Genomic DNA, 68,996 nt, shown 5'->3' on the forward strand with positions numbered 1-68,996 from the left:
AAACAAAACAAAAGATATAATGCAAAGTGAAATCAAATCACGCAGAAGAGCAGACCAATTAGAGCCTCCCCCTAACCATTCACCCCCACTACTATAAACTATCTTCGCACTGAGTCCGAGGACCAGGATGATTACATCATTTCCTCACCAAACGCTGCTGAAGCCCGTACCGTCCCGACAGGCCAATGCGGTCGGTTCTCCACAGCGGTGCCCTGGCCCAGAAACAGTGACACAGCAGCCTATAAACCCAGCGCGGAAGCGCTCTAGAATGGGGATGACAATGGCTCCAAATGACTGATCGCTCCACTACGAGAAAAGCATTCCCCCTTTCAAAAAAAAAACTATATGTGGCTAAATGAAAGCTCCCCAATTTTCCTCAAAACCAAGCTTAACCAAAGGATAACCAGCGCTGATCTCCCCAAATCAAACAATCGGCGTTCAGAAGCCGGTAGACCCAAACCACGCCTACCCCGACTTCAATCACAAAAAATAATCGCCGATCACGTGACTACACCGCACACAGCTGTTGAGTGGAAATTAGAGTAAACCTACCAAATTACCACCAAACCCAGGGTTACAATACGGCCGGACGAGCCCCCATTATGTCAGGATCACTTGGCTCGAGTAGAGCTGACATAACAAAGGGAGGCCACGCTGATTATAAAGATGGAACGATTATTTATTTAAAGTGCTAAATGCAAAACCTTATCAGTAAGGGGAAGCCAAAACAAAAGTGTAGTGCATATCAGTAGATGTAATATAACGCAAAGTGAGGTAAAGATGAGGAGCGAAGCTGCAGCCAGCCCTTCCCCGTCAGGCCATCGCAGTAGTGAGAGAGCCCGAGCCGACGGGAAAGGCGTCTTTTATCTCCAGCTCAATCAGCCCAGTCATTAGCCTGGCAGACAGCTCCCCCTAGTGACGATAGAAGGAACACGGACACGGAACACGGATAATCATGACACGCCAAGCAAGACAGGTAGAGGGGCACATCCAGCACGGCAAAGCTGGGCGTGACAACATCCAAGCCTACATGGGTCTGTTGATTTTAGTAGGAGTATATCGGTCCAACAATGAGTCTGTGGGATGTGGAGTCAGGGAGGCCTATATTCTGGTCAACTATGTCCCTGCAACAGTTTCATGTCGACTCACAAGTTATCCGATTGGATGACAGAACTTCACAACCTTTCCGACCTTGCCTACGTTTGCAAGGCGCATTCCGACCTGATTGCAAAATGCCAATCCTGTGTGTGAAGACACACACACACACACACACACATGGATGATGTGTTTATGCTGATGTTCTGATGTTTTGTGAATTTGGTCTCTGTTTTGATTTTTTGATTTTTTTTACAGTACACGCAAATTTTGGAATAAAGTGTACAGTTTCAATATTCACTGCAGTTATTCATGTAAACCAGTAGTCTGAGACATTGTTAACAGCTTAAAGGGGTGTAAAATCAAATTTGGTGATGATCAGTGTTTTTTGTGTTAATGTAAGAGCAGTTAAAACAGGAAACGAACACGACACAAAGGTTAAGGTAATAAAGTTAACTTCAATGTATTATGTTGACATCATAAATAATGCAGGAAGAATATGAAGTACTGTTGCAAGATGAGACCACATTTATTTTATTTTTAATTATTAATTTAAAACCCATATCGACTTTAAATAAATGGACATCAAATAAATTATTTTAGTCATATTCTATATTTAAAATGTTAAGTTTTTGACCTGTGTCCCAAATCAATACAGTACATGTGTACAGAGTATGTTTCAATGATTCAATGTGGCCTAGAATGAGACCTACAGTTTTAGTCGACAACATAGATGGTATATGAGGAGGGATCTGATGGTCTGGTCTCTGATGCCGTAGATGAGAGCGGTTAGACATCTGGGGAAAAGGGTTAAACACACATAAAGAACACTACGGATTCGTATCATTGATAACCTGTCAGTGTTTCTTGTGATGGCAGTAACCAAGGGGTTGTGTATAGTTGAACAGAGACTGAGGGCCAGCTGCAACAAATGCAGCAGCAGTGTGTTACGAGCCTTACAAGCTGACGCTTTGTCTGTGGAGGCTGACCTGGCTGCTATCATCACAGCAACAAAAGAGGAAGTAACTGCCACACTAGCTAATACAAACACAATAGAATAGTACACCTTGTCATAATCATCTGACAATCGGCCAAGCTGCATGTTTTCCTTCATACAAAAATCTTTCATCTGCAGATTTTCCATGTCTTTAAATGAATAATCTAACAGTAGAAGAACTTGTGTTAGTACATTTACTGAGCTGAAGGCCCAAATCACTATAATAGCCACTGCCGTGTTTCTGATGGTAATGATGGTAGCATGTCTCAGTGGGTAGCACACAGCTACATATCTCTCCAGAGACATCACCACCAATGTGAGGGGGGATATGTCTTTTGTGAGATCAGCAAGCATGGCAAGAACACCACATACAGGATATGTCAGCCTTACACTACAAGCAGCCAGTAGGTAAAGTAATTGGCTCAGTGCCATCTGCATGGTGTCTGCACAAAGGAGGTTAAACAGAAGAATGTAACGGGAGGTCTCACAAAACACCAATTTACTCCTCAAAGTGAATAACATGATCGCATTAATTAAGAGAAACACACAGCATGGCACTGTAATTGGAGCAGAAAACAACATAATTTCCAGTATTCCCCGTTTCTGCTGTTCAAAAGTGATGTTCATTTGAGATGAAGTTTCATACAACATAATTCAGCCAATTATGCCACTTGAAATCGAGATGGGTATTTTCTATCTACATTCAAGTAACCTTAAATAGCATTGAAGTCCTTCCAACTCTATTGGATCCTTGTTATTCAAGTATAACACAGAAACAAAATTATCTTACACAACTTGCCCTATCAGAAAAGTAAAAACCCCATTGTTTAGGCAGTGATGTCTATTGAGTTCACATGCAAAACAGAAAGTTATCCAAATGCGTTTCCCCGATGATGGTTGGCATGTTGGCTGCCGTGCCTGACTCCATGTGAGCAGAACTGGTCTGCAGGGTTTGTCTGGCATCACATGCATGTTAAGAAATCAATCCTCACACCCACTTCACGTGATATCATCACACATAAACTTGGCAACTGGATCTGTGAAAAACAGTAATGGATGATGTAATCGTTTCAAAGTTATTTCTCTATACGCTAGTCCATGTCATCATATTTTGGTTTGTGAACATGACGAGTGTTTTTCTGATTTGGAAAAAAAGGATTTTGTGGTTCGTACTTCTTTTTTTTTAATGTAATACATTTTGTCTATGAAAATGTATAATTTTTAAACAAATGGAAGCTCCAATTAGAACAGTGTGAATACATATGGCCTCATGAATAATGTTGAGTTTAAATATGATAGAAAAATCAAGTTACACTTTATTTTAAGCACTCTCTTTCTTCATTGGAAACGTTTTGTTCTCTAATGTCTTTTATGCATTTTAATTATCAAGAAGATGATTTTGTTCCTATCAAAAATGTCAATCGGGACTACAGTAATGAATGTTCTAATTGTATGGTTTAGTTACGTTTATAAGCAGACAATCATTTCAAGATATGCATTTTATATTTACAAACATGTTTTGCTCAATCTTAAAAAATCTATCATCGTCAACCGCTTGATCCAGGGTTTGGTCGCGGGGGCAACAGCTCCAGCAAGGGACCCCAAACTTCCCTTTCCCGGGCCACATAAGCAAACTCTGACTGGGGCATCTCAAGGCGTTTCAAGGCCAGTCTGGAGATATAGGGCCCTAGTTTCGTAGACCAGGCGCAGTCAGCATTCAGCGCACCTGCGCTACGCCGACGGGGTGTGTCCGCCTGGACTTTGCAAGTTTCGTGCACCGCGCAGGCTCGCGCAGGCACACCTCCCGTCTCGCCCACCCGCGCAAGTGGAAAGAGGGAGGAGAAGCAGGCGTGAGTGGGAGACGAGGAGGAGACGAGGAGGAGACGAGGCGTGGACTGGGATTAATACAGCCGATTCAGATCTTCACCAATCAAATGAGCTCCTCTCCTCACCTTTAATGCGTAAGGGGAGGTTCAGTGCAAGATCCGTCACTTGACAACCCGATGACAGAAGCAGCGCCGCCGCTCCCACCACGCGCATCACGCGCTGTGCGCGTGTATCATAATAATAACAATGCCGATATTATAAAAAACAGGAGAGAGAGAGGGAGATGTTTTGGTCCGAGAGGCTGAGTTTCCGTTATGCGTGCCATCCGCCTTTGATCTGACGTCAGATGTGACGGGACAATCTATAAAGATATAAATTCACGTGTTGATTCAATTAGTTGCATTAAATATTGTTTGTTGTGATTGCATTTAAATGTGCCTGGAACTGTGGAAACCTGCCTGTGAGGCCTCAGTGACGTGTACGCACTGCGCGCCGTCAGCCAAACTTCCACTCCGCCAGCTGTGATTCGCATTGAATGAATGGACTTTATTTACGCCTTGCGCCGAAAGTAGACCAGGTTGGAGCTGGCGAGCTTTCAGCGCAGTCTCGGCGAGGCTTTTTGCCACGAAACTTCCGCTACGCCAAGCTGAATCTGTGACGCCTCCCCCTGCTGCGCCGCCACACCCATCTTGGCGCAGCGATCCACCAAACTGCCAAACTGCGAAACTTGCATTACGCCGGCTCCGCCACCCTGCGCCGCCCTGCGCTGCGCCACGAAACTAGGGCCCATAATCACTCCACCTAGTCCTGTGCAGTGTTGGGAGTAACGCGTTACAAAAGTAATGCATTACTGTAATGCATTACTGTAATGCATTACGTTTTGCTGTAACGCGGTAATGTAAGGCATTACAAAAAAAAAATGGTAATATTTTACTCGGTACAATTCTCAGTAACGCGCGTTACAATGCATTTTAAACCCGAAATCAATTGGTGTGTTGTTTTTATACAAATTTGCCAAAAGTGTGAAAGCCGGTCCGTGTAACGCTACACTATGTTAATTCATCGCTGTTCTTAGCAGGCTCCATGAGCTGGACACGGAGCGGCTCCCGGTCAGTCAGAGCGCAGCCGACCCGGCACACCGAGGATCAACAGCTGAGGGGCGGCAGCGAAGCCGGAGGCTCCGATTCTCCCCGTCGGTTTTTAACCGCTTTTATGTCCGCGTCATAACGCTTTAGGTGCGTGTTTAAAACAGTCGGTTTACTTCAAAACGCGAGCGTCAGACGCTGTCAGAGCTTTTATGAACAGTGTTTTAGAGCTCCCCTAAATGTCTCAGGTAGGCTTTCAGGTAATTTCGCAGCATAACACAGCGCCTTCAGGGTCATTAAAAAAGTCATACGGCAAATCTGGAATGAAAAATGGCACTGTTATTTCATCCCTGAATCCCGTTCATGAACACAATATCTAATATCAGTTAACGAGTCGTTTTCCGTTTCTCGTTTTCCGTTTTTACGAATAACGGGATACGAGTCATTTTCCGTTTTTCGTTCTTTTATTTTGAAGCGAAACACATCACATCCTGCTGTGTAATGAGCTGCATTGAACACAAGAAGATCTATTGAGAACAAAAAAATCCATATTTCCTTTTATTTTGGCGAAAAGTAATGCAAAAGTAATGTAAAAGTAGTGTAATGCCTTACAATTCAAAGACAGTAATATTGTAATGTAACTAATTACTTTGAAATGACAGTAACAAGTAATAAATAATGCATTACGCTTTTGAAGTAACTTGCCCAACACTGGTCCTGTGTCTTCATCATGGCCTCCCCCAGCTGGTTGTCCCTGTACCACCTCAGCTGTCTCCTTTTGATGCAAAGGAGCACCCTATCTCTAAGGGAGACGTCAGCCACCCTCCTCAGGAAACTCGTTTTGGCCGCATGTACCCGCGATCTAGTTCTTTCAGTCGTGACCCATCTCTCATGACCATAGGTGAGGGTAGGAACGAAGATTGACCGGTAGATCATTAGCTTTGCCTTCCGGCTCAGCTCTCTTTTCGTCACAATGGTGACGGTACAGCAAATACCGCCCCCGCTGCTCCAATTGTCTGGCCAATCTCACGTTCCATTGTCCCCTCACTCACGAACAAGAACATGAGGTACTTGAACTCCTTCACTTGGGGTAAGGACTAATTCCCTACCCGGAGCAGGCAGTTCATTGGTTTTCGGCTGAGAACCTTGGCATCAGATTTAGAGGTGCTGATCCTCATCCGGACCACTTCACATTCGGCTGCGAACCGATCCAGTGAGTGCTGGAGGTCACAAACCAATGATGCCAGCAGGACCACATCATCTGCAAAAAGTAGCGATGAGATCTGCAGCATACCGTACTGCAAACCCTCCTCCTTCTGACTACGCCTCAATATCTTGTCCATGACTATCACAAATAGGATTGGTGATGAAGCGAAGCCTTGGCGGAGGCCAATCCCCACTGGAGGGTAAGTTCGACTTACTGCTGGGTACACGAACACCGCTCTTGCTTTGGGAGTACAGAGATTGGATGGCCCTAAGAAGTGACACCCTCACCCCATACTCCCACAGCATCGCTCTCAAAATCTTCCGGGGTGTCATGACTGTGGGTTTTTGATGTTTTGGTTTCTGGGGTTTTTTTGCAGTCATTCTGTCTTGTGTTGTCACACATTTTTCTTGTCTTGTCTATGTCATGACTGTGGGTTTTTGTAGTGTTGGTTTCCTGTTTTATTTTGTACTCCTTCTGTCTCGTGTTGTCACATGCTTTGCTTCCGGTTTTAGTTTCCCTCATGTTTCGTCTCGCAGCTGTGTCTCATTGTCTCGTCAGCCTTGCCTCTCGTTCTCTCCTATCACCATAGCCTGCCCTTGTGTTTCCACACCTGTCTGTCGTCGACCTTATCAGCCCTGGTGTTTTTGGTCTATCTGTTTCTGTTCTATCTTTCTCAGTCGTCTGTTTTATCCTGGGTGTGTCCACCACCTGATCTGTCCTGCCTATGTCCTGGTCTTTGTCTGGATTATTGTTTGTGAGTTTTGTCCATGGGTCTTTGTTTTTTGATAGTGTTTTTGCCCTTGTGGCCTCCCTGAGTTTTTTGGATGTTTTTGGTTAGTTTTTTTTATAGTGTTTTTGCCCCTGTGGTCTCCCTGAGTTTTTGGACTTTTTATTTTTGTCATCTTATTACTATTATTATTCCACAACATACATGTAGACTGGATGGACATAGTCCCAGGCCCCCTCCAGGACCCTCGCAAGAGTAGCAAGTGGTCCCTTGAGTAAAGAGGTAAAGATAATGTTTGCATCCTCAACTAAAGAAAACTGAATTACTTAATATCTCAATAAATATCTATGCTATCTGCATCTGGAAACACCCTGCGGATACGAAGTACCACATGGGCTAGAATCATGACTCGTACCCTCTGCCCAAGGAAGCCCTAGCACCAGCTCACAAATCTCCTTTAGGCTAAATTTCTTTAAATGTAAAACATGGACATGATATTCAGTCACATTCTACTCATGAAGACATTTATCTGTGCCTCTAGGGCTGGGCGATATGGCCTTTTATTAATACCGCAATATTTTTAGGCCATGTCATGATACACGATATCTCGATATTTTTCCTCAGCCTTGAATTAACACTTTGATACATGCAATCACACCAGTATGATGATTCTATATGTCTACATTAAAATATTCTTGTTCATACTGCATTAATATATGCTAATTTTAAACTTTCATGCAAAAAAGGGTAAATCACAACTAAGTCAAAGTTAACAAAACTGTATTTATTAAACAGTGAGTGGTACAAACATAAAATTGTCATTTCAAAACAGAAAGTGCACGTTTTTTGCAAAACTGTCACAGAGACAACATTTCAAAACAAGAAATTAGTGCACTTTTGTGCATGCTGTAACTCACATGGCATTTCAAAACACAAAATTGAAGTGCTGTTTTTGTACATTATGCCACTACAATATTTTAAAACAAATAAAGTGCCTTTTTGTGCATGTTATCACTAAGATGACATTTCAAAACAACACTGAATTAAAGTGAGCAGTAGCAGCAGTGAGCGAGCAGCCGCTGCCCCCCTGCGCAGACCAGACAAGTATTTCTCTGCGACGGTTGACAAGCCCCTCTGCTCAGCTGTTGTTATTTTTTTCATTTTGTTTGTTTGTTTTCATCTCTCTACTCTGTTTAGACCGCGACCCTGAATACAGGATAAGCGGTAGAAAATGGATGGATGGATGGATGGATGGATGGATACTCTGTTTAGATACACAAATATGATCACATTTTCAATCGTGGTATTTTATTTTCAATTGATCGGATCGTCTCGTGTCTCTTTGTGTGACTTCCAGTCAATTTTCAAATTGTGACCAAACTGTAAACTTCAACTACTGATTCATTGACAATAAAGTCTTTACAGTAATTTTAAAATGTGTCTTGTCTTATATTACTCAATTATAGTCAGGAACACTGTATAATGTCTTACTTAGAGATATTCATTTTTATAAACACAATTCATAAACAAACAACTTACTGCTGTTTTCCCCTTATGTGTAAAGCACCATAGTCAGCGATATACTGAGTACATTTTGGAGTGAGAAGACATTCAGGCAGACAGGTTCCAACCCAGAATGTTCCACCATGTATGCAACCTTTTCCTCCAGCTGCTGCATCCATCTTGTACCCAAGTGTGAATCATGGTTATCATCATGTTATGTGAATAATAATCTAATCAGACAACTTGGTCTAACAAACAATAACATTACCTGTGGTGTCTCCATTGTTGGGGTTGTAGCAGGAGCAGATTTGGTTATCAACAGTTAACTATCAATATCAATATGATTATCGGTATTAATAATTATTTTTAATATATTATCATGATATAATCATGAATAAACGGGGCACCACCCTGGGATCAGGGAAAAGATAACAATCATCGTGATCATTGGCATGGAAGCATAAAAACAATCGAACAATTAAGAAGGGCGTGAAATTCAAGCACTAGCCTTCACAACCTGCCGTTATCCAGTGACATATACACAACAAGCACAAGAGACCGCTAGCTATAATATAATAAGATTTATTAAAATCAGTAATAATGATCACAATCAATAACACTGCAATTAACAAAGCCTTATTACCTAACTACCTAACATACAAAACTAAGCTAAACAGAAGGAGAGACACACGTGGAGTGTGTGCGTATGTGTGTGCGTGCGTGCGTGTCGAGAGAGAGAGAGAGAGAGAGAGGGAGAGATGGCTATGTGCGGCCACCAGATGGAGCTATTCCTCACAGCGTTCAGGGGCGGAGCCACTGATGTCCGATGGGGTAGCGAGAGAGAGAGAGAGGTGGAGCTATTCCTCGCAGCGTTCAGGGGCGGAGCCACTGATGTCCGATGGAGTAGCGAGAGAGAGAGAGAAAGAGAGAGATAGCCGTATGTAGCCACCAGATGTAGCTATGTCCCTAGCGTCCGCCGGGAACAGCTGGCTTAGGACACGTGTGTGCGGCGTGTATGTGTGTGTGTGTGTTAGCGGGACACAAACAAAGAGAGAGAGAATGCGCGAGCGATATTCTGAGGCACAGAAGCCGTGCCGCTATCACCCGGGCGCGCGTGAATGAACTGGCGTTTATTCCGCGAGACCGGTCTTTTAACTGATAGTAGAGGCTTTCTGAGCTTGCGAATATGGCGGAGGTTAGTCGGAAACACTGTTACAGAAATCAACCCAGCTGCGTGGGTACACGATCAGCATTCACATACAGCAGCACATGAACCAACGGACTCGGCGGTCCGCGATCAGAACTTAAAACACATTAACAAGAATTACAAGCATGTCCTACACTATCGAATCTCTGCTTCTGCCCAGACAAATAGCCTCTTACTTTTGTCGATGTGAGATGCGTCGATGTGAGGGTTTCGTCCCGTGCGGTGATGGCGTTCCTTGACGCCGGCAACGGACAGTAGTTCGTGGGCGCTCGTTCAGCGCCGGATCCAATTGGTTGAAGAAAACCGTTAGTTATTCTTCCTTCTGCAGGGAAATGATGAATCGCGGGGCTCGGCGATTTAGTCAGCTGATTTCAGACAAAGACGGGTCGAGTTATCCGTTCTGCTGGCAGCTGGGACGAAGAAAGTTTTTCTTCTTACCGCGGGGAACGGGAGAGTCGCGCTGTCGCGGTGGTCTCCTCGGGATCCAAAATGATAAACAAAAGAAAAATAAAACGAGTAGAGAAAAAGAGGGGTAAAACAGTCTGTTGCTCGTCCAGTGAGTTTGGGGGAAAGACTGCGGCCTAGGACAAAGGAAAACGTTGCAGACGTAATGTTCACCTCCTGGTGTAACGCGAGTTACTTTGGAGAGAGGAGGTTCTTCTTGTGACGCCGGGATTTATAGCTCACGGCTGGTCCGGGGGACCCCCTGGAGTCCCATGCAGTTGCCAGCCAATAGGGCACCAGTTGTGTGACGTCAGATCTCACGACCAGGTGGAGGTGACACTAAAATGGTGGTTGTAGTTTTTTATCTCCTTTGTCCCATTGTCTGGCCGCATTGTGTAGGCTTTGTAGGCCGCATTGTGTAGTCCTAACGGTTAGGTCCCAACACCATGCAGCATACATTTTCAGTGTTTGAAGGCATTGTTGCACAATTCCCACATGTGCACCTAGACAAATAAAGTGAATAATTTGAGCATTTCCACAATAACATTTTTGTGAATATGGTAACCTGATGGACTTTGCTGACAAGCTGAAGTGGAAAAGCAGTAAGCTTCATGTTTGAATTTGGCAACCTTAAGTTTGTAACCTAATGTTGAGATGGAGCACAATCATGTACAGAACACAGCACACAGCCTATTATTCACAATTCAGCCTATAATTCAGCACATAATTCTGGAGGACGACGATGATACTGACCAAAATCTGTTTGTTGTATTGTAGGGAATCAGGTGTTTAATCGTGTGTAAATGTTCGTCAAGCAGTATGTCTGGAAAGAATTTCTGCAATTGTTTTGCGGTCACACAATTGTTGACATTTGCAATGCAGTCCGGTCTATAACACACCAGTTGGTATGACTTGAGAGTGCTCTTGGGAGTGTTCACTCTGAACTTTAGAAAACACTGTCTCCACATGAATCTTCATTCCACCCACGCCATAGACGAAAAGAGTTATTTCTTTACTTATGGGGTTCAGTCTGATTGCATCCTTGTGGTTTATGTGATCAGTGTATGAGGAAAAGTCTATTAAGGTATTAAAGATTTTCTGTTCGGCATTACCTGTGACCTTGAGAAGAATCATAATGACTGGCAACTCTTGCAATCCAATTTCCACTAGTAGACCTGACTAATCTTTTATAGTGCTGAAGGTTTTTGATGTAGTGTTAGAGAATGCATTTCGACATTGCTTTACCAACTCTAGCAAAAGTTTGCGAAAGAACATTATACTTCTTCTTACCTTTATCTTACTCTGGACCAAGTCGGATCTTTTCCTGACCTGTTCTGCTTCTGTAAATATTTAAGCTCTTACACTCAATATGTATGTCACTATAGTGCATTTTTACACATTTCATGATCAAATATCTCATAATATAATTTCAATCTTTATAGTATTAAGATATTCATATGATTAATTAATTAATTAATACTATTACATAAACAGATAATGTAACATCAAATTGCACAACCTCTTCAAACAACACATCTTTCTCTTTTGAGCCTATAACATGCTTCAGTTAACATACACAACAAATTACCAGACATTAATTATTTAACCATGCTTGATACTCATAAACCAGAATGTGACTCAAAGTTATGAATTCTTTCCTTTTCTCATCACCACTCGCATCTTTCCACTTGACAAACATCACTACATTCACATACAAATATTATGGTTGAAGTAAGAAGCCAGCATCTTACCGGCTGTCTCTCCGGATTTTGTAGATGTTTGTATTAGTCCTGTGCAATTTTCCAGACAGATCGCAAAACAGCAATGTTGCCTACCACAAATGTTTTCCCTGCGTATATTAGCGTGGTGATTACATCTATGGATCTGTTTTATTTCATGGACTTTCGCGCCATTTTTAAGTGGCTCGGGCAGCGCTTAGTTTATATGCATTTCTTATCCCTCTGAAGCCCAATATTTTGTAAAACTGTAGTTTGACCTCTTGGATGAGAGGAGGAATGTGTCTTCAAAAACCTAAAGCAAGTCCAGTTGCCTACGATAAAGCTTTAGTGTAGCAAAATCTGCTTGGAATTTAATTTTAAAAATGCTTACTTCATATTCATATTCATGTTTAAAATTAAAAAAGAGAAATTGTTTTGGCTCAAATTAATACAGTACATCTCTTAAATGAGAGTTTTGCTTCAATCGTTCAATGTGGCCTAGAGTGAGACCCACAGTTTTAGTGGACCACATAGATGGTATATGAGGAGGGATCTGATGGTCTGGTCTCTGATGCCGTAGATGAGAGCACTTAGACATCTGGGGAAAAGGGTTAAACACACATAAAGAACACTACGGATTCGTATCATTGTTAACCAGTCAGTGTTTTTTGAGATGGCAGTAACCAAGGGGTTGTGTATAGTTGAACAGAGACTGAGGGCCAGCTGCAACAAATGCAGCAGCAGTGTGTTACGAGCCTTACAAGCTGAAGCTTTGTCTGTGGAGGCTGACCTGGCTGCTATCATCACAGCAACAAAAGAGGAAGTGACTGCCACACTAGCTGATACAAACACAATAGAATTGTACACCTTGTCATAATCATCTGACAATCGACCAAGCTGTATTCTTTCCTTGGCACAAAATTCTTTCATCTGCAGACTCGCCATGTCTTGAAATGGATAATCTAACAGTAGAAGAACTTGTATGAGTATATTAAGTGAGCTGCATGCCCAAATCACAATAATAGCCACTGCTGTGTTTCTGATGGTAATAATGGTAGCATGTCTCAGTGGGTAGCACACGGCCACATATCTCTCCAGAGACATCACCACCAGTGTTAGAGGGGAGATTACATTTGTGAGATCAGTAAGCATGGAAAAAACACAACATACAGGATATGTCAGCCTTACACTACAAGCAGCCAGTAGGTAAAGTAATTGGCTCAGTGCCATCTGCATGGTGTCTGCACAAAGGAGGTTAAACAGAAGAATGTAACGGGAGGTCTCACAAAACACCAATTTACTCCTCAAAGTGAATAACATGATCGCATTAATTAACAGAAACACACAGCATGGCACTGTAATTGGAGCAGAAAACAACATAATTTCCAGTATTCCCCGTTTCTGCTGTTCAAAAGTGATGTTCATTTGAGATGAAGTTTCATACAACATAATTCAGCCAATTATGGGAGCCACTTGAAATCGAGATGGGTATTTTCTATCTACATTCAAGTAACCTTAAATAGCATTGAAGTCCTTCCAACTCTATTGGATCCTTGTTATTCAAGTATAACACAGAAACAAAATTATCTTACACAACTTGCCCTATCAGAAAAGTAAAAATCCCATTGTTTAGGCAGTGATGTCTATTGAGTTCACATGCAAAACAGAAATTTATCCAAATGCGGTGATGGTTGGCATGTTGGCTGCCGTGCCTGACTCCATGTGAGCAGAACTGGTCTGCAGGGTTTGTCAGATGCATTTTAAGAAATCAACCCTCACACCCACTTCACGTGATATCATCACACATAAACATGGCAACTGGATCTGTGAAAAACAGTAATGGGTGATGTAATGGTTTCAAAGTTATTTCTCTATACCCTAGTCCATGTCATCATATTTTCATTTGTGGATATGACACGAGTATGGAAGTAATTCTGTGCCATCAGTTTGACTATGAATTTCTATGATTGACATTTTTTAGTATCAAAATCAGACATTGAAGTTTAAAAACCATCAAATTTCTAGCACTGAAAAAAAATCAGTATGAAAAAAATCAACATCTCAAAAAAATTCAGTGTAAAAAAAATTCAATTCCTAAAAGAAATTCAGTCTAAAAAAATTCAATGTCAAAAAATTCAGTCTAAAAAAATTCAACGTCAAAAAATTCACTGTAAAAAGAACCACACTCAACATCCGGGTCACCAGGGAGAAGCAATCTATCCCTGTCTCAATTCAGCCAATGTTCAGCCAATCACGTTACGCTCCATTGGTCATGTGACACCCACCCAGGTCGGCCATGGCCACAAACGCAGGTGATGGTGCGTGTATTCGAAATGCAATACTAACGTACTGCCTACTACACACTCAACGTGTATGTACTGCATACTGCCTACTAAATGAACGTTTGAGTATGCTGTTACCCTCAGACTGTTCACATGGAAGTATAACATCTCATACTACATTTTCTTTTTAACTTTATTGACGTCTCATCCTCATCTTCTCTCACTTAACGGAATCGATTACGTTAGCAGTTCTAGCTCCCGTTTAATGGAAATTACTTATCAAAATAGAAAGCATGATTACTATTACACTTCATTAAATATTTCTAAATATTTATTAAGTCAAACTACCATTGTCAAATGTTTTCTAGTTTATTATATATGTGCGCTCCCACGCTTTCCCACTCTTCATCTTACCTGAGTAGCTGCTTTCACTCACCATCAATCGTGACTATTAAGCAGCTTTTATCGATCATTAATTGTCCGTTCATAGATCGTATTAAGGCTCATTTATGCTTCCATTTCGTGCGTAAATAGAGACGTGCGTTATCAACGTTTTAAACGTCGCTGCCTGCCTGCATGCTTTCATGCGTCCTCTATGTTGGAATGGACGTTGGGCAAAACATCCTCTAGAGGGCGTCGTTCACATTAAAACGTTACTCCAATAAAGTTTAAAAAAAATAAGTTTATCACAACAACAAACATGGCGACTGGACAATGGAGGAGATAACGATCCTGCATCTATTGAGAGGGAGGCAAAATCGCAGGCAGCGTTGTAGACGGCGGTGGTCTGTGAGACCACTGAATACATCCCGAGTGTGGACGGAGACTTCCAGTCATTGGTTTTATTGATGAGAGAAATTGACGACGAATGTCATTTTCAGTATATCAGGATGTCCGTCGGGGCTTTCGACAACTGGCTTCGCCGGGTGGCTGCTCACATTAAACATGGGAACTCGCACAATTCACCGGTGACACCGGCTGAGCGACTAGCGGTCACCATTCACTTCCTCGCGTCAGGGATCAGTCATTTTTAAAACGTTTTTTAATTTGTGTATGCTATTCACGGCACTTTCTGTGTACAATGCCCGACACTGCCCCCACGATTTCCGTTGGATCTGCAACGTTTGGTCCGTATCGGTACGCATCCGCAAGCTTGCAGGATACGGACAGAAATACGGACGAAATGTACGCAGAGAACAGACAGAAGGCTCCGTCCGTATGCGTGTCTAGTAGAGGTGTAACGATTTATTCGATTAACCAATGAATCGATTGTCAGTCCTATAGATTCTACTAAATCGATCTGCTACAATAAATAAATAGAATTAATCATTTTGGCTTCACCAATAATCGATATAAATGCATTTAATCGGATTAATCGCAACTCTCTCCCCTGCCAGCATGTAGTCTACTGAAAATGTTAAAAAAATAACTGAGCATATTTTAATTACATTTTTGTATTTAGCATAAAATATTATGCAGGTTTACTTTTTTATAGAATAAATATGTTATTTTTTCACATTTCAGAAGAATACAAATAGTCTCACTCGCATTATTGCATGTTTATTTCATGGATATAGAATTTCGGTTACAAGTTACTCAATCGAATCGTGGTTTACGGAATCGAATCGAATCGTTACAAAAAAAAGAAATTGTCCTTGAATCGAATCGCCAACTACTGTATCGTTAATCGAATCGAATCGAAGTGAACCCAAAGATTAGAGACTAGACACCCCTAGTGTCTAGCGTAGAGCATAAATGAGCCTTTATACCTCTGACCGTGGGACACCAGCACTTTCACCACGGAGACGACGGAGGCAATCGGCCCGACGGAGGAGGAACATTTCATCACTCTGAAGTAAGTAATATGACTTATCTGGTTTAAATAAGTTCCTTTATTATTTGATCATCAATAGACATGCATATGCATGCATAAACAAAATCAACAGACATGTAGGCTAATATAAGTCATTTAATAATATCATGGATGAGTTTGGTGGGATAAAAAAACAAGTAGTGGGCTATTAGTGAATCATTTATTAGACAAATAATCCATGTTATTTCTACAGGTTGCAATACGTGAACGATAAGAAGAAATGAGTAGTTTATCAACAAATGAATAGGAAAACATTCAGAATAAATGTAATATCTCATGTTTTCTGTTACAGGTTGGTACCAGAGGGCCGTACTGCAGGTCAATCCTCATGTTCCCCCGCTGGGCCTCTACTTTGGGTAACAGGATTTAAGGAAGGACCTCCGTCTTTCAAGGCATTCCATGGAGAACCTCGTCCACTGCATTGCTAAAAGAACATATGGGTTCCATGTCCATAGTTCCACGGTTGTGATGGCGACGAAGCCAACGAGCCACTCCAGCAGTCCTGGGACATCTTCAGAGGCTCCAGCAGTCCTGGGACATCCTCAGAGGCTCCAGCAGTCCTGGGATATCCTCAGAGGCTCCAGCAGTCCTGGGACATCCTCAGAGGCTCCAGCAGTCCCGGGATATCCTCAGAGGCTCCAGCAGTCCTGGGATATCCTCAGAGGCTCCAGCAGTCCTGGGACATCCTCAGAGCCTCCAGCAGTCCTGGGACATCCTCAGAGGCTCCAGCAGTCCCAGGATATCCTCTGAGGCTCCAGCAGTCCTGGGTTATCCTCAGAGGCTCCAGCAGTCCCGGGACATCCTCTGAGGCTCCAGCAGTCCTGGGACATCCTCAGAGGCTCCAGCAGTCCTGGGATATCCTCAGAGGCTCCAGCAGTCCTGGGATATCCTCAGAGGCTCCAGCAGTCCTGGGACATCCTCAGAGCCTCCAGCAGTCCTGGGACATCCTCAGAGGCTCGTAGCTGCAGCGTCTGCTCCAAATGTCCAGATCCCTGTGTTGCAGGAACATGATTATTGTTGAGGTTTTATTTTTGTTTATCAGTAGTGCAGTTTATAGGTAATACCACACAGTATAAGCTTTTACAAATGTTTCCTGTTAAATGTTTTACGATTATATCTGATGTTCTGTATAAATCTAATAATAAATATCTGAATATATATTATTGTTGACTCATGTTTCCTCTTATGGCCTGCAGGTATATTTCCCTCCTGCTCTGGAGGAGAGACCCTGCTGCAGTGGTTGGCATCATGGCTGAGGAGATGGGGTGTAGTGGGGTAATAGCAGGTCTTTGCTCCATCACCTCATCCATGACAACAAACACTTCCAGTTTACAGCAGTGACCTCTCCTCCCTCAGGGCTGACACCTTCAGTTCATACAAACAACATATACAAACACTTCTCATAATCATTGTTTAGATCAACTATTCACCACTAGTCATATATTATAATATGTACTGTAATACTTTACAACATGGGATCATCTTAATGGACTCTGATGTTTTAATACATTGTAGATATTACCAAGCACTGACTTTGACTGGTTATTTATAAGAAAGATAACTTCATCTTTTTTCTTTTATGCTGTAGTGTTCAACACTTTAAACTGCTTCCAACTCACCTTGTATTTCTGCTCCACCTTCCCTCCATCCCATGTTCTTTAATAAACATCCTGTATGAAGATTAGCAAGTTGAAACAGAAACGTTTCAGGTAGACATCTCAGGAGAGCAGTATATCTCCCATCTATATATGCTGGTGTTCAACCTTATATCATTGAGAAGCTAAATATGCAACAGCAGAATTTAAACGGAGCCCTGCATATGAGAATTACAACATTAAAATACATGTTCTTACATGAAGCCTTTTACTGCAGCATTCCTCCTGCTGGTGAACTTCTCCTTGTTCCCTCCAACAAATGAGGCACTCTGTGTTTTCATCCGTCCCTTTAACGAACAACGATGCACCGCGTTATTAAAAGAAAATTATAATTAGTAAATATGTAACCACGGTTTAAGATGAGCACTATCTTCTTAGTTAACGTCGCAAAAAACTACACATTTGCCGCTACGCTCGCTAACCTATGTGGTAAATTACCGTCAGTAAGCTAGCCGGCTAGCAGGACCTTCGATTTGTAACGTTATCGTACAATTCCAACAACACTAAAGTAACGTTCATTATCAATATGATTTAAAAGTCAGCTGAAAACATAAAAATCGTGTTAGGTTATACTTACATGTGTACGCAGTTTGTGTCGAGCTGTCGCCAGAATCACAGCATTCGTCCGCCATTATCTAAAAAGTTTCAGAAGTCAGACGAGCCGCGATGCATTTTGGGGAAGTTGAGTAGATCTAGCAAGGTCCGCTGCAATGCAGTATACATCCCGGCATTTCTCACGTACACAATTCACATACCATTGTATGTAGACGCACTACATACTCAAATATACGTCACATTTTAGTACGAGTAGGACGTTAGTATGGCATTTCGAACACAGCCCGAGTCTGAATACTCTAACATTGCAAGTCTCGTAGGCTCATCAAGATTCTCGGCAGGTTTGAGTCAACCGATCCCATACGCCAGGGGTGTCCAAACTACGGCCCGCGGGCCAACTGCGGCCTGCGGTCCAGTTTTTATTGGCCCGCAGCAAATTCTGAAAATATAATTGAATATGGCCCGCACAAGAAGCTTGAGCTCAACTCTGTTGCACTTCTCAGTTTCAACACTAGATGGAGCCAGCCACGGAAACGGTGCTTCTCCACTAAGCAAAATTAAGCAAAGAAAAACTTTTACCGCGAGTCACCAGAAATGGCAGCACCGAAGAAACGCAAAATAGCAAGTGAGTGTAGAAGATTTCAAACACGGTGGGAAAATGAATATTTCTTCAAAGAAATCAACGGAAAGTGTGTCTGTTTGATTTGCAATGAAGATATTTCTGTGATGAAAGAGTATAATGTCCGTCGGCACTATGAGACCAAGCATCAGAGCTACACATCGTACACCGGTGCCGAACGAACACAGAAAGTCAAGCAAATGGCAGCTAGCCTGCAAGCTCAACAACAGTTTTTTTTTCGTGCTAACAAAATACAGGAAAACGCCACAACAGCAAGCTATGAAGTCGCTAAACTTATTGCCCAGCACGGCAAACCGTTCTCAGACGGTGATTTCATAAAGCAGTGCCTCATCAAAGTCACAGAAATAATGTGCCCGGAAAAAGTGCAGGATTTCAACAACGTGAGCTTATCCAGAAATACAGTGGTGCGGAGAATCGAGGACTTGTCAGCTAACTTGAAACTTCAGCTGAGAGACAAAGCTTGTGCTTTTGATTTCTACTCAATAGCATGCGATGAGAGCACAGATGCCACAGACACCGCGCAGCTGTTAATTTTTTTGCGGGGAGTAGATGATAATTTTTGCTGTACGGAGGAGCTGCTTGATATGATGAGTCTAAAAGGCACAACGACGGGTAGAGATATTTTTGAAGCTGTGTCAGAGGCAGTTGAAAAGATGGGACTTCAATGGGACAAGCTCTGTGGAGTAACAACGGATGGAGCTCCGGCCATGACGGGCGAGCGCAAAGGAATGGCATCGATGGTGTGCGCAAAGGTAAAAGAGAGCGGAGGTGAGGCTGTTAGGATGCACTGTATAATCCACCAAGAAGCACTGTGTGCCAAGACTGTCCAGCTGGGTGATGTGATGAACACTGTTGTAAAAACTGTCAACATAATTCGAGCTAGAGGACTGTACCACAGAGAATTTCAAGCTTTCCTATCTGATGTGGATGCTGAATACGGGGATGTGCTCTACCACTCTGATGTGCGCTGGCTCAGCCGCGGCTCTGTGCTGCAGCGGTTTTATTCGCTGAGATCAGAAATCGACCAGTTTTTGAAAGACAAGGGCCGACCTCTTCATGAACTGAGTGACCCTCTGTGGCTGGCAGGCCTGGCATTTTTAGTTGATCTTACTCATCATCTGAATACACTGAACAAGAACCTACAAGGCAAAGAACAGCTGGTGCCACACCTGTATGCGCACATGAAAGCCTTCTGTGTAAAGCTCCGCCTGTTTGAGACACAACTACGAAGCTTTAATGCTGCACACTTCCCTGCGCTGTCCGAAATCAATTCTGCTTTTCCAAAGGCCGACCTTTCTGCTAAAAAGGAGAAATATGTGTCTGTGATTGCATCTCTCGTGACAGAATTCAACCAGCGTTTCCAAGATTTTTCTGTCATTGAAAAACAAATCAAGCTGTTCTCGACCCCCTTCCTGGTGGATGCAGAAGAAGTGGAAGAGAGTCTGCAGTTAGAACTGATTGAAATGCAATGTGATGATTCTCTGAAGAGTCAACATCAGCTTCTCTCCCTCCCTGACTTCTATCAGAGTTTGGATAATGCCAAGTTTCCTCTGATGAGACGCCACGCAAAAAGAATGATGAGCCTGTTCGGCTCAACATACATATGTGAACAAACATTTTCTCTGTTAAATCAGAACAAAAGCAGACTGAGAACCAGAATGACTGATAGCCATCTCTGTGAAGTCCTTCGTGTCTCAACCACCAAACTTTCTCCTGACATGTCAGCCATCCTTCAATCCAAAGGACAGCATCACTGCTCCCACTGAGTGCAATGTTCTTCACATTATAGGTGAGTTAGAAATACACACAGTATTCATGTGTAAATATGTCACCTCTAGTGTGTGGCCCGGCCCTTTGTTTATTTTTCTGTATTTGGCCCTCACTAAAAAAACTTTGGACACCCCTGCCATACGCCATTGCAACTACTCAGTACTCTTGCGCGAGACTTGCATTGTTTTGGCAACGGGCTGCTGTTTAGCTGTAAGCAATCGTTGCTATGTTGTAACATAGTCATACATATGAACACATCAACACATTGGACATCCAAGCCTACATGGGTCTGTTGATTTTAGTACGAGTATATCGGTCCAACAATGAGTCTGTGGGATGTGGAGTCAGGGAGGCCTATATTCTGGTCAACTATGTCCCTGCAACAGTTTCATGTCCACTCACAAGTTATCCGATTGGATGACAGAACTTCACAACCTTTCCGACCTTGCCTACGTTTGCAAGGCGCATTCCGACCTGATTGCAAAATGCCAATCCTGTGTGTGAAGACACACACACACACACACACCCCACACACACACACACATGGATGATGTGTTTATGCTGATGTTCTGATGTTTTGTGAATTTGGTCTCTGTTTTGATTTTTTGATTTTTTTTACAGTACATGCAAATTTTGGAATAAAGTGTACAATTTCAATATTCACTGCAGTTATTCATGTAAACCAGTAGTCTGAGACATTGTTAACAGCTTAAAGGGGTGTAAAATCAAATTTGGTGATGATCAGTGTTTTTTGTGTTAATGTAAGAGCAGTTAAAACAGGAAACGAACACGACACAAAGGTTAAGGTAATAAAGTTAACTTCAATGTATTATGTTGACATCATAAATAATGCAGGAAGAATATGAAGTACTGTTGCAAGATGAGACCACATTTATTTTATTTTTAATTATTAATTCAAAACCCATATCGACTTTAAATAAATGGACATCAAATAAATTATTTTAGTCATATTCTATATTTAAAATGTTAAGTTTTTGACCTGTGTCCCAAATCAATACAGTACATGTGTACAGAGTATGTTTCAATGATTCAATGTGGCCTAGAATGAGACCTACAGTTTTAGTCGACAACATAGATGGTATATGAGGAGGGATCTGATGGTCTGGTCTCTGATGCCGTAGATGAGAGCGGTTAGACATCTGGGGAAAAGGATGATGCACACATAAAGAATACTGTGGATTCGTAACATTGATAACCTGTCAGTGTTTCTTGTGATGGCAGTAACCAAGGGGTTGTGTATAGTTGAACAGAGACTGAGGGCCAGCTGCAACAAATGCAGCAGCAGTGTGTTACGAGCCTTACAAGCTGAAGCTTTGTCTGTGGAGGCTGACCTGGCTGCTATCATCACAGCAACAAAAGAGGAAGTGACTGCCACACTAGCTGATACAAACACAATAGAATTGTACACCTTGTCATAATCATCTGACAATCGACCAAGCTGTATTCTTTCCTTGGCACAAAATTCTTTCATCTGCAGACTCGCCATGTCTTGAAATGGATAATCTAACAGTAGAAGAACTTGTATGAGTATATTAAGTGAGCTGCATGCCCAAATCACAATAATAGCCACTGCTGTGTTTCTGATGGTAATGATGCTAGCATGTCTCAGTGGGTAGCACACGGCCACATATCTCTCCAGAGACATCACCACCAGTGTTAGAGGGGAGATTACATTTGTGAGATCAGCAAGCATGGCAAGAACACCACATACTGGATATGTCAGTGTTATTCTACAAGCAGACAGTAGGTAAAGTAATTGGCTCAGTGCCATCTGCATGGTGTCTGCAAAAAGGAGGTTAAACAGAAGAATGTAACGGGAGGTCTCACAAAACACCAATTTACTCCTCAAAGTGAATAACATAATCCCGTTAATTAAGAGAAACACACAGCATGGCACTGTAATTGGAGCAGAAAACAACATCATTTCCAGTATTCCCCGTTTCTGCTGTTCAAAAGTGATGTTCATTTGAGATGAAGTTTCATACAACATAATTCAGCCAATTATGCCACTTGAAATCGAGATGGGTATTTTCTATCTACATTCAAGTAACCTTAAATAGCATTGAAGTCCTTCCAACTCTATTGGATCCTTGTTATTCAAGTATAACACAGAAACAAAATTATCTTACACAACTTGCCCTATCAGAAAAGTAAAAACCCCATTGTTTAGGCAGTGATGTCTATTGAGTTCACATGCAAAACAGAAAGTTATCCAAATGCGTTTCCCCGATGATGGTTGGCATGTTGGCTGCCGTGCCTGACTCCATGTGAGCAGAACTGGTCTGCAGGGTTTGTCTGGCATCACATGCATTTTAAGAAATCAATCCTCACACCCACTTCACGTGATATCATCACACATAAACTTGGCAACTGGATCTGTGAAAAACAGTAATGGATGATGTAATCGTTTCAAAGTTATTTCTCTATACGCTAGTCCATGTCATCATATTTTGGTTTGTGAACATGACGAGTGTTTTTCTGATTTGGAAAAAAAGGATTTTTTGGTTCGTACTTCTTTTTTTTAATGTAATACATTTTGTCTACGAAAACGTATAATTTTTAAACAAATGGAAGCTCCAATTAGAACAGTGTGAATACATATGGCCTCAGGAAAAATTTTGGGTTTAAATATGATAGAGAAATCAAGTTACACATTTTATTTTAAGCACTCTCTTTCATCATTGGAAACGTTTTGTTCTCTAATGTCTTTTATGCATTTTAATTATCAAGAAGATTATTTTGTTCCTATCAAAAATGTCAATCGGGACTACAGTAATGAATGTTCTAATTGTATGGTTTAGTTACGTTTATAAGCAGACAATCATTTCAAGATATGCATTTTATATTTACAAACATGTTTTGCTCAATCTTAAAAAATCAATCATCGTCAACCGCTTGATCCAGGGTTTGGTCGCGGGGGCAACAGCTCCAGCAAGGGACCCCAAACTTCCCTTTCCCGGGCCACATAAGCAAACTCTGACCGGGGCATCTCAAGGCGTTTCAAGGCCAGTCTGGAGATATAGGGCCCTAGTTTTGTAGACCAGGCGCAGTCAGCATTCAGCGCACCTGCGCCACGCCGACGGGGTGTGTCCGCCTGGACTTTGCAAGTTTCGTGCACCGCGCAGGTTCGCGCAGGCACACCTCCCGTCTCGCCCACCCGCGCAAGTGGGAAAGAGGGAGGAGAAGAAGGCGTGAGTGGGAGACGAGGAGGAGACGAGGCGTGGACTGGAATTAATACAGCCGATTCAGATCTTCACCAATCAAATGAGATCCTCTCCTCACCTTTAATGCGTTAGGGGAGGTTCAGTGCAAGATCCGTCACTTGACAACCCGATGACAGAAGCAGCGCCGCCGCTCCCACCTCGCGCATCACGCGCTGTGCATGCGTATCATAATAATAACAATGCCGATATTATAAAAAACAGGAGAGAGAGAGGGAGATGTTTTGGTCCGAGAGGCTGAGTTTCCGTTACGCGTGCCATCCGCCTTTGATCTGACGTCAGATTTGACGGGACAATCTATATAGATATAAATTCACGTGTTGATTCAATTAGTTGCATTAAATAGTGTTTGTTGTGATTATTTATTGCATTTAAATGTGCCTGGAACTGTGGAAACCTGCCTGTGAGGCCTCGGTGACGTGTGCGCACTGCGCGCCGTCAGCCAAACTTCCACTCCGCCAGCTGTGATTCGCATTGAATGAATGGACTTTATTTACGCCTTGCGCCGAGAGTAGACCAGGTTGGAGCTGGCGAGCTTTCAGTGCAGTCTCGGCGAGGCTTTTTGCCACGAAACTTCCGCTACGCCAAGCTGAATCTGTGACGCCTCCCCCTGCTGCGCCGCCACACCCATCTTGGCGCAGCGATCCACCAAACTGCCAAACTGACCGTGCGCAAGGCTGCGCGGGTCGAAACTTGCATTACGCCGGCTCCGCCACCCTGCGCCGCCCTGCGCTGCGCCACGAAACTAGGGCCCATAATCACTCCACCTAGTCCTGTGCAGTGTTGGGAGTAACGCGTTACAAAAGTAATGCATTACTGTAATGCATTACGTTTTGCTGTAACGCGGTAATGTAAGGCATTAGAAAAAAAAAAATGGTAATATTTTACTCGGTACAATTCTCAGTAACACGCGTTACAATGCATTTTAAACCCGAAATCAATTGGTGTGTTGTTTTTATACAAATTTGCCAAAAGTGTGAAAGCCGGTCCGTGTAACGCTACACTATGTTAATTCATCGCTGTTCTTAGCAGGCTCCATGAGCTGGACACGGAGCGGCTCCCGGTCAGTCAGAGCGCAGCCGACCCGGCACACCGAGGATCAACAGCTGAGGGGCGGCGGCGAAGCCGGAGGCTCCGATTCAGGTAATTTCGCAACATAACACAGCGCCTTCAGGGTCATTAAAAAAGTCATACGGCAAATCTGGAATGAAAAATGGCACTGTTATTTCATCCCTGAATCCCGTTCATGAACACAATATCTAATATCAGTTAACGAGTCGTTTTCCGTTTCTCGTTTTCCGTTTTTACGAATAACGGGATACGAGTCATTTTCCGTTTTTCGTTCTTTTATTTTGAAGCGAAACACATCACATCCTGCTGTGTAATGAGCTGCATTGAACACAAGAAGATCTATTGAGAACAAAAAAATCCATATTTCCTTTTATTTTGGCGAAAAGTAATGCAAAAGTAATGTAAAAGTAGTGTAATGCCTTACAATTCAAAGACAGTAATATTGTAATGTAACTAATTACTTTGAAATGACAGTAACAAGTAATAAATAATGCATTACGCTTTTGAAGTAACTTGCCCAACACTGGTCCTGTGTCTTCATCATGGCCTCCCCCAGCTGGTTGTCCCTGTACCACCTCAGCTGTCTCCTTTTGATGCAAAGGAGCACCCTATCTCTAAGGGAGACGTCAGCCACCCTCCTCAGGAAACTCGTTTTGGCCGCATGTACCCGCGATCTAGTTCTTTCAGTCGTGACCCATCTCTCATGACCATAGGTGAGGGTAGGAACGAAGATTGACTGGTAGATCATTAGCTTTGCCTTCCGGCTCAGCTCTCTTTTCGTCACAATGGTGACGGTACAGCAAATACCGCTCCCGCTGCTCCAATTGTCTGGCCAATCTCACGTTCCATTGTCCCCTCACTCACGAACAAGAACATGAGGTACTTGAACTCCTTCACTTGGGGTAAGGACTAATTCCCTACCCGGAGCAGGCAGTTCATTGGTTTTCGGCTGAGAACCTTGGCATCAGATTTAGAGGTGCTGATCCTCATCCGGACCACTTCACATTCGGCTGCGAACCGATCCAGTGAGTGCTGGAGGTCACAAACCAATGATGCCAGCAGGACCACATCATCTGCAAAAAGTAGTGATGAGATCTGCAGCATACTGTACTGCAAACCCTCCTCCTTCTGACTACGCCTCAATATCTTGTCCATGACTATCACAAATAGGATTGGTGATGAAGCGAAGCCTTGGCGGAGGCCAATCCCCACTGGAGGGTAAGTTCGACTTACTGCTGGGTACACGCACACCGCTCTTGCTTTGGGAGTACAGAGATTGGATGGCCCTAAGAAGTGACACCCTCACCCCATACTCCCACAGCATCTCTCTCAAAATCTTCCGGGGTGTCATGACTGTGTGTTTTTGATGTTTTGGTTTCTGGGTTTTTTTTGCAGTCATTCTGTCTTGTGTTGTCACACATTTTTCTTGTCTTGTCTATGTCATGACTGTGGGTTTTTGTAGTGTTGGTTTCCTGTTTTATTTTGTACTCCTTCTGTCTCGTGTTGTCACATGCTTTGCTTCCGGTTTTAGTTTCCCTCATTTTTCGTCTCGCAGCTGTGTCTCATTGTCTCGTCAGCCTTGCCTCTCGTTCTCTCCTATCACCATAGCCTGCCCTTGTGTTTCCACACCTGTCTGTCGTCGACCTTATCAGCCCTGGTGTTTTTGGTCTATCTGTTTCTGTTCTATCTTTCTCAGTCGTCTGTTTTATCCTGGGTGTGTCCACCACCTGATCTGTCCTGCCTATGTCCTGGTCTTTGTCTGGATTATTGTTTGTGAGTTTTGTCCACGGGTCTTTGTTTTTTGATAGTGTTTTTGCCCCTGTGGTCTCCCTGAGTTTTTGGACTTTTTATTTTTGTCATCTTATTATTATTATTATTATTATTCCACAACATACATGTAGACTGGATGGACATAGTCCCAGGTCCCCTCCAGGACCCTCGCAAGAGTAGCAAGTGGTCCCTTGAGTAAAGAGGTAAAGATAATGTTTGCATCCTCAACTAAAGAAAACTGAATGACTTAATATCTCAATAAATATCTATGCTATCTGCATCTGGAAACACCCTGCGGATACGAAGTACCACATGGGCTAGAATCATGACTCGTACCCTCTGCCCAAGGAAGCCCTAGCACCAGCTCACAAATCTCCTTTAGGCTAAATTTCTTTAAATGTAAAACATGGACGTGATATTCAGTCACATTCTACTCATGAAGACATTTATCTGTGCCTCTAGGGCTGGGCGATATGGCCTTTTATTAATACCGCAATATTTTTAGGCCATGTCATGATACACGATATATATCTCGATATTTTTCCTCAGCCTTGAATTAACACTTTGATGCATGCAATCACACCAGTATGATGATTCTATATGTCTACATTAAAATATTCTTGTTCATACTGCATTAATATATGCTAATTTTAAACTTTCATGCAAAAAAGGGGAAATCACAACTAAGTCAAAGTTAACAAAACTGTATTTATTAAACAGTGAGTGACACAAACATAAAATTGTCATTTCAAAACAGAAAGTGCACGTTTTTTGCAAAACTGTCACAGAGACAACATTTCAAAACAAGAAATTAGTGCACTTTTGTGCATGCTGTAACTCACATGGCATTTCAAAACACAAAATTGAAGTGCTGTTTTTGTACATTATGCCACTACAATATTTTAAAACAAATAAAGTGCCTTTTTGTGCATGTTGTCACTAAGATGACATTTCAAAACAACACTGAATTAAAGTGAGCAGTAGCAGCAGTGAGCGAGCAGCCGCTGCCCCCCTGCGCAGACCAGACAAGTATTTCTCTGCGACGGTTGACAAGCCCCTCTGCTCAGCTGTTGTTATTTTTTTCATTTTGTTTGTTTGTTTTCATCTCTCTACTCTGTTTAGACCGCGACCCTGAATACAGGATAAGCGGTAGAAAATGGATGGATGGATGGATGGATGGATACTCTGTTTAGATACACAAATATGATCACATTTTCAATCGTGGTATTTTATTTTTAATTGATCGGATCGTCTCGTGTCTCTTTGTGTGACTTCCAGTCAATTTTCAAATTGTGACCAAACTGTAAACTTCAACTACTGATTGATTGACAATAAAGTCTTTACAGTAATTTTAAAATGTGTCTTATCTTATATTACTCAATTATAGTCAGGAACACTGTATAATGTCTTACTTAGAGATATTCATTTTTATAAACACAATTCATAAACAAACAACTTACTGCTGTTTTCCCCTTATGTGTAAAGCACCATAGTCAGCGATATACTGAGTACATTTTGGAGTGAGAAGACATTCAGGCAGACAGGTTCCAACCCAGAATGTTCCACCATGTATGCAACCTTTTCCTCCAGCTGCTGCATCCATCTTGTACCCAAGTGTGAATCATGGTTATCATCATGTTATGTGAATAATAATCTAATCAGACAACTTGGTGTAACAAACAATAACATTACCTGTGGTGTCTCCATTGTTGGGGTTGTAGCAGGAGCAGATTTGGTTATCAACAGTTAACTATCAATATCAATATGATTATCGGTATTAATAATTATTTTTAATATATTATCATGATATAATCATGAATAAACGGGGCACCACCCTGGGATCAGGGAAAAGATAACAATCATCGTGATCATTGGCATGGAAGCATAAAAACAATCGAACAATTAAGAAGGGCGTGAAATTCAAGCACTAGCCTTCACAACCTGCTGTTATCCAGTGACATATACACAACAAGCACAAGAGACCGCTAGCTATAATATAATAAGATTTATTAAAATCAGTAATAATGATCACAATCAATAACACTGCAATTAACAAAGCCTTATTACCTAACTACCTAACATACAAAACTAAGCTAAACAGAAGGAGAGACACACGTGGAGTGTGTGCGTATGTGTGTGCGTGCGTGCGTGTGCGTGCGTGTCGAGAGAGAGAGAGAGAGAGGGAGAGATGGCTATGTGCGGCCACCAGATGGAGCTATTCCTCACAGCGTTCAGGGGCGGAGCCACTGATGTCCGATGGGGTAGCGAGAGAGAGAGAGAGGTGGAGCTATTCCTCGCAGCGTTCAGGGGCGGAGCCACTGACGTCCGATGGAGTAGCGAGAGAGAGAGAGAGATAGCCGTATGTAGCCACCAGATGTAGCTATGTCCCTAGCGTCCGCCGGGAACAGCTGGCTTAGGACACGTGTGTGTGTGTGTTAGCGGGACACAAACAAAGAGAGAGAGAATGCGCGAGCGATATTCTGAGGCACAGAAGCCGTGCCGCTATCACCCGGGCGCGCGTGAATGAACTGGCGTTTATTCCGCGAGACCGGTCTTTTAACTGATAGTAGAGGCTTTCTGAGCTTGCGAATATGGCGGAGGTTAGTCGGAAACACTGTTACAGAAATCAACCCAGCTGCGTGGGTACACGATCAGCATTCACATACAGCAGCACATGAACCAACGGACTCGGCGGTCCGCGATCAGAACTTAAAACACATTAACAAGAATTACAAGCATGTCCTACACTATCGAATCTCTGCTTCTGCCCAGACAAATAGCCTCTTACTTTTGTCGATGTGAGATGCGTCGATGTGAGGGTTTCGTCCCGTGCGGTGATGGCGTTCCTTGACGCCGGCAACGGACAGTAGTTCGTGGGCGCTCGTTCAGCGCCGGATCCAATTGGTTGAAGAAAACCGTTAGTTATTCTTCCTTCTGCAGGGAAATGATGAATCGCGGGGCTCGGCGATTTAGTCAGCTGATTTCAGACAAAGACGGGTCGAGTTATCCGTTCTGCTGGCAGCTGGGACGAAGAAAGTTTTTCTTCTTACCGCGGGGAACGGGAGAGTCGCGCTGTCGCGGTGGTCTCCTCGGGATCCAAAATGATAAACAAAAGAAAAATAAAACGAGTAGAGAAAAAGAGGGGTAAAACAGTCTGTTGCTCGTCCAGCGAGTTTGGGGGAAAGACTGCGGCCTAGGACAAAGGAAAACGTTGCAGACGTAATGTTCACCTCCTGGTGTAACGCAAGTTACTTTGGAGAGAGGAGGTTCTTCTGGTGACGCCGGGATTTATAGCTCACAGCTGGTCCGGGGGACCCCCTGGAGTCCCATGCAGTTGCCAGCCAATAGGGCACCAGTTGTGTGACGTCAGATCTCACGACCAGGTGGAGGTGACACTGAAATGGTGGTTGTAGTTTTTTATCTCCTTTGTCCCATTGTCTGGCCGCATTGTGTAGGCTTTGTAGGCCGCATTGTGTAGTCCTAACGGTTAGGTCCCAACACCATGCAGCATACATTTTCAGTGTTTGAAGGCATTGTTGCACAATTCCCACATGTGCACCTAGACAAATAAAGTGAATAATTTGAGCATTTCCACAATAACATTTTTGTGAATATGGTAACCTGATGGACTTTGCTGACAAGCTGAAGTGGAAAAGCAGTAAGCTTCATGTTTGAATTTGGCAACCTTAAGTTTGTAACCTAATGTTGAGATGGAGCACAATCATGTACAGAACACAGCACACAGCCTATTATTCACAATTCAGCCTATAATTCAGCACATAATTCTGGAGGACGACGATGATACTGACCAAAATCTGTTTGTTGTATTGTAGGGAATCAGGTGTTTAATCGTGTGTAAATGTTCGTCAAGCAGTATGTCTGGAAAGAATTTCTGCAATTGTTTTGCGGTCACACAATTGTTGACATTTGCAATGCAGTCCGGTCTATAACACACCAGTTGGTATGACTTGAGAGTGCTCTTGGGAGTGTTCACTCTGAACTTTAGAAAACACTGTCTCCACATGAATCTTCATTCCACCCACGCCATAGACGAAAAGAGTTATTTCTTTACTTATGGGGTTCAGTCTGATTGCATCCTTGTGGTTTATGTGATCAGTGTATGAGGAAAAGTCTATTAAGGTATTAAAGATTTTCTGTTCGGCATTACCTGTGACCTTGAGAAGAATCATAATGACTGGCAACTCTTGCAATCCAATTTCCACTAGTAGACCTGACTAATCTTTTATAGTACTGAAGGTTTTTGATGTAGTGTTAGAGAATGCATTTCGACATTGCTTTGCCAACTCTAGCAAAAGTTTGCGAAAGAACATTATACTTCTTCTTACCTTTGTCTTACTCTGGACCAAGTCGGATCTTTTCCTGACCTGTTCTGCTTCTGTAAATATTTAAGCTCTTACACTCAATATGTATGTCACTATAGTGCATTTTTACACATTTCATGATCAAATATCTCATAATATAATTTCAATCTTTATAGTATTAAGATATTCATATGATTAATTAATTAATTAATACTATTACATAAACAGATAATGTAACATCAAATTGCACAACCTCTTCAAACAACACATCTTTCTCTTTTGAGCCTATAACATGCTTCAGTTAACATACACAACAAATTACCAGACATTAATTATTTAACCATGCTTGATACTCATAAACCAGAATGTGACTCAAAGTTATGAATTCTTTCCTTTTCTCATCACCACTCGCATCTTTCCACTTGACAAACATCACTACATTCACATACAAATATTATGGTTGAAGTAAGAAGCCAGCATCTTACCGGCTGTCTCTCCGGATTTTGTAGATGTTTGTATTAGTCCTGTGCAATTTTCCAGACAGATCGCAAAACAGCAATGTTGCCTACCACAAATGTTTTCCCTGCGTATATTAGCGTGGTGATTACATCTATGGATCTGTTTTATTTCATGGACTTTCGCGCCATTTTTAAGTGGCTCGGGCAGCGCTTAGTTTATATGCATTTCTTATCCCTCTGAAGCCCAATATTTTGTAAAACTGTAGTTTGACCTCTTGGATGAGAGGAGGAATGTGTCTTCAAAAACCTAAAGCAAGTCCAGTTGCCTGCGATAAAGCTTTAGTGTAGCAAAATCTGCTTGGAATTTAATTTTAAAAATGCTTACTTCATATTCATATTCATGTTTAAAATTAAAAAAGAGAAATTGTTTTGGCTCAAATTAATGCAGTACATCTCTTAAATGAGAGTTTTGCTTCAATCGTTCAATGTGGCCTTGAGACCCACAGTTTTAGTCGACCACATAGATGGTATATGAGGAGGGATCTGATGGTCTGGTCTCTGATGCCGTAGATGAGAGCACTTAGACATCTGGGGAAAAGGGTTAAACACACATAAAGAACACTACGGATTCGTATCAGTGTTAACCTGTCAGTGTTTTTTGAGATGGCAGTAACCAAGGGGTTGTGTATAGTTGAACAGAGACTGAGGGCCAGCTGCAACAAATGCAGCAGCAGTGTGTTACGAGCCTTACAAGCTGAAGCTTTGTCTGTGGAGGCTGACCTGGCTGCTATCATCACAGCAACAAAAGAGGAAGTGACTGCCACACTAGCTGATACAAACACAATAGAATTGTACACCTTGTCGTAATCATCTGACAATCGACCAAGCTGTATTCTTTCCTTGGCACAAAATTCTTTCATCTGCAGACTCGCCATGTCTTGAAATGGATAATCTAACAGTAGAAGAACTTGTATGAGTACATTAAGTGAGCTGCATGCCCAAATCACAATAATAGCCACTGCTGTGTTTCTGATGGTAATAATGGTAGCGTGTCTCAGTGGGTAGCACACGGCCACATATCTCTCCAGAGACATCACCACCAGTGTTAGAGGGGAGATTACATTTGTGAGATCAGTAAGCATGGAAAAAACACAACATACTGGATATGTCAGTGTTATTCTACAAGCAGCCAGTAGGTAAAGTAATTGGCTCAGTGCCATCTGCATGGTGTCTGCACAAAGGAGGTTAAACAGAAGAATGTAACGGGAGGTCTCACGAAACACCAATTTACTCCTCAAAGTGAATAACATAATCCCGTTAATTAAGAGAAACACACAGCATGACACTGTAATTGGAGCAGAAAACAACATCATTTCCAGTATTCCCCATTTCTGCTGTTCAAAAGTGATGTTCATTTGAGATGAAGTTTCATACAACATAATTCAGCCAATTATGGGAGCCACTTGAAATCGAGATGGGTATTTTCTATCTACATTCAAGTAACCTTAAATAGCATTGAAGTCCTTCCAACTCTATTGGATCCTTGTTATTCAAGTATAACACAGAAACAAAATTATCTTACACAACTTGCCCTATCAGAAAAGTAAAAATCCCATTGTTTAGGCAGTGATGTCTATTGAGTTCACATGCAAAACAGAAAGTTATCCAAATGCGGTGATGGTTGGCATGTTGGTTGCCGTGCCTGACTCCATGTGAGCAGAACTGGTCTGCAGGGTTTGTCAGATGCATTTTAAGAAATCAACCCTCACACCCACTTCACGTGATATCATCACACATAAACATGGCAACTGGATCTGTGAAAAACAGTAATGGGTGATGTAATGGTTTCAAAGTTATTTCTCTATACCCTAGTCCATGTCATCATATTTTCATTTGTGGATATGACACGAGTATGGAAGTAATTCTGTGCCATCAGTTTGACTATGAATTTCTATGATTGACATTTTTTAGTATCAAAATCAGACATTGAAGTTTAAAAACCATCAAATTTCTAGCACTGAAAAAAAATCAGTATGAAAAAAATCAACATCTCAAAAAAATTCAGTGTAAAAAAAATTCAATTCCTAAAAGAAATTCAGTCTAAAAAAATTCAATGTCAAAAAATTCAGTCTAAAAAAATTCAACATCAAAAAATTCACTGTAAAAAGAACCACACTCAACATCCGGGTCACCAGGGAGAAGCAATCTATCCCTGTCTCAATTCAGCCAATGTTCAGCCAATCACGTTACGCTCCATTGGTCATGTGACACCCACCCAGGTCGGCCATGGCCACAAACGCAGGTGATGGTGCGTGTATTCTAAATGCAATACTAACGTACTGCCTACTACACACTCAACGTGTATGTACTGCATACTGCCTACTAAATGAACGTTTGAGTATGCTGTTACCCTCAGACTGTTCACATGGAAGTATACACATCTCATACTACATTTTCTTTTTAACTTTATTGACGTCTCATCCTCATCTTCTCTCACGTAACGGAATCGATTACGTTAGCAGTTCTAGCTCCCGTTTAATGGAAATTACTTATCAAAATAGAAAGCATGATGACTATTACACTTCATTAAATATTTCTAAATATTTATTAAGTCAAACTACCATTGTCAAATGTTTTCTAGTTTATTATATATGTGCGCTCCCACGCTTTCCCACTCTTCATCTTACCTGAGTAGCTGCTTTCACTCACCATCAATCGTGACTATTAAGCAGCTTTTATCGATCATTAATTGTCCGTTCATAGATCGTATTAAGGCTCATTTATGCTTCCATTTCGTGCGTAAATAGAGACGTGCGTTATCAACGTTTTAAACGTCGCTGCCTGCCTGCATGCTTTCATGTGTCCTCTATGTTGGAATGGACGTTGGGCAAAACATCCTCTAGAGGGCGTCGTTCACATTAAAACGTTACTCCAATAAAGTTTAAAAAAAATAAGTTTATCACAACAACAAACATGGCGACTGGACAATGGAGGAGATAACGATCCTGCATCTATTGAGAGGGAGGCAAAATCGCAGGCAGCGTTGTAGACGGCGGTGGTCTGTGAGACCACTGAATATATCCCGAGTGTGGACGGAGACTTCCAGTCATTGGTTTTACCGATGAGAGAAATTGACGACGAATGTCATTTTCAGTATATCAGGATGTCCGTCGGGGCTTTCGACAACTGGCTTCGCCGGGTGGCTGCTCACATTAAACATGGGAACTCGCACAATTCACCGGTGACACCGGCTGAGCGACTAGCGGTCACCATTCGCTTCCTCACGTCAGGGATCAGTCATTTTTAAAACGTTTTTTAATTTGTGTATGCTATTCACGGCACTTTCTGTGTACAATGCCCGACACTGCCCCCACGATTTCCGTTGGATCTGCAACGTTTGGTCCGTATCGGTACGCATCCGCAAGCTTGCAGGATACGGACAGAAATACGGACGAAATGTACGCAGAGAACGGACGGAGCCTTCTGTCCGTTCTATGGTGTTGTGCTGAACTGTAAGACTGTTTTGCCAAATGATCTTAGAGTTTTGAGAATGTAATTTCTGTTTCAAGAAATGAGCCAAACCAATGGAGAAAAACTGTAATATGATTAAGACACTCTCTCCCCTGCCAGCATGTAGTCTACTGAAAATGTTCAAAATAACTGAGCATATTTTAATTACATTTTTGTATTCAACATAAAATATTATGCAGGTTTACTTTTTTATAGAATAAATATGTTATTTTTTCACATTTCAGAAGAATACAAATAGTCTCACTCGCATTATTGCATGTTTATTTCATGGATATAGAATTTTGGTTACAAGTTATGAATTGTCCTTGAATCGAATCGCCAACTACTGTATCGTTAATCGAATCGAAATGAACCCAAAGATTAGAGACTAGACACCCCTAGTGTCTAGCGTAGAGCATAAATGAGCCTTTATACCTCTGACCGTGGGACACCAGCACTTTCACCACGGAGACGACGGAGGCAATCGGCCCGACGGAGGAGGAACATTTCATCACTCTGAAGTAAGTAATATGACTTATCTGGTTTAAATAAGTTCCTTTATTATTTGATCATCAATAGACATGCATATGCATGCATAAACAAAATCAACAGACATGTAGGCTAATATAAGTCATTTAATAATATCATGGATGAGTTTGGTGGGATAAAAAAACAAGTAGTGGCCTATTAGTGAATCATTTATTAGACAAATAATCCATGTTATTTCTACAGGTTGCAATACGTGAACGATAAGAAGAAATGAGTAGTTTATCAACAAATGAATAGGAAAACATTCAGAATAAATGTAATATCTCATGTTTTCTGTTACAGGTTGGTACCAGAGGGCCGTACTGCAGGTCAATCCTCATGTTCCCCCGCTGGGCCTCTACTTTGGGTAACAGGATTTAAGGAAGGACCTCCGTCTTTCAAGGCATTCCATGGAGAACCTCGTCCACTGCATTGCTAACAGAACATATGGGTTGCATGTCCATAGTTCCACGGTTGTGATGGCGATGAAGCCAACGAGCCACTCCAGCAGTCCTGGGACATCTTCAGAGGCTCCAGCAGTCCTGGGATATCCTCAGAGACTCCAGCAGTCCTGGGATATCCTCAGAGACTCCAGCAGTCCTGGGACATCCTCAGAGGCACCAGCAGTCCTGGGACATCCTCAGAGGCTCCAGCAGTCCCGGGACATCCTCAGAGGCTCCAGCAGTCCTGGGATATCCTCAGAGGCTCCAGCAGTCCTGGGACATCCTCAGAGGCTCGTAGCTGCAGCGTCTGCTCCAAATGTCCAGATCCCTGTGTTGCAGGAACATGATTATTGTTGATCTTTTATTTTTGTTTATCAGTAGTGCAGTTTATAAGTAATACCACACAGTATAAGCTTTTACAAATGTTTCCTGTTAAATGTTTTACGATTATATCTGATGTTCTGTATAAATCTAAATAATAAATATCTGAATATATATTATTGTTGACTCATGTTTCCTCTTATGGCCTGCAGGTCTATTTCCCTCCTGCTCTGGAGGAGAGACCCTGCTGCAGTGGTTGGCATCATGGCTGAGGAGATGGGGTGTAGTGGGGTAATAGCAGGTCTTTGCTCCATCACCTCATCCATGACAACAAACACTTCCAGTTTACAGCAGTGACCTCTCCTCCCTCAGGGCTGACACCTTCAGTTCATACAAACAACATATACAAACACTTCTCATAATCATTGTTTAGATCAACTATTCACCACTAGTCATATATTATAATATGTACTGTAATACTTTACAACATGGGATCATCTTAATGGACTCTGATGTTTTAATACATTGTAGATATTACCAAGCACTGACTTTGACTGGTTATTTATAAGAAAGATAACTTCATCTTTTTTCTTTTATGCTGTAGTGTTCAACACTTTAAACTGCTTCCAACTCACCTTGTATTTCTGCTCCACCTTCCCTCCATCCCATGTTCTTTAATAAACATCCTGTATGAAGATTAGCAAGTTGAAACAGAAATGTTTCAGGTAGACATCTCAGGAGAGCAGTATATCTCCCATCTATATATGCTGGTGTTCAACCTTATATCATTGAGAAGCTAAATATGCAACAGCAGAACTTAAACGGAGCCCTGTATATGAGAATTACAACATTAAAATACATGTTCTTACATGAAGCCTCTTACTGCAGCATTCCTCCTGCTGGTGAACTTCTCCTTGTTCCCTCCACCAAATGAGGCACTCGGTGTTTTCATCCATCCCTTTAACGAACAACGATGCACCGCGTTATTAAAAGAAAATTATAATTAGTAAATATGTAACCACGGTTTAAGATAAGCACTATCTTCTTAGTTAACGTCGCAAAAAACGGCACATTTGCCGCTACGCTCGCTAACCTATGTGGTAAATTACCGTCAGTAAGCTAGCCGGCTAGCAGGACCTTCGATTCGTAACGTTATCGTACAATTCCAACAACACTAAAGTAACGTTCATTATCAATATGATTTAAAAGTCAGCTGAAAACATAAAAATCGTGTTGGGTTATACTTACATGTGTACGCGGTTTGTGTCGAGCTGTCGCCAGAATCACAGCATTCGTCCGCCATTATCTAAAAAGTTTCAGAAGTCAGACGAGCCGCGATGCATTTTGGGGAAGTTGAGTAGATCTAGCAAGGTCCGCTGCATTGGCAAGAATTTCTGCTGAAATTCTTGCCAATGCAGTATACATCCCGGCATTTCTCACGTACACAATTCACGTACCATTGTATGTAGACGCACTACGTACTCAAATATACGTCACATTTTAGTACGAGTAGGACGTTAGTATGGCATTTCGAACACAGCCCGAGTCTGAATACTCTAACATTGCAAGTCTCATAGGCTCATCAAGATTCTCGGCAGGTTTGAGTCAACCGATCCCATACGCCATTGCAACTACTCAGTACTCTTGCGCGAGACTTGCATTGTTTTGGCAACGGGCTGCTGTTTAGCTGTAAGCAATCGTTGCTATGTTGTAACATAGTCATACATATGGACATAACAGCTTCATGGATTTATTACGGACATGACGACTGCACTGCTCGATCATTTCTTTATGGATACAAAATCAAAACTACAAGGAAAACGTTTATTTCTTCCTTTCTGCGGTGACTGGGAGGGACGAGCGCGTGCTCGGCAATCTACTGCTAATGTCTACGGGGTGATTTGAGGTGAGTAACTCCATGCAAAAACACATATTTATTCATTTAGTCATTTCACCACACTATTTGAGCTAAACGAGCGCTGTTGTGTCTCTTAAGGACCCAACCTGTGTTTTATTGGTCTTGGAATTATTTTCTGAGGCTCAGAAAAGCAGATAAAACTTGCCCCTATGGGTTAGCATTGGAGCGAGTCTGGAAGGCTGCCAGGCAGGTACAGATCTCGGGCTAGGCACGTACATTTTTGTCTGTTTTTTTGCTTCTGAAAAGTCGGGATGACCCTGGGGACAACGGAAATGGGGTGAAAAATGACCAGATTTCTCCTTTAACCTTTCTGTCGTGTTCGGGTCAAATCTGACCGATTTCCTACTTTCATCAATCATAAATATTGTGTTTTACATTTTATTGTCTCAAGGCCTTATGATATCCTCCACACTAGGCATTTGAACATATACAATTGATGATCACCACTTTCGTTGAATTTTGAGTGGTTAAATCAACTTTGTAACACCTGTGGTGTTCCCGGTCAAAAATGACCGCCATAGGAAATTAATGGGTGACCCTAGTTTGTGTTCATCCATCAGATAGTATACAACCACAAATCCACCACTACACACACACACACACACACACACACACACAAACACACTACAACCCACGTGAAACCCTTTCAGACTGAATAATTAGGTGTCTCCTCTTCTCACCTCTTTCCTACACGTATGTGCCTCTCCCCTACGTGAACCACACTTTTTGATACAAAATGCATCATATCTTCACACAGACCACCTATATAAAGCTTTATTTGTGTACTGCTGTCATTTTACTCTGAACACAATGAGTAGGCGCCTGATAAGACGATTTTCTACCAGAGAGGCTCTTGACCTTTTTTTTTCAAACTGATGAAGAAGGTATTAAAGTTGAACCGGAAATAGAGGAGGATGTCTCAGAAATAGAAGACAACATTGATCCTGATTTTGACCCAGACCATTGTGAGACCGACCAGTCAACAGATGGTGAGGAAGAGGCCCCTGAGGAAGAGGAACCTGGGGAAGAGGCACCTGAGGAAGAGGAACCTGAGTAAGAGGCACCTAAGATGACATTCCAGTCCAAGGATGGCAACATGCTCTGGTATTCATCCACCCAGGACAGAGGAGGCAGAGCAAGAGTTTAGGATATTGTTAGGATGACGCCAGGGCCAACACGGAACGCAACATCTCATGTGGATGACATCAAGTCCAGCTTCCAATTCTTTTTACCAGAGTCCATTATGGAAATTATACTGATGACAAACGTGGAGGGGAGGCGTGTGTTTGCAGACACATGGAAAGCATTGAACCAGGTAGACATCCAAGCCTACATGGGTCTGTTGATTTTAGTAGGAGTATATCGGTCCAACAATGAGTCTGTGGGATGTGGAGTCAGGGAGGCCTATATTCTGGTCAACTATGTCCCTGCAACAGTTTCATGTCCACTCACAAGTTATCCGATTTGATGACAGAACTTCACAACCTTTCCGACCTTGCCTACGTTTGCAAGGCGCATTCCGACCTGATTGCAAAATGCCAATCCTGTGTGTGAAGACATACACACACACACACCCCCCACACACACACACACATGGATGATGTGTTTATGCTGATGTTCTGATGTTTTGTGAATTTGGTCTCTGTTTTGATTTTTTGATTTTTTTTACAGTACATGCAAATTTTGGAATAAAGTGTACAATTTCAATATTCACTGCAGTTATTCATGTAAACCAGTAGTCTGAGACATTGTTAACAGCTTAAAGGGGTGTAAAATCAAATTTGGTGATGATCAGTGTTTTTTGTGTTAATGTAAGAGCAGTTAAAACAGGAAACGAACACGACACAAAGGTTAAGGTAATAAAGTTAACTTCAATGTATTATGTTGACATCATAAATAATGCAGGAAGAATATGAAGTACTGTTGCAAGATGAGACCACATTTATTTTATTTTTAATTATTAATTCAAAACCCATATCGACTTTAAATAAATGGACATCAAATAAATTATTTTAGTCATATTCTATATTTAAAATGTTAAGTTTTTGACCTGTGTCCCAAATCAATACAGTACATGTGTACAGAGTATGTTTCAATGATTCAATGTGGCCTAGAATGAGACCTACAGTTTTAGTCGACAACATAGATGGTATATGAGGAGGGATCTGATGGTCTGGTCTCTGATGCCGTAGATGAGAGCGGTTAGACATCTGGGGAAAAGGATGATGCACACATAAAGAACACTTTGGATTCGTATCATTGATAACCTGTCAGTGTTTCTTGTGATGGCAGTAACCAAGGGGTTGTGTATAGTTGAACAGAGACTGAGGGCCAGCTGCAACAAATGCAGCAGCAGTGTGTTACGAGCCTTACAAGCTGAAGCTTTGTCTGTGGAGGCTGACCTGGCTGCTATCATCACAGCAACAAAAGAGGAAGTGACTGCCACACTAGCTGATACAAACACAATAGAATTGTACACCTTGTCATAATCATCTGACAATCGACCAAGCTGTATTCTTTCCTTGGCACAAAATTCTTTCATCTGCAGACTCGCCATGTCTTGAAATGGATAATCTAACAGTAGAAGAACTTGTATGAGTATATTAAGTGAGCTGCATGCCCAAATCACAATAATAGCCACTGCTGTGTTTCTGATGGTAATGATGCTAGCATGTCTCAGTGGGTAGCACACGGCCACATATCTCTCCAGAGACATCACCACCAGTGTTAGAGGGGAGATTACATTTGTGAGATCAGCAAGCATGGCAAGAACACCACATACAGGATATGTCAGCCTTACACTACAAGCAGACAGTAGGTAAAGTAATTGGCTCAGTGCCATCTGCATGGTGTCTGCACAAAGGAGGTTAAACAGAAGAATGTAACGGGAGGTCTCACAAAACACCAATTTACTCCTCAAAGTGAATAACATAATCCCGTTAATTAAGAGAAACACACAGCATGGCACTGTAATTGGAGCAGAAAACAACATCATTTCCAGTATTCCCCGTTTCTGCTGTTCAAAAGTGATGTTCATTTGAGATGAAGTTTCATACAACATAATTCAGCCAATTATGGGAGCCACTTGAAATCGAGATGGGTATTTTCTATCTACATTCAAGTAACCTTAAATAGCATTGAAGTCCTTCCAACTCTATTGGATCCTTGTTATTCAAGTATAACACAGAAACAAAATTATCTTACACAACTTGCCCTATCAGAAAAGTAAAAACCCCATTGTTTAGGCAGTGATGTCTATTGAGTTCACATGCAAAACAGAAAGTTATCCAAATGCGTTTCCCCGATGATGGTTGGCATGTTGGCTGCCGTGCCTGACTCCATGTGAGCAGAACTGGTCTGCAGGGTTTGTCTGGCATCACATGCATGTTAAGAAATCAATCCTCACACCCACTTCACGTGATATCATCACACATAAACTTGGCAACTGGATCTGTGAAAAACAGTAATGGATGATGTAATCGTTTCAAAGTTATTTCTCTATACGCTAGTCCATGTCATCATATTTTGGTTTGTGAACATGACGAGTGTTTTTCTGATTTGGAAAAAAAGGATTTTGTGGTTCGTACTTCTTTTTTTTTAATGTAATACATTTTGTCTATGAAAACGTATCATTTTTAAACAAATGGAAGCTCCAATTAGAACAGTGTGAATACATATGGCCTCATGAAAAATTTGGGGTTTAAATATGATAGAGAAATCAAGTTACACATTTTATTTTAAGCACTCTCTTTCATCATTGGAAACGTTTTGTTCTCTAATGTCTTTTATGCATTTTAATTATCAAGAAGATTATTTTGTTCCTATCAAAAATGTCAATCGGGACTACAGTAATGAATGTTCTAATTGTATGGTTTAGTTACGTTTATAAGCAGACAATCATTTCAAGATATGCATTTTATATTTACAAACATGTTTTGCTCAATCTTAAAAAATCAATCATCGTCAACCGCTTGATCCAGGGTTTGGTCCCGGGGGCAACAGCTCCAGCAAGGGACCCCAAACTTCCCTTTCCCGGGCCACATAAGCAAACTCTGACTGGGGCATCTCAAGGCGTTTCAAGGCCAGTCTGGAGATATAGGGCCCTAGTTTCGTAGACCAGGCGCAGTCAGCATTCAGCGCACCTGCGCCACGCCGACGGGGTGTGTCCGCCTGGACTTTGCAAGTTTCGTGCACCGCGCAGGCTCGCGCAGGCACACCTCCCGTCTCGCCCACCCGCGCAAGTGGAAAGAGGGAGGAGAAGCAGGCGTGAGTGGGAGACGAGGAGGAGACGAGGAGGAGACGAGGCGTGGACTGGGATTAATACAGCCGATTCAGATCTTCACCAATCAAATGAGCTCCTCTCCTCACCTTTAATGCGTAAGGGGAGGTTCAGTGCAAGTTCCGTCACTTGACAACCCGATGACAGGCGTATCATAATAATAACAATGCCGATATTATAAAAAACAGGAGAGAGAGAGGGAGATGTTTTGGTCCGAGAGGCTGAGTTTCCGTTATGCGTGCCATCCGCCTTTGATCTGACGTCAGATGTGACGGGACAATCTATATAGATATAAATTCACGTGTTGATTCAATTAGTTGCATTAAATAGTGTTTGTTGTGATTATGTATTGCATTTAAATGTGCCTGGAACTGTGGAAACCTGCCTGTGAGGCCTCGGTGATGTGTGCGCACTGCGCGCCGTCAGCCAAACCTCCACTCCGCCAGCTGTGATTCGCATTGAATGAATGGACTTTATTTACGCCTTGCGCCGAAAGTAGACCAGGTTGGAGCTGGCGAGCTTTCAGCGCAGTCTCGGCGAGGCTTTTTGCCATGAAACTTCCGCTACGCCAAGCTGAATCTGTGACGCCTCCCCCTGCTGCGCCGCCACACCCATCTTGGCGCAGCGATCCACCAAACTGCCAAACTGACCGTGCGCAAGGCTGCGCGGGTCGAAACTTGCATTACGCCGGCTCCGCCACCCTGCGCCGCCCTGCGCTGCGCCACGAAACTAGGGCCCGTTCATGAACACAATATCTAATATCAGTTAACGAGTCGTTTTCCGTTTCTCGTTTTCCGTTTTTACGAATAACGGGATACGAGTCATTTTCCGTTTTTCGTTCTTTTATTTTGAAGCGAAACACATCACATCCTGCTGTGTAATGAGCTGCATTGAACACAAGAAGATCTATTGAGAACAAAAAAATCCATATTTCCTTTTATTTTGGCGAAAAGTAATGCAAAAGTAATGTAAAAGTAGTGTAATGCCTTACAATTCAAAGACAGTAATATTGTAATGTAACTAATTACTTTGAAATGACAGTAACAAGTAATAAATAATGCATTACGCTTTTGAAGTAACTTGCCCAACACTGGTCCTGTGTCTTCATCATGGCCTCCCCCAGCTGGTTGTCCCTGTACCACCTCAGCTGTCTCCTTTTGATGCAAAGGAGCACCCTATCTCTAAGGGAGACGTCAGCCACCCTCCTCAGGAAACTCGTTTTGGCCGCATGTACCCGCGATCTAGTTCTTTCAGTCGTGACCCATCTCTCATGACCATAGGTGAGGGTAGGAACGAAGATTGACCGGTAGATCATTAGCTTTGCCTTCCGGCTCAGCTCTCTTTTCGTCACAATGGTGACGGTACAGCAAATACCGCCCCCGCTGCTCCAATTGTCTGGCCAATCTCACGTTCCATTGTCCCCTCACTCACGAACAAGAACATGAGGTACTTGAACTCCTTCACTTGGGGTAAGGACTAATTCCCTACCCGGAGCAGGCAGTTCATTGGTTTTCGGCTGAGAACCTTGGCATCAGATTTAGAGGTGCTGATCCTCATCCGGACCACTTCACATTCGGCTGCGAACCGATCCAGTGAGTGCTGGAGGTCACAAACCAATGATGCCAGCAGGACCACATCATCTGCAAAAAGTAGCGATGAGATCTGCAGCATACCGTACTGCAAACCCTCCTCCTTCTGACTACGCCTCAATATCTTGTCCATGACTATCACAAATAGGATTGGTGATGAAGCGAAGCCTTGGCGGAGGCCAATCCCCACTGGAGGGTAAGTTCGACTTACTGCTGGGTACACGAACACCGCTCTTGCTTTGGGAGTACAGAGATTGGATGGCCCTAAGAAGTGACACCCTCACCCCATACTCCCACAGCATCTCTCTCAAAATCTTCCGGGGTGTCATGACTGTGTGTTTTTGATGTTTTGGTTTCTGTGTTTTTTTGGTAGTCATTCTGTCTTGTGTTGTCACACATTTTTCTTGTCTTGTCTATGTCATGACTGTGGGTTTTTGTAGTGTTGGTTTCCTGTTTTATTTTGTACTCCTTCTGTCTCGTGTTGTCACATGCTTTGCTTCCGGTTTTAGTTTCCCTCATTTTTCGTCTCGCAGCTGTGTCTCATTGTCTCGTCAGCCTTGCCTCTCGTTCTCTCCTATCACCATAGCCTGCCCTTGTGTTTCCACACCTGTCTGTCGTCGACCTTATCAGCCCTGGTGTTTTTGGTCTATCTGTTTCTGTTCTATCTTTCTCAGTCGTCTGTTTTATCCTGGGTGTGTCCACCACCTGATCTGTCCTGCCTATGTCCTGGTCTTTGTCTGGATTATTGTTTGTGAGTTTTGTCCACGGGTCTTTGTTTTTTGATAGTGTTTTTGCCCTTGTGGCCTCCCTGAGTTTTTTGGATGTTTTTGGTTAGTTTTTTTTATAGTGTTTTTGCCCCTGTGGTCTCCCTGAGTTTTTGGACTTTTTATTTTTGTCATCTTATTATTATTATTATTCCACAACATACATGTAGACTGGATGGACATAGTCCCAGGCCCCCTCCAGGACCCTCGCAAGAGTAGCAAGTGGTCCCTTGAGTAAAGAGGTAAAGATAATGTTTGCATCCTCAACTAAAGAAAACTGAATTACTTAATATCTCAATAAATATCTATGCTATCTGCATCTGGAAACACCCTGCGGATACGAAGTACCACATGGGCTAGAATCATGACTCGTACCCTCTGCCCAAGGAAGCCCTAGCACCAGCTCACAAATCTCCTTTAGGCTAAATTTCTTTAAATGTAAAACATGGACATGATATTCAGTCACATTCTACTCATGAAGACATTTATCTGTGCCTCTAGGGCTGGGCGATATGGCCTTTTATTAATACCGCAATATTTTTAGGCCACGTCATGATACACGATATATATCTCGATATTTTTCCTCAGCCTTGAATTAACACTTTGATGCATGCAATCACACCAGTATGATGATTCTATATGTCTACATTAAAATATTCTTGTTCATACTGCATTAATATATGCTAATTTTAAACTTTCATGCAAAAAAGGGTAAATCACAACTAAGTCAAAGTTAACAAAACTGTATTTATTAAACAGTGAGTGGCACAAACATAAAATTGTCATTTCAAAACAGAAAGTGCACGTTTTTTGCAAAACTGTCACAGAGACAACATTTCAAAACAAGAAATTAGTGCACTTTTGTGCATGCTGTAACTCACATGGCATTTCAAAACACAAAATTGAAGTGCTGTTTTTGTACATTATGCCACTACAATATTTTAAAACAAATAAAGTGCCTTTTTGTGCATGTTGTCACTAAGATGACATTTCAAAACAACACTGAATTAAAGTGAGCAGTAGCAGCAGTGAGCGAGCAGCCGCTGCCCCCCTGCGCAGACCAGACAAGTATTTCTCTGCGACGGTTGACAAGCCCCTCTGCTCAGCTGTTGTTATTTTTTTCATTTTGTTTGTTTGTTTTCATCTCTCTACTCTGTTTAGACCGCGACCCTGAATACAGGATAAGCGGTAGAAAATGGATGGATGGATGGATGGATGGATACTCTGTTTAGATACACAAATATGATCACATTTTCAATCGTGGTATTTTATTTTTAATTGATCGGATCGTCTCGTGTCTCTTTGTGTGACTTCCAGTCAATTTTCAAATTGTGACCAAACTGTAAACTTCAACTACTGATTGATTGACAATAAAGTCTTTACAGTAATTTTAAAATGTGTCTTGTCTTATATTACTCAATTATAGTCAGGAACACTGTATAATGTCTTACTTAGAGATATTCATTTTTATAAACACAATTCATAAACAAACAACTTACTGCTGTTTTCCCCTTATGTGTAAAGCACCATAGTCAGCGATATACTGAGTACATTTTGGAGTGAGAAGACATTCAGGCAGACAGGTTCCAACCCAGAATGTTCCACCATGTATGCAACCTTTTCCTCCAGCTGCTGCATCCATCTTGTACCCAAGTGTGAATCATGGTTATCATCATGTTATGTGAATAATAATCTAATCAGACAACTTGGTCTAACAAACAATAACATTACCTGTGGTGTCTCCATTGTTGGGGTTGTAGCAGGAGCAGATTTGGTTATCAACAGTTAACTATCAATATCAATATGATTATCGGTATTAATAATTATTTTTAATATATTATCATGATATAATCATGAATAAACGGGGCACCACCCTGGGATCAGGGAAAAGATAACAATCATCGTGATCATTGGCATGGAAGCATAAAAACAATCGAACAATTAAGAAGGGCGTGAAATTCAAGCACTAGCCTTCACAACCTGCTGTTATCCAGTGACATATACACAACAAGCACAAGAGACCGCTAGCTATAATATAATAAGATTTATTAAAATCAGTAATAATGATCACAATCAATAACACTGCAATTAACAAAGCCTTATTACCTAACTACCTAACATACAAAACTAAGCTAAACAGAAGGAGAGACACACGTGGAGTGTGTGCGTATGTGTGTGCGTGCGTGCGTGTCGAGAGAGAGAGAGAGAGAGAGGGAGAGATGGCTATGTGCGGCCACCAGATGGAGCTATTCCTCACAGCGTTCAGGGGCGGAGCCACTGATGTCCGATGGGGTAGCGAGAGAGAGAGAGAGAGAGAGAGGTGGAGCTATTCCTCGCAGCGTTCAGGGGCGGAGCCACTGATGTCCGATGGAGTAGCGAGAGAGAGAGAGAAAGAGAGAGATAGCCGTATGTAGCCACCAGATGTAGCTATGTCCCTAGCGTCCGCCGGGAACAGCTGGCTTAGGACACGTGTGTGCGGCGTGTATGTGTGTGTGTGTGTTAGCGGGACACAAACAAAGAGAGAGAGAATGCGCGAGCGATATTCTGAGGCACAGAAGCCGTGCCGCTATCACCCGGGCGCGCGTGAATGAACTGGCGTTTATTCCGCGAGACCGGTCTTTTAACTGATAGTAGAGGCTTTCTGAGCTTGCGAATATGGCGGAGGTTAGTCGGAAACACTGTTACAGAAATCAACCCAGCTGCGTGGGTACACGATCAGCATTCACATACAGCAGCACATGAACCAACGGACTCGGCGGTCCGCGATCAGAACTTAAAACACATTAACAAGAATTACAAGCATGTCCTACACTATCGAATCTCTGCTTCTGCCCAGACAAATAGCCTCTTACTTTTGTCGATGTGAGATGCGTCGATGTGAGGGTTTCGTCCCGTGCGGTGATGGCGTTCCTTGACGCCGGCAACGGACAGTAGTTCGTGGGCGCTCGTTCAGCGCCGGATCCAATTGGTTGAAGAAAACCGTTAGTTATTCTTCCTTCTGCAGGGAAATGATGAATCGCGGGGCTCGGCGATTTAGTCAGCTGATTTCAGACAAAGACGGGTCGAGTTATCCGTTCTGCTGGCAGCTGGGACGAAGAAAGTTTTTCTTCTTACCGCGGGGAACGGGAGAGTCGCGCTGTCGCGGTGGTCTCCTCGGGATCCAAAATGATAAACAAAAGAAAAATAAAACGAGTAGAGAAAAAGAGGGGTAAAACAGTCTGTTGCTCGTCCAGTGAGTTTGGGGGAAAGACTGCGGCCTAGGACAAAGGAAAACGTTGCAGACGTAATGTTCACCTCCTGGTGTAACGCGAGTTACTTTGGAGAGAGGAGGTTCTTCTTGTGACGCCGGGATTTATAGCTCACGGCTGGTCCGGGGGACCCCCTGGAGTCCCATGCAGTTGCCAGCCAATAGGGCACCAGTTGTGTGACGTCAGATCTCACGACCAGGTGGAGGTGACACTAAAATGGTGGTTGTAGTTTTTTATCTCCTTTGTCCCATTGTCTGGCCGCATTGTGTAGGCTTTGTAGGCCGCATTGTGTAGTCCTAACGGTTAGGTCCCAACACCATGCAGCATACATTTTCAGTGTTTGAAGGCATTGTTGCACAATTCCCACATGTGCACCTAGACAAATAAAGTGAATAATTTGAGCATTTCCACAATAACATTTTTGTGAATATGGTAACCTGATGGACTTTGCTGACAAGCTGAAGTGGAAAAGCAGTAAGCTTCATGTTTGAATTTGGCAACCTTAAGTTTGTAACCTAATGTTGAGATGGAGCACAATCATGTACAGAACACAGCACACAGCCTATTATTCACAATTCAGCCTATAATTCAGCACATAATTCTGGAGGACGACGATGATACTGACCAAAATCTGTTTGTTGTATTGTAGGGAATCAGGTGTTTAATCGTGTGTAAATGTTCGTCAAGCAGTATGTCTGGAAAGAATTTCTGCAATTGTTTTGCGGTCACACAATTGTTGACATTTGCAATGCAGTCCGGTCTATAACACACCAGTTGGTATGACTTGAGAGTGCTCTTGGGAGTGTTCACTCTGAACTTTAGAAAACACTGTCTCCACATGAATCTTCATTCCACCCACGCCATAGACGAAAAGAGTTATTTCTTTACTTATGGGGTTCAGTCTGATTGCATCCTTGTGGTTTATGTGATCAGTGTATGAGGAAAAGTCTATTAAGGTATTAAAGATTTTCTGTTCGGCATTACCTGTGACCTTGAGAAGAATCATAATGACTGGCAACTCTTGCAATCCAATTTCCACTAGTAGACCTGACTAATCTTTTATAGTGCTGAAGGTTTTTGATGTAGTGTTAGAGAATGCATTTCGACATTGCTTTACCAACTCTAGCAAAAGTTTGCGAAAGAACATTATACTTCTTCTTACCTTTATCTTACTCTGGACCAAGTCGGATCTTTTCCTGACCTGTTCTGCTTCTGTAAATATTTAAGCTCTTACACTCAATATGTATGTCACTATAGTGCATTTTTACACATTTCATGATCAAATATCTCATAATATAATTTCAATCTTTATAGTATTAAGATATTCATATGATTAATTAATTAATTAATACTATTACATAAACAGATAATGTAACATCAAATTGCACAACCTCTTCAAACAACACATCTTTCTCTTTTGAGCCTATAACATGCTTCAGTTAACATACACAACAAATTACCAGACATTAATTATTTAACCATGCTTGATACTCATAAACCAGAATGTGACTCAAAGTTATGAATTCTTTCCTTTTCTCATCACCACTCGCATCTTTCCACTTGACAAACATCACTACATTCACATACAAATATTATGGTTGAAGTAAGAAGCCAGCATCTTACCGGCTGTCTCTCCGGATTTTGTAGATGTTTGTATTAGTCCTGTGCAATTTTCCAGACAGATCGCAAAACAGCAATGTTGCCTACCACAAATGTTTTCCCTGCGTATATTAGCGTGGTGATTACATCTATGGATCTGTTTTATTTCATGGACTTTCGCGCCATTTTTAAGTGGCTCGGGCAGCGCTTAGTTTATATGCATTTCTTATCCCTCTGAAGCCCAATATTTTGTAAAACTGTAGTTTGACCTCTTGGATGAGAGGAGGAATGTGTCTTCAAAAACCTAAAGCAAGTCCAGTTGCCTACGATAAAGCTTTAGTGTAGCAAAATCTGCTTGGAATTTAATTTTAAAAATGCTTACTTCATATTCATATTCATGTTTAAAATTAAAAAAGAGAAATTGTTTTGGCTCAAATTAATACAGTACATCTCTTAAATGAGAGTTTTGCTTCAATCGTTCAATGTGGCCTAGAGTGAGACCCACAGTTTTAGTGGACCACATAGATGGTATATGAGGAGGGATCTGATGGTCTGGTCTCTGATGCCGTAGATGAGAGCACTTAGACATCTGGGGAAAAGGGTTAAACACACATAAAGAACACTACGGATTCGTATCATTGTTAACCAGTCAGTGTTTTTTGAGATGGCAGTAACCAAGGGGTTGTGTATAGTTGAACAGAGACTGAGGGCCAGCTGCAACAAATGCAGCAGCAGTGTGTTACGAGCCTTACAAGCTGAAGCTTTGTCTGTGGAGGCTGACCTGGCTGCTATCATCACAGCAACAAAAGAGGAAGTGACTGCCACACTAGCTGATACAAACACAATAGAATTGTACACCTTGTCATAATCATCTGACAATCGACCAAGCTGTATTCTTTCCTTGGCACAAAATTCTTTCATCTGCAGACTCGCCATGTCTTGAAATGGATAATCTAACAGTAGAAGAACTTGTATGAGTATATTAAGTGAGCTGCATGCCCAAATCACAATAATAGCCACTGCTGTGTTTCTGATGGTAATAATGGTAGCATGTCTCAGTGGGTAGCACACGGCCACATATCTCTCCAGAGACATCACCACCAGTGTTAGAGGGGAGATTACATTTGTGAGATCAGTAAGCATGGAAAAAACACAACATACAGGATATGTCAGCCTTACACTACAAGCAGCCAGTAGGTAAAGTAATTGGCTCAGTGCCATCTGCATGGTGTCTGCACAAAGGAGGTTAAACAGAAGAATGTAACGGGAGGTCTCACAAAACACCAATTTACTCCTCAAAGTGAATAACATGATCGCATTAATTAAGAGAAACACACAGCATGGCACTGTAATTGGAGCAGAAAACAACATAATTTCCAGTATTCCCCGTTTCTGCTGTTCAAAAGTGATGTTCATTTGAGATGAAGTTTCATACAACATAATTCAGCCAATTATGGGAGCCACTTGAAATCGAGATGGGTATTTTCTATCTACATTCAAGTAACCTTAAATAGCATTGAAGTCCTTCCAACTCTATTGGATCCTTGTTATTCAAGTATAACACAGAAACAAAATTATCTTACACAACTTGCCCTATCAGAAAAGTAAAAATCCCATTGTTTAGGCAGTGATGTCTATTGAGTTCACATGCAAAACAGAAAGTTATCCAAATGCGGTGATGGTTGGCATGTTGGTTGCCGTGCCTGACTCCATGTGAGCAGAACTGGTCTGCAGGGTTTGTCAGATGCATTTTAAGAAATCAACCCTCACACCCACTTCACGTGATATCATCACACATAAACATGGCAACTGGATCTGTGAAAAACAGTAATGGGTGATGTAATGGTTTCAAAGTTATTTCTCTATACCCTAGTCCATGTCATCATATTTTCATTTGTGGATATGACACGAGTATGGAAGTAATTCTGTGCCATCAGTTTGACTATGAATTTCTATGATTGACATTTTTTAGTATCAAAATCAGACATTGAAGTTTAAAAACCATCAAATTTCTAGCACTGAAAAAAAATCAGTATGAAAAAAATCAACATCTCAAAAAAATTCAGTGTAAAAAAAATTCAATTCCTAAAAGAAATTCAGTCTAAAAAAATTCAATGTCAAAAAATTCAGTCTAAAAAAATTCAACATCAAAAAATTCACTGTAAAAAGAACCACACTCAACATCCGGGTCACCAGGGAGAAGCAATCTATCCCTGTCTCAATTCAGCCAATGTTCAGCCAATCACGTTACGCTCCATTGGTCATGTGACACCCACCCAGGTCGGCCATGGACACAAACGCAGGTGATGGTGCGTGTATTCGAAATGCAATACTAACGTACTGCCTACTACACACTCAACGTGTATGTACTGCATACTGCCTACTAAATGAACGTTTGAGTATGCTGTTACCCTCAGACTGTTCACATGGAAGTATACACATCTCATACTACATTTTCTTTTTAACTTTATTGACGTCTCATCCTCATCTTCTCTCACGTAACGGAATCGATTACGTTAGCAGTTCTAGCTCCCGTTTAATGGAAATTACTTATCAAAATAGAAAGCATGATTACTATTACACTTCATTAAATATTTCTAAATATTTATTAAGTCAAACTACCATTGTCAAATGTTTTCTAGTTTATTATATATGTGCGCTCCCACGCTTTCCCACTCTTCATCTTACCTGAGTAGCTGCTTTCACTCACCATCAATCGTGACTATTAAGCAGCTTTTATCGATCATTAATTGTCCGTTCATAGATCGTATTAAGGCTCATTTATGCTTCCATTTCGTGCGTAAATAGAGACGTGCGTTATCAACGTTTTAAACGTCGCTGCCTGCCTGCATGCTTTCATGCGTCCTCTATGTTGGAATGGACGTTGGGCAAAACATCCTCTAGAGGGCGTCGTTCACATTAAAACGTTACTCCAATAAAGTTTAAAAAAAATAAGTTTATCACAACAACAAACATGGCGACTGGACAATGGAGGAGATAACGATCCTGCATCTATTGAGAGGGAGACAAAATCGCAGGCAGCGTTGTAGACGGCGGTGGTCTGTGAGACCACTGAATACATCCCGAGTGTGGACGGAGACTTCCAGTCATTGGTTTTATTGATGAGAGAAATTGACGACGAATGTCATTTTCAGTATATCAGGATGTCCGTCGGGGCTTTCGACAACTGGCTTCGCCGGGTGGCTGCTCACATTAAACATGGGAACTCGCACAATTCACCGGTGACACCGGCTGAGCGACTAGCGGTCACCATTCACTTCCTCGCGTCAGGGATCAGTCATTTTTAAAACGTTTTTTAATTTGTGTATGCTATTCACGGCACTTTCTGTGTACAATGCCCGACACTGCCCCCACGATTTCCGTTGGATCTGCAACGTTTGGTCCGTATCGGTACGCATCCGCAAGCTTGCAGGATACGGACAGAAATACGGACGAAATGTACGCAGAGAACAGACAGAAGGCTCCGTCCGTATGCGTGTCTAGTAGAGGTGTAACGATTTATTCGATTAACCAATGAATCGATTGTCAGTCCTATAGATTCTACTAAATCGATCTGCTACAATAAATAAATAGAATTAATCATTTTGGCTTCACCAATAATCGATATAAATGCATTTAATCGGATTAATCGCAACTCTCTCCCCTGCCAGCATGTAGTCTACTGAAAATGTTAAAAAAATAACTGAGCATATTTTAATTACATTTTTGTATTTAGCATAAAATATTATGCAGGTTTACTTTTTTATAGAATAAATATGTTATTTTTTCACATTTCAGAAGAATACAAATAGTCTCACTCGCATTATTGCATGTTTATTTCATGGATATAGAATTTTGGTTACAAGTTACTCAATCGAATCGTGGTTTACGGAATCGAATCGAATCGTTACAAAAAAAAGAAATTGTCCTTGAATCGAATCGCCAACTACTGTATCGTTAATCGAATCGAATCGAAGTGAACCCAAAGATTAGAGACTAGACACCCCTAGTGTCTAGCGTAGAGCATAAATGAGCCTTTATACCTCTGACCGTGGGACACCTGCACTTTCACCACGGAGACGACGGAGGCAATCGGCCCGACGGAGGAGGAACATTTCATCACTCTGAAGTAAGTAATATGACTTATCTGGTTTAAATAAGTTCCTTTATTATTTGATCATCAATAGACATGCATATGCATGCATAAACAAAATCAACAGACATGTAGGCTAATATAAGTCATTTAATAATATCATGGATGAGTTTGGTGGGATAAAAAAACAAGTAGTGGCCTATTAGTGAATCATTTATTAGACAAATAATCCATGTTATTTCTACAGGTTGCAATACGTGAACGATAAGAAGAAATGAGTAGTTTATCAACAAATGAATAGGAAAACATTCAGAATAAATGTAATATCTCATGTTTTCTGTTACAGGTTGGTACCAGAGGGCCGTACTGCAGGTCAATCCTCATGTTCCCCCGCTGGGCCTCTACTTTGGGTAACAGGATTTAAGGAAGGACCTCCGTCTTTCAAGGCATTCCATGGAGAACCTCGTCCACTGCATTGCTAAAAGAACATATGGGTTCCATGTCCATAGTTCCACGGTTGTGATGGCGACGAAGCCAACGAGCCACTCCAGCAGTCCTGGGACATCTTCAGAGGCTCCAGCAGTCCTGGGACATCCTCAGAGGCTCCAGCAGTCCTGGGACATCCTCAGAGGCTCCAGCAGTCCCAGGATATCCTCTGAGGCTCCAGCAGTCCTGGGTTATCCTCAGAGGCTCCAGCAGTCCCGGGACATCCTCTGAGGCTCCAGCAGTCCTGGGACATCCTCAGAGGCTCCAGCAGTCCTGGGATATCCTCAGAGGCTCCAGCAGTCCTGGGATATCCTCAGAGGCTCCAGCAGTCCTGGGACATCCTCAGAGGCTCGTAGCTGCAGCGTCTGCTCCAAATGTCCAGATCCCTGTGTTGCAGGAACATGATTATTGTTGAGGTTTTATTTTTGTTTATCAGTAGTGCAGTTTATAGGTAATACCACACAGTATAAGCTTTTACAAATGTTTCCTGTTAAATGTTTTACGATTATATCTGATGTTCTGTATAAATCTAATAATAAATATCTGAATATATATTATTGTTGACTCATGTTTCCTCTTATGGCCTGCAGGTATATTTCCCTCCTGCTCTGGAGGAGAGACCCTGCTGCAGTGGTTGGCATCATGGCTGAGGAGATGGGGTGTAGTGGGGTAATAGCAGGTCTTTGCTCCATCACCTCATCCATGACAACAAACACTTCCAGTTTACAGCAGTGACCTCTCCTCCCTCAGGGCTGACACCTTCAGTTCATACAAACAACATATACAAACACTTCTCATAATCATTGTTTAGATCAACTACTCACCACTAGTCATATATTATAATATGTACTGTAATACTTTACAACATGGGATCATCTTAATGGACTCTGATGTTTTAATACATTGTAGATATTACCAAGCACTGACTTTGACTGGTTATTTATAAGAAAGATAACTTCATCTTTTTTCTTTTATGCTGTAGTGTTCAACACTTTAAACTGCTTCCAACTCACCTTGTATTTCTGCTCCACCTTCCCTCCATCCCATGTTCTTTAATAAACATCCTGTATGAAGATTAGCAAGTTGAAACAGAAACGTTTCAGGTAGACATCTCAGGAGAGCAGTATATCTCCCATCTATATATGCTGGTGTTCAACCTTATATCATTGAGAAGCTAAATATGCAACAGCAGAACTTAAACGGAGCCCTGCATATGAGAATTACAACATTAAAATACATGTTCTTATATGAAGCCTCTTACTGCAGCATTCCTCCTGCTGGTGAACTTCCCCTTGTTCCCTCCACCAAATGAGGCACTCTGTGTTTTGATTTTTCCCTTTAACGAACAACGATGCACCGCGTTATTAAAAGAAAATTATAATTAGTAAATATGTAACCACGGTTTAAGATAAGCACTATCTTCTTAGTTAACGTCGCAAAAAACTGCACATTTGCCGCTACGCTCGCAAACCTATGTGGTAAATTACCGTCAGTAAGCTAGCCGGCTAGCAGGACCTTCGATTCGTAACGTTATCATACAATTCCAACAACACTAAAGTAACGTTCATTATCAATATGATTTAAAAGTCAGCTGAAAACATAAAAAGTGTTAGGTTATACTTACATGTGTACGCGGTTTGTGTCGAGCTGTCGCCAGAATCACAGCATTCGTCCGCCATTATCTAAAAAGTTTCAGAAGTCAGACGAGCCGCGATGCATTTTGGGGAAGTTGAGTAGATCTAGCAAGGTCCGCTGCATTGGCAAGAATTTCCGCTGAAATTCTTGCCAATGCAGTATACATCCCGGCATTTCTCACGTACACAATTCACATACCATTGTATGTAGACGCACTACGTACTCAAATATACGTCACATTTTAGTAGGACGTTAGTATGGCATTTCGAACACAGCCCGAGTCTGAATACTCTAACATTGCAAGTCTCGTAGGCTCATCAAGATTCTCGGCAGGTTTGAGTCAACCGATCCCATACGCCATTGCAACTACTCAGTACTCTTGCGCGAGATTTGCATTGTTTTGGCAACGGGCTGCTGTTTAGCTGTAAGCAATCGTTGCTATGTTGTAACATAGTCATACATATGAACATAACAGCTTCATGGATTTATTACGGACATGATGACTGCACTGCTCGATCATTTCTTTATGGATACAAAATCAAAACTACAAGGAAAACGTTTATTTCTTCCTTTCTGCGGTGACTGGGAGGGACGAGCGCATGCTCGGCAATCTACTGCTAATGCTAACATCTCATGTGGATGACATCAAGTCCAGCTTCCAACTCTTTTTACCAGAGTCCATTATGGAAATTATACTGATGACAAACCTGGAGGGGAGGCGTGTGTTTGCTGACACATGGAAAGCATTGAACCAGGTAGACATCTGTCAGGATCACTTGGCTCGAGTAGAGCTGACATAACAAAGGGAGGCCACGCTGATTATAAAGATGGAACGATTATTTATTTAAAGTGCTAAATGCAAAACCTTATCAGTAAGGGGAAGCCAAAACAAAAGTGTAGTGCATATCAGTAGATGTAATATAACGCAAAGTGAGGTAAAGATGAGGAGCGAAGCTGCAGCCAGCCCTTCCCCGTCAGGCCATCGCAGTAGTGAGAGAGCCCGAGCCGACGGGAAAGGCGTCTTTTATCTCCAGCTCAATCAGCCCAGTCATTAGCCTGGCAGACAGCTCCCCCTAGTGACGATAGAAGGAACACGGACACGGAACACGGATAATCATGACACGCCAAGCAAGACAGGTAGAGGGGCACATCCAGCACGGCAAAGCTGGGCGTGACATCACTCCCCCCTAAAAGACAGAGGCCCATATTAACGGGACTCTCTATCTACCCAACAATCCCAAATCACCAAAACACAATGAGTAAATTCTAACCAAATAATAAATTCACACTGGAAGACTCATACACTCTATTGGGCACATTCACCCATTTAACCGTGCGGACACACCTATTACAAGCCATCACCAACACCGGCCATCCTCTCCACCCGATCTGCAACCCATCATACCACCAAGCAGATCCTACGGAAGCAACTTAAGGGGGACAGACAAGACAAAGAAACGGATGGAACAATAACATTACATTGACTCATCCGGGGCCCGAGAAAGCGCATCCGCTAGCACATTCTCAGCGCCACGGATGTGTCTAATGGACAGTCGGTATGGCTGCAAGAAAAGCGCCCAACGCATGAGACGCTGGTTAGCGTTCTGTAGAGACGAGAGGAATGTGAGGGGGTTGTGGTCTGTATAAACCACAACAGGATGAATACCTCCCCCCACATAAACCTCAAAATGTTGGAGCCCCCAGATCAAAGCCAGTGCCTCCTTCTCGATTGTTGAATAATTAAGCTGATGACGATTAAATTTGCGTGAAAAGTAACACACAGGACGCTCAATATCCTGTGTATCCTTTTGTATGAGAACTGCGCCAGCCCCCACAAGACTTGCGTCCACTTGCAATTGAAAAGGCTCATCTAACTTGGGAGCAGCCAAGACCGGCGCAGAGCTCAACAAATTTTTTGCATTTTCAAACGCTTGCTGACAATCAGCAGACCAAACAAACTTCACTGAACTCTTCAACAAATTGGTAAGAGGGGCCAGAACGGTAGAAAAATTACAACAGAAATTGCGATAATACCCAATCATGCCTAGGAAACGCATTATTTCTTTTTTAGTAGTTGGGGGAGGAAACTTGTCTATGGCTAAAACTTTAGCCCTGACAGTCCGAACCTGCCCCTGTCCGACCACTTTGCCTAAATAGACTACGGTGGCCTGGGCAAGCTTGCACTTTGCAAGGTTCACTGTGAGCGTCGCTGCCGCCAACTGCTCAAACAGCAAACGAATGCGATCCAAGTGTGTGTCCCATGTATCTGCATAAGAAACTACATCGTCAAGGTAAACCGCACAACCTTCTAACCCTGCAACAACGTAATTCATGAGGCGTTGAAATGACGATGGAGCATTACGAAGGCCAAAACTCATGCGGGTGTATTGATACAAACCCGAAGGTGTGATGAATGCAGATATCTCCTGCGCCCTAGGCGTGAGCGCTACCTGATAATACCCTTTTAATAAATCAAATTTACTGACATAACGTGCACTGCCAACCTGATCAACACAGTCTTCAATACGCGGTAGTGGAAAAGAGTCTGCCTTAGTCACAGCATTCACCTTTCTATAATCTGTACAAAACCTGAAGGTGTTGTCCGATTTCTTAACTAGCAGGCATGGAGATGCCCAGCTCGAATACGATGGTTTCGCTAAACCATTATCAAGTAGATATTGTACACCTTCATCCAAGCTCTTTCGTTTGTCTGGAGAAACACGATAGAACCTCTGACGAATCGGTTTTGAATCCCCCACATCTATGTCGTGTTCTATAAGATCGGTACAAGTTGGCGTGTCCGAAAACAAAGACGAAAACTCAGAAATTAAAGACTTCAACTCAACACTTTGCCCCTTGTCCAAATGTCCCAACAGACTGTCCAACTTAGCCAATGTCTCTGTGTTGTTTAACCGAGCCTGCAGGATCGCATCATCTGGACCTCGCACGTCATCCTCAGCTGCCACCTGCGAGACATCAGGCACGCCCTCCCCAAAAGCGAGCGCCACAGGACTAGCCGCACTTATCTCACCCACCACCTGCAATGGTGAGGAATAATACGGTTTTAGTAGGTTGACATGACAGTGTTGTTTTTTCTTCCTGCGCTCAGGAGTAGACACCACATAGTTAATCTCTGAGATTTTACGCAGGACAGTGAAAGGACCAGAGTATTTCGCCCCAAATGGCGAACCCAGAATGGGCAGCAGTGCAAGCACTTGGTCACCAGGGCTGAACACTCTAGCCACCGCCCTACGATCATACAATCGTTTCATTTTTGTCTGAGCCACACCCAAATGTTCAGTAGCCAATTTCCCAGCCAACGACAATCTCCGGCGAAAACCATATACATAGTCAGCCAAATTCCCAGGTGGCTCCTCACCACCATCCAAATCACTGCCCAACACTGACAAAAATCTGCGTACTTTGTGACCAAAAACCAATTCATTTGGGCTAAAACCTGTGCTGTCCTGTACGACTGCACGCGCCGCCAGTAACAACCAAGGCATCCCATCCTCCCAATCTCGTTTAAGTTCCACACAATAAGCGCGCAACAACGCTTTCAGGGTGCCATGGAAACGTTCAAGAACCCCCTGGCTTTGAGCATGATACGCGCTACTCAGATTGTGCTTTATGCGCAGTTGTTTTAATGCCGCTCGGAACGTCTGGGAAGTAAAGTTTGACCCTCGATCACTTTGAATTACTTTGGGTAACCCAAAAATGGATATGAACTGAGACAGAGCTTTAACAACTGATCTCGTTGTTATTGTTCGTAAAGCATAGGCCGCAGGGTAACGCGTGGCTTGGCACATCACAGTGAACAGATACACATTTCCAGACTTCGACGGGGGCAACGGACCCACACAATCGATCACCAAGTGTTCAAACGGCGTGCCCACGGACTGGATGGGTTGTAGCGGCGCAGGTTTAATCGACACATTTGGTTTCCCTGCCAGCTGACAAGCATGACAAGCTTTAACGTACCCCGCTACATCTCTTTTAATACGCGGCCAATAGAAATGCTGTAACACACGATTATAGGTCTTTCTCACCCCAAAATGTCCAGACGCGTCCCCGTGCGCAGTTTTCAACACCACATTACGGTACTCTACAGGCATCACCACCTGCAACACCTGATCTGCCACACCCGTATCTCCATGAGGTGACCACCTACGCACCAATAATCCATTCTGGATCGAATACCCATGCTCGGCTTGATCCGTACCAGAGGCAAATGCAAAATACTTCTCAAGACTAGGATCATTCTTCTGTGCTCCAATTATCTCACTGGAAGACAATGGTGCTGGTAACTCTGGGACACACACTTTAGCTGCACCAGTCTTGGATACATCAGAAGACTTCTCTGTCTGCGCACGAGCCATCGCTCGCGTCACAGCGCAGGCAGTGAACACCTCTGGGAAATCCAGAAGACATTTGTCCGGCTCTGCTGGTGCTATAGTTACTGATTTTACCACCGGAAAAGGACATGACTCCTCAGGCCATACACAATCCCCCCCAAAATTATTTCCAATAATCAGGTCAACATCATCTACAGGCAGAGTCGGACGTACAGCGATAATCACTTCGCCATTCACAAATCCAGACTGTAACTTAATTTTGTGCAATGGCACTGGAAACGGATGAAGGCCAATTCCCCGAATCAAAACACAGCTCCCAGTGTCCGACAAAGAGGAGAAAGGCAAAGACGATTGACATATAAAACTCTCAGATGATCCTGTGTCACGCAGTATTTTTACTGGCACTATACGATCATCCCCCATCATTGACACAAACCTCTCTGTAATGAAGGGAGCATAGTTAGACACGGTTGTTCCTTTAGGTTTATCATCCATCTTCTTTACATCCTGTACATTAGACTGCTCGTGAACAGTCTTCGTAGCCTTCAACTGAAACACATTTGCCTTTCGTTCATTTCCCAAATGCGCAGCACGAATCGAAGCCACACAGCCGACGTCCTTGACTTCCCTATTAATTGCTGTAAACCTACTCTTTCTGCGAGCAAGCAAAGCTGGACAATCCATTTTCCAATGGCCCAATTGCCAACAATAATTACATTTATTGTCCTCTTCACTTTTGCTATAAGGCACAGAATCCAACCTTCCAGGAGGACCCACATTTCCACGAACCACCTGCGCATCAACGTCGCGGTGATCTCTGCGGTGGTCGCGGTCATCTCTGCGATTGTCATACCGTTGCGAGTAGTCTCGTACATAGGCTAATTGATTCTTATTAGTCAACACATAGCCATCAGCGAGGACAGCAGCCTCGGCTGCTGTCTTCACTTTATGCTCGTTAAGATATGTAACAATGCGTTCTGGCACTATGTTTTTGAACTGTTCCAACATCACTAAATTACGCAAGCCATCGAATTCAACAACACCCCCTGCAGTGAGCCAGCGATTGAAAAGATTTGCGAGCTCCCTGGCTACCTCCGAATGAGTTTGCCTTTCGAATTTTCTTAAATTGCGAAAACGCTGTCTGTATGCTTCTGGAACAAGTTCATAGCACTTCAGCACAGCCTCTTTCACTTTTTCATAACTTCTCCTTTCTTCAAAAGACAAAGCCACAAACGCTTCTTGTGCGCGGCCAATTAGAACAGTCTGTAACAGCAGAGTTTTATCCTCGCTACTCCAATCTTGATTTGCAGCAACATTTTCAAATAATGAAAAGAAGACATCGGGATCACGCTCATTGAACTTTGGAAGGAACTTAATCATACTTCCCAAGCCTGAATGCTGGCCGGCACTGCCTCTACCCTCAGCTTCCAACTTAAGCCTGGTGCGCTCAAGCTCTCGAGCTTGTTCTTGTTCATGCTCGGTATGCTTAAGCCGCTCCATCTCAAGCAATCGATCTTTCTCTCTTTCGAAAGCCTCGATTCTCCTCTGCTCTAACTCTTGCACCACCACCCATTTCTTATGTTCCCTCTCTTGTTCGATATCTAATCTCCTTTGTTCTAACTGCATTTGCAAAAGTTATTTTTGCTCATCAAACGTTAGTTGACTCATGTTGGACAATGGTTGGTCAGGCACCGTCAATGGCGTTGGCTCTACAGGTGTACCCCCAGACAATACCTGTTTCTCCTTTAAACGCTCCCGAATGAAATCCACTAACTGATCTTTATTAGACCTCTTTGGAACGGTCACCTCAATCTCATAATAATCTGCTATTCAAAACAACTGCTCTTTTGTCAACGCTACCAATAAACTCTCTGATGGAGCAGCCAAAAAGTCATCATATCCACTCATTATACAAGCTCACAAACTATCCAATCACATGATCAATGTACATAATCCAAAAGCAGAACTAACCATCGGTCTTCCAGTACTTATCCAATAATCTAACCACATAGCCCAAACAAAACAAAAGATATAATGCAAAGTGAAATCAAATCACGCAGAAGAGCAGACCAATTAGAGCCCTCCCCCTAACCATTCACCCCCACTACTATAAACTATCTTCGCACTGAGTCCGAGGACCAGGATGATTACATCATTTCCTCACCAAACGCTGCTGAAGCCCGTACCGTCCCGACAGAAGCCAATGCGGTCGGTTCTCCACAGCGGTGCCCTGGCCCAGAAACAGTGACACAGCAGCCTATAAACCCAGCGCGGAAGCGCTCTAGAATGGGGATGACAATGGCTCCAAATGACTGATCGCTCCACTACGAGAAAAGCTTTCCCCCTTTCAAAAAAAAAACTATATGTGGCTAAATGAAAGCTCCCCAATTTTCCTCAAAACCAAGCTTAACCAAAGGATAACCAGCGCTGATCTCCCCAAATCAAACAATCGGCGTTCAGAAGCCGGTAGACCCAAACCACGCCTACCCCGACTTCAATCACAAAAAATAATCGCCGATCACGTGACTACACCGCACACAGCTGTTGAGTGGAAATTAGAGTAAACCTACCAAATTACCACCAAACCCAGGGTTACAATACGGCCGGACGAGCCCCCATTATGTCAGGATCACTTGGCTCGAGTAGAGCTGACATAACAAAGGGAGGCCACGCTGATTATAAAGATGGAACGATTATTTATTTAAAGTGCTAAATGCAAAACCTTATCAGTAAGGGGAAGCCAAAACAAAAGTGTAGTGCATATCAGTAGATGTAATATAACGCAAAGTGAGGTAAAGATGAGGAGCGAAGCTGCAGCCAGCCCTTCCCCGTCAGGCCATCGCAGTAGTGAGAGAGCCCGAGCCGACGGGAAAGGCGTCTTTTATCTCCAGCTCAATCAGCCCAGTCATTAGCCTGGCAGACAGCTCCCCCTAGTGACGATAGAAGGAACACGGACACGGAACACGGATAATCATGACACGCCAAGCAAGACAGGTAGAGGGGCACATCCAGCACGGCAAAGCTGGGCGTGACAACATCCAAGCCTACATGGGTCTGTTGATTTTAGTAGGAGTATATCGGTCCAACAATGAGTCTGTGGGATGTGGAGTCAGGGAGGCCTATATTCTGGTCAACTATGTCCCTGCAACAGTTTCATGTCGACTCACAAGTTATCCGATTGGATGACAGAACTTCACAACCTTTCCGACCTTGCCTACGTTTGCAAGGCGCATTCCGACCTGATTGCAAAATGCCAATCCTGTGTGTGAAGACACACACACACACACACACACACACACACACACACACACACATGGATGATGTGTTTATGCTGATGTTCTGATGTTTTGTGAATTTGGTCTCTGTTTTGATTTTTTGATTTTTTTTACAGTACACGGAAATTTTGGAATAAAGTGTACAATTTCAATATTCACTGCAGTTATTCATGTAAACCAGTAGTCTGAGACATTGTTAACAGCTTAAAGGGGTGTAAAATCAAATTTGGTGATGATCAGTGTTTTTTGTGTTAATGTAAGAGCAGTTAAAACAGGAAACGAACACGACACAAAGGTTAAGGTAATAAAGTTAACTTCAATGTATTATGTTGACATCATAAATAATGCAGGAAGAATATGAAGTACTGTTGCAAGATGAGACCACATTTATTTTATTTTTAATTATTAATTTAAAACCCATATCGACTTTAAATAAATGGACATCAAATAAATTATTTTAGTCATATTCTATATTTAAAATGTTAAGTTTTTGACCTGTGTCCCAAATCAATACAGTACATGTGTACAGAGTATGTTTCAATGATTCAATGTGGCCTAGAATGAGACCTACAGTTTTAGTCGACAACATAGATGGTATATGAGGAGGGATCTGATGGTCTGGTCTCTGATGCCGTAGATGAGAGCGGTTAGACATCTGGGGAAAAGGATGAAACACACATAAAGAATACTGTGGATTCGTAACATTGATAACCTGTCAGTGTTTCTTGTGATGGCAGTAACCAAGGGGTTGTGTATAGTTGAACAGAGACTGAGGGCCAGCTGCAACAAATGCAGCAGCAGTGTGTTACGAGCCTTACAAGCTGAAGCTTTGTCTGTGGAGGCTGACCTGGCTGCTATCATCACAGCCACAAAAGAGGAAGTGACTGCCACACTAGCTGATACAAACACAATAGAATAGTACACCTTGTCATAATCATCAGACATTCGGCCAAGCTGCATGGTTTCCTTCATACAAAAATCTTTTATCTGCAGATTTTCCATGTCTTTAAATGAATAATCTAACAGTAGAAGAACTTGTGTTAGTACATTTACTGAGCTGAAGGCCCAAATCACAATAATAGCCACTGCCGTGTTTCTGGTGGTAATGATGGTAGCGTGTCTCAGTGGGTAGCACACGGCCACATATCTCTCCAGAGACATCACCACCAGTGTGAGGGGGGATATGTCTTTTGTGAGATCAGCAAGCATGACAAGAACACCACATACAGGATATGTCAGCCTTACACTACAAGCAGCCAGTAGGTAAAGTAATTGGCTCAGTGCCATCTGCATGGTGTCTGCACAAAGGAGGTTAAACAGAAGAATGTAACGGGAGGTCTCACAAAACACCAATTTACTCCTCAAAGTGAATAACATGATCCCGTTAATTAAGAGAAACACACAGCATGGCACTGTAATTGGAGCAGAAAACAACATCATTTCCAGTATTCCCCGTTTCTGCTGTTCAAAAGTGATGTTCATTTGAGATGAAGTTTCATACAACATAATTCAGCCAATTATGCCACTTGAAATCGAGATGGGTATTTTCTATCTACATTCAAGTAACCTTAAATAGCATTGAAGTCCTTCCAACTCTATTGGATCCTTGTTATTCAAGTGTAACACAGAAACAAAATTATCTTACACAACTTGCCCTATCAGAAAAGTAAAAACCCCATTGTTTAGGCAGTGATGTCTATTGAGTTCACATGCAAAACAGAAAGTTATCCAAATGCGTTTCCCCGATGATGGTTGGCATGTTGGCTGCCGTGCCTGACTCCATGTGAGCAGAACTGGTCTGCAGGGTTTGTCTGGCATCACATGCATGTTAAGAAATCAATCCTCACACCCACTTCACGTGATATCATCACACATAAACTTGGCAACTGGATCTGTGAAAAACAGTAATGGATGATGTAATCGTTTCAAAGTTATTTCTCTATACGCTAGTCCATGTCATCATATTTTGGTTTGTGAACATGACGAGTGTTTTTCTGATTTGGAAAAAAAGGATTTTGTGGTTCGTACTTCTTTTTTTTTAATGTAATACATTTTGTCTATGAAAACGTATAATTTTTAAACAAATGGAAGCTCCAATTAGAACAGTGTGAATACATTATTTATTTATCAATTATTTTGTTCCTATCAAAAATGTCAATCGGGACGACAGTAATCCATCCATCCATCCATTGTCTACCGCTTATCCTGTATTCAGGGTCGCGGGGGGGCTGGAGCCAATCCCAGCTGTCATTGGGTGAAGGCAGGGTGACTACAGTAATGAATGTTCTAATTGTATGGTTTAGTTACGTTTATAAGCAGACAATCATTTCAAGATATGCATTTTATATTTACAAACATGTTTTGCTCAATCTTAAAAAATCAATCATCGTCAACCGCTTGATCCAGGGTTTGGTCGCGGGGGCAACAGCTCCAGCAAGGGACCCCAAACTTCCCTTTCCCGGGCCACATAAGCAAACTCTGACTGGGGCATCTCAAGGCGTTTCAAGGCCAGTCTGGAGATATAGGGCCCTAGTTTCGTAGACCAGGCGCAGTCAGCATTCAGCGCACCTGCGCTACGCCGACGGGGTGTGTCCGCCTGGACTTTGCAAGTTTCGTGCACCGCGCAGGCTCGCGCAGGCACACCTCCCGTCTCGCCCACCCGCGCAAGTGGAAAGAGGGAGGAGAAGCAGGCGTGAGTGGGAGACGAGGAGGAGACGAGGAGGAGACGAGGCGTGGACTGGGATTAACACAGCCGATTCAGATCTTCACCAATCAAATGAGCTCCTCTCCTCACCTTTAATGCGTAAGGGGAGGTTCAGTGCAAGATCCGTCACTTGACAACCCAATGACAGAAGCAGCGCCGCCGCTCCCACCACGCGCATCACGCGCTGTACGCGCGTATCATAATAATAACAATGCCGATATTATAAAAAACAGGAGAGAGAGAGGGAGATGTTTTGGTCCGAGAGGCTGAGTTTCCGTTACGCGTGCCATCCGCCTTTGATCTGACGTCAGATATGACGGGACAATCTATATAGATATAAATTCACGTGTTGATTCAATTAGTTGCATTAAATGGTGTTTGTTGTGATTATTTATTGCATTTAAATGTGCCTGGAACTGTGGAAACCTGCCTGTGAGGCCTCGGTGACGTGTGCGCACTGCGCGCCGTCAGCCAAACTTCCACTCCGCCAGCTGTGATTCGCATTGAATGAATGGACTTTATTTACGCCTTGCGCCGAAAGTAGACCAGGTTGGAGCTGGCGAGCTTTCAGCGCAGTCTCGGCGAGGCTTTTTGCCATGAAACTTCCGCTACGCCAAGCTGAATCTGTGACGCCTCCCCCTGCTGCGCCGCCACACCCATCTTGGCGCAGCGATCCACCAAACTGCCAAACTGACCGTGCGCAAGGCTGCGCGGGTCGAAACTTGCATTACGCCGGCTCCGCCACCCTGCGCCGCCCTGCGCTGCGCCACGAAACTAGGGCCCATAATCACTCCACCTAGTCCTGTGCAGTGTTGGGAGTAACGCGTTACAAATGCATGCATGTGCACAATGCATTACTGTAATGCATTACTGTAATGCATTACGTTTTGCTGTAACGCGGTAATGTAAGGCATTACAAAAAAAAAATGGTAATATTTTACTCGGTACAATTCTCAGTAACGCGCTTTACAATGCATTTTAAACCCGAAATCAATTGGTGTGTTGTTTTTATACAAATTTGCCAAAAGTGTGAAAGCCGGTCCGTGTAACGCTACACTATGTTAATTCATCGCTGTTCTTAGCAGGCTCCTTGAGCTGGACACGGAGCGGCTCCCGGTCAGTCAGAGCGCAGCCGACCCGGCACACCGAGGATCAACAGCTGAGGGGCGGCAGCGAAGCCGGAGGCTCCGATTCTCCCCGTCGGTTTTTAACCGCTTTTATGTCCGCGTCATAACGCTTTAGGTGCGTGTTTAAAACAGTCGGTTTACTTCAAAACGCGAGCGTCAGACGCTGTCAGTGCGTTTATGAACAGTGTTTTAGAGCTCCCCTAAATGTCTCAGGTAGGCTTTCAGGTAATTTCGCAGCATAACACAGCGCCTTCAGGGTCATTAAAAAAGTCATACGGCAAATCTGGAATGAAAAATGGCACTGTTATTTCATCCCCGAATCCCGTTCATGAACACAATATCTAATATCAGTTAACGAGTCGTTTTCCGTTTCTCGTTTTCCGTTTTTACGAATAACGGGATACGAGTCATTTTCCGTTCTTTTATTTTGAAGCGAAACACATCACATCCTGCTGTGTAATGAGCTGCATTGAACACAAGAAGATCTATTGAGAACAAAAAAATCCATATTTCCTTTTATTTTGGCGAAAAGTAATGCAAAAGTAATGTAAAAGTAGTGTAATGCCTTACAATTCAAAGACAGTAATATTGTAATGTAACTAATTACTTTGAAATGACAGTAACAAGTAATAAATAATGCATTACGCTTTTGAAGTAACTTGCCCAACACTGGTCCTGTGTCTTCATCATGGCCTCCCCCAGCTGGTTGTCCCTGTACCACCTCAGCTGTCTCCTTTTGATGCAAAGGAGCACCCTATCTCTAAGGGAGACGTCAGCCACCCTCCTCAGGAAACTCGTTTTGGCCGCATGTACCCGCGATCTAGTTCTTTCAGTCGTGACCCATCTCTCATGACCATAGGTGAGGGTAGGAACGAAGATTGACCGGTAGATCATTAGCTTTGCCTTCCGGCTCAGCTCTCTTTTCGTCACAATGGTGACGGTACAGCAAATACCGCCCCCGCTGCTCCAATTGTCTGGCCAATCTCACGTTCCATTGTCCCCTCACTCACGAACAAGAACATGAGGTACTTGAACTCCTTCACTTGGGGTAAGGACTAATTCCCTACCCGGAGCAGGCAGTTCATTGGTTTTCGGCTGAGAACCTTGGCATCAGATTTAGAGGTGCTGATCCTCATCCGGACCACTTCACATTCGGCTGCGAACCGATCCAGTGAGTGCTGGAGGTCACAAACCAATGATGCCAGCAGGACCACATCATCTGCAAAAAGTAGCGATGAGATCTGCAGCATACCGTACTGCAAACCCTCCTCCTTCTGACTACGCCTCAATATCTTGTCCATGACTATCACAAATAGGATTGGTGATGAAGCGAAGCCTTGGCGGAGGCCAATCCCCACTGGAGGGTAAGTTCGACTTACTGCTGGGTACACGAACACCGCTCTTGCTTTGGGAGTACAGAGATTGGATGGCCCTAAGAAGTGACACCCTCACCCCATACTCCCACAGCATCTCTCTCAAAATCTTCCGGGGTGTCATGACTGTGTGTTTTTGATGTTTTGGTTTCTGGGTTTTTTTGGTAGTCATTCTGTCTTGTGTTGTCACACATTTTTCTTGTCTTGTCTATGTCATGACTGTGGGTTTTTGTAGTGTTGGTTTCCTGTTTTATTTTGTACTCCTTCTGTCTCGTGTTGTCACATGCTTTGCTTCCGGTTT

General features: G+C 42.7%; 7 protein-coding genes across 7 annotated transcripts; all 7 read right to left on the minus strand.

The window, feature by feature from the left end:
* Positions 1-1,804: 1,804 nt before the first annotated feature.
* Positions 1,805-2,614, minus strand: LOC311025344 (odorant receptor 131-2-like; the record flags this gene model as incomplete). The annotated part of the gene is made up of 2 exons (XM_084028195.1): positions 1,805-1,892; positions 1,950-2,614. The coding sequence occupies 2 exons, from the start codon at positions 2,612-2,614 to the stop codon at positions 1,805-1,807; spliced, it is 753 nt and encodes a 250-aa protein (XP_083884321.1).
* A 3,487-nt stretch (positions 2,615-6,101) lies between these two features.
* LOC311025345 (odorant receptor 131-2-like) lies at positions 6,102-13,130 on the minus strand (the record flags this gene model as incomplete). The annotated part of the gene is made up of 3 exons (XM_084028196.1): positions 6,102-6,224; positions 12,325-12,408; positions 12,495-13,130. 3 exons carry the CDS (start codon positions 13,128-13,130, stop codon positions 6,102-6,104), a joined length of 843 nt encoding a protein of 280 aa, XP_083884322.1.
* Positions 13,131-21,657: 8,527 nt separating this feature from the next.
* Positions 21,658-22,467, minus strand: LOC311025346 (odorant receptor 131-2-like; the record flags this gene model as incomplete). The annotated part of the gene is made up of 1 exon (XM_084028197.1): positions 21,658-22,467. One exon carries the CDS (start codon positions 22,465-22,467, stop codon positions 21,658-21,660), a length of 810 nt encoding a protein of 269 aa, XP_083884323.1.
* Positions 22,468-31,930: 9,463 nt separating this feature from the next.
* On the minus strand, positions 31,931-32,827 carry LOC311025347 (odorant receptor 131-2-like; the record flags this gene model as incomplete). The annotated part of the gene is made up of 1 exon (XM_084028198.1): positions 31,931-32,827. The coding sequence occupies exon 1, from the start codon at positions 32,819-32,821 to the stop codon at positions 31,931-31,933; it is 891 nt and encodes a 296-aa protein (XP_083884324.1). The 5' UTR covers positions 32,822-32,827.
* Positions 32,828-40,290: 7,463 nt separating this feature from the next.
* LOC311025348 (odorant receptor 131-2-like) lies at positions 40,291-41,100 on the minus strand (the record flags this gene model as incomplete). The annotated part of the gene is made up of 1 exon (XM_084028199.1): positions 40,291-41,100. The coding sequence occupies one exon, from the start codon at positions 41,098-41,100 to the stop codon at positions 40,291-40,293; it is 810 nt and encodes a 269-aa protein (XP_083884325.1).
* Positions 41,101-43,923: 2,823 nt separating this feature from the next.
* Positions 43,924-50,958, minus strand: LOC311025349 (odorant receptor 131-2-like; the record flags this gene model as incomplete). Its single annotated transcript, XM_084028200.1, has 3 exons — positions 43,924-44,046; positions 50,153-50,236; positions 50,323-50,958. 3 exons carry the CDS (start codon positions 50,956-50,958, stop codon positions 43,924-43,926), a joined length of 843 nt encoding a protein of 280 aa, XP_083884326.1.
* Positions 50,959-64,058: 13,100 nt separating this feature from the next.
* Positions 64,059-64,978, minus strand: LOC311025732 (odorant receptor 131-2-like; the record flags this gene model as incomplete). The annotated part of the gene is made up of 1 exon (XM_084028818.1): positions 64,059-64,978. The coding sequence occupies exon 1, from the start codon at positions 64,971-64,973 to the stop codon at positions 64,059-64,061; it is 915 nt and encodes a 304-aa protein (XP_083884944.1). The 5' UTR covers positions 64,974-64,978.
* Positions 64,979-68,996: the final 4,018 nt, after the last annotated feature.

This window comes from Eutrigla gurnardus (genome assembly GCF_963514095.1).
Source record: "Eutrigla gurnardus genome assembly, chromosome: 15".
NCBI classification, from domain to species: domain Eukaryota; kingdom Metazoa; phylum Chordata; class Actinopteri; order Perciformes; family Triglidae; genus Eutrigla; species Eutrigla gurnardus.